The 70954-nt window shown below is 47.3% G+C and overlaps 1 protein-coding gene and 1 non-coding gene across 2 annotated transcripts; one reads left to right on the top strand and one right to left on the bottom strand.

The window, feature by feature from the left end:
• The first annotated feature begins 12520 nt into the window (after positions 1-12520).
• Paxip1 (PAX interacting protein 1) lies at positions 12521-59759 on the top strand. Its single transcript, XM_051152209.1, has 21 exons — positions 12521-12687; positions 15357-15491; positions 19895-19938; positions 22065-22128; positions 28443-28556; positions 31317-31943; positions 38128-38884; positions 39255-39349; positions 43534-43629; positions 44562-44699; positions 45158-45279; positions 46422-46606; positions 47527-47570; positions 50462-50529; positions 52479-52581; positions 53666-53834; positions 54868-54968; positions 57424-57558; positions 57637-57712; positions 57795-57859; positions 59319-59759. Exons 1-21 carry the CDS (start codon positions 12607-12609, stop codon positions 59328-59330), a joined length of 3231 nt encoding a protein of 1076 aa, XP_051008166.1. The 5' UTR covers positions 12521-12606; the 3' UTR covers positions 59331-59759.
• Positions 36353-36459, bottom strand: LOC127194966 (U6 spliceosomal RNA). The gene has a single exon (XR_007831343.1). It is a non-coding gene; the product is annotated as a U6 spliceosomal RNA (small nuclear RNA).
• Positions 59760-70954: the final 11195 nt, after the last annotated feature.

The raw sequence follows: 70954 nt of genomic DNA, 5'->3' as shown, positions 1-70954 counted from the left end.
TCTGCCTCCAGAGTGCTGGGACTAAAGGCGTGTGCCACCATGCCTGGCTCAGATAGAAATTATTATTAGCAAAATAATTTGAGTCAGAGTTGAGCACCCTGTTCCACCATCTGACCCCCACTCCCCCATCCTGTATGAGCTATTGCCAGCTTTCACATTTAAATATGCAATACAACTTCCCCTCAGGGACTCAGTTCAGATCCCAAACTGGCTGTCTCCCTGAGCTCAGAAAATAAAGCTTTCATTTTAAGCTCCTGTGTCTGAAGTGAGTTTTCTTGGCTTGCACCCTAAACCCAGCAGCTAATATGTGGATATTAGCAGTTAAGTCAATGATATCCAAGCTACAGTCTGTAGAACCACAAAGGTTAGGTACAGAGTTAAAGACTAAGGGTTACAAATAGAGCTCATTAAGAATATATGTTTAGGGGATGGAGAGATGGCTTGGCAGTCAACAGCACTGACTGCAGTTCCAGAGGACATGGGTTCAATGTCCTCTCAGCTCACACCTGTCTGTAACTCCAAGATATGAAACCCTCACATAGCTCACATACAAACAAAATGCCAATACACATAAAATAAAATAAGTGTTAAAATTGTTTAAAATATGTATGTTTATGGATGGATGGGGCTGGGTAATTAGGATGGGAGGATTTAGTGAGGAGGAGGGGAGAAGGGGATGAGAGAAGGAATGTGAAAAGAGACAGCTAAAATTAAGTGCTATTTAAGGGGTACTATGGAAAACTAAAACACTAGCAGCTTCCTAAAATTATGTACGTAAATAAAGGTGATCGAAACTAAATTGCCAAATAATGGGGGAGACAGAATCCCAATTGGCCATCTCTTGTTACCAAATGGAGCTTTCAGTACCCAAACTGATTTAAAGCTAATTGAGTTGCTTGGCCAAGCGGGTATCATGGGAATTCCTAAGAAGACTATAGGTTGCTCTTTACAAACTGACTACAAGGCCTCATTGCTGTAGACAACTCCCACGCAATCATTGAGCATGGAGAAGTCCAGCTGGTACGTACATAGAGCCTTCACTCCTACTTGCTGGTCTCTTTGGTCCAGACAGATATTCTGCATGTTACCAAAAGAGAAACATAAACCTCAATGATGTCCTGCCCCTGCTAGGGCTATGAGGGGAGTAACCAATCAATATCTTATTTGACCCAAGGCACACTTCATGAGATGGAACCCATACCCTATAATGCTTGCGTGACATAGATCCAAAGACTAGATAGCCCAGAGACATAGGGTTAAAACCAAGTACTACTTCCAAAAAACATATAGTAATAAAATTACCCCTAATGACATTATGCTATACACATAGATCTTTCTCAGCCATTACCGAAGATGTTTCCTCCTGCAGCAGATGGGAACAAATAAGAGACCCACAGCCAGACATTATGCAGAGAGTGAGAGACCTTGGAACACTCAGCCCTAAAGGAGTGTCTCCGTCAAATCCCTCCCCTCAGAAAGCAGGGAACCCTGCAGAAGCAGAGGTGTGTAAGAGCCAGAGGGAATGGAGAACACTGAGAAAGCGAAGCCCTCTGAATCAGCATCACCAAAACCCCTGTGAGTTCACGGAGACCGAAGCAGCATGCACAGGCCTGCACGGGTCTGCACCAGGTCCTCCGTGTTCATGTTATGGCTTCCAGTGTAGTGTTTCTATGGGATTCCTGGGTGTGTGAACAAGTGGGTCTCTGACTCCTGTGTCTTCTCGTGGCCTCTTCTCCTTCTGCTCACTTGTCTTGTCCAACTCTGGTGTGTTAGTTTTTGTTTTATCTTATTATATTTTGTTTTGCTTTATTGCTATTCCTTAGTAGTCTGTCTGTTTTCTGATGAGAGACAGACATGGAGTGTTATCTATATGGGAGGGGAAGTGAGGAGGAACTAGGAGGAGCAGAGGGAGGGGAAACTGTAAAATATCTATTATGTGAGAGAACAATTAATTTTTAATAAAAAGTGAAAAAAAATGTAAAAAAAAACCTCAAAAAAATCTAAAAACTAACTAAAATATGTTCACCAAATGCAGAAATACCATATTTTGTAATTAAAATTGCCTTCTTCAATATTGTGACACATATCCCTGGAATCTCCATGTTTATTATGGTAGGAGCTTTGGACGTTTCTTAAAATAACAGCATTACTCCTTTTCCATGAGCTTGCCTAACCACCGGCATTCATATATTCTACTCTGTGAACAAATTTCACTAAGGCTACTCATTTTCACCTGGGCTGAACTAATAAGTCTCAAATTAAACAGCTCCATCAAGTCTGAGCAGCTGGCACCATCCCCCACTGAGGATCGCAACTGAAACATGGCTATTTGGGGAGGCTTCATAATTATGCCAAGATGAAAACTCTTGGCAGCCAGGAGATACATATTTCTCAAGATCTGAGAGAAAATTTAATGAAAGTGCCACAAATATATTAGTTATGGTGATAGTTTGCACTTAATATGAGGTCCTTTTCTCTGTGGATTTCAAAGTCTTGACTAATTAATTAGTTGAATTCCCTCATCTTCTGGATGGTCAAGCATTCCAAAAGACCTCCTGAGTCCACAGATTATTACAGAGAAGCAGACTGCTCTGTGCTTGGGTCCTGGGACCCATAGGGTGGGGAACACCTGTTGGGTGTTGTCCTTGTGTATTTCACTTGCTGGTATGTGACCTTGGAAGCCTTAATTCAGAGTCTGAAAACCAGTGCCCACAGGCACAAAGCTTTATCTAAAAAGTGTTATCTAAATCTACAGCCTAGTTCATCTGCACCACAGGGTCTAGTACCGGTGTCCTCTGCCATGCAGATTTGAAAAGTCACTACCTGTGACTTCTGGACAGTGACAGGAAAAAAGCCAGAAAAAGTCCACAGGAGCATTAACCTTCCTTAATTTATTTCCCAGTGTGCAAAGTAAAATTCAGGAACTGGAGAAATGGCTTGGCAGTTAAAAGTGCTTGATGCTCTTTCAGAGTAGCTGAGTTTGGTTCACAACCATGTCCAACTCTGTCGCCAAGAACACCACACAAAGGTGTACACCTCCTGCCCGTACACATAAAAAAATAAAATACATCTTAAAAATGAATTGCAGGCTGGCAGGATAGCTCAGTGTGTAAAAGTGTGCTCAAACACACACACACATACGAAATAACAAAATTAATGTCTTTTGAAAAGTAAAATTTGAGCTGGGCTGTGGTGGTGCATGCCTTTAATCCCAGCAATCGGGAGTAAGAGGTAGGAGGATCTCTGTGAGTTCGAGGCCAGCCTGGTCTACAGAGAGAGAGAGAGAGTTCCAGGACAGCTAGACAGCTAGAGCTGTTACACAGAGAAGCCCTGTCTTGAAAAAAAAAAAAAAAAAAGCAAAATTCTCTGGGCAGTGGTAGCCCAGCATTTAGGAAGGCAGAGGCAGGCAGATCTCTATGAATTTGAGGCCAGTCTGGTCTACAGAGTGAATTTTAGGACAGCCAGGGCTAAAACAGACAAAGCGTATCTCGAAAAACAAATCAGAGTAAAACTTAATAGTCAATGACAAAGCAACTCCATAGAAAAGTTACGTTTTAAACTTTTAAAATAATGGCTATCTTCCACAATGCCTTAAAGCTAAAGTGAAAAGCCCTTAACAGTGATGCCGCTTTATTAAAAATGCACTCATTAGGTCTTTACGTATGTAGCCTGTGCCACACATCACCCAGCTGTCCTAGTAGTTGAGATGGGCTATCCCAGGCTTGGTTGGGTAGTCATCTGTACTGGCTGGCTTTGTGTCAACTTGAAAGAGGAAAGAGCCTCAGTTTAGGAAATGCCTCCATGAGATCCAGCTATTGGGCATTTTCTCAATTAGTAACAAATGGAGCAGGGCTCAGCTCATGATGGGTGGGGCCATCTCTGGCTGGCGGTCCTGGGCTCTATAAGAAAGCAGGCTGAGCCAGGTGTGGTGGCAGACACCTTTAATCCCAGCACTCAGGGAGGCAGAGGCAGGTGGATCTGTGTGAGTTCAAGTCCAGCCTGGTCTACAAATCGAGACCAGGACAGCCAAGACTACACAGAGAGACCCTGTAAACAACAACAACAACAAAAAAACAAAACAAAAAAACAAAAACCAACCAACCAAACTGGCAAGCTAGCCGAACAAGCCAGGGGAAGCAAGCCCCCTCCGTGGGCTCTGTGTCAGCTCCTGCCTCTAGGATGCTGCTGCCTTGGTTGAGTTCCTATCCTTTGGAGATGTGGAAGTGTAAACTGAATAAACCCTTTCCTCCCCAACTAGCCTTTTGGTTATGGTGTTTTGTTGCAGCAATAGAAGACTTAACTAAAATGTCATCCTTGATCCATGCTGTGGGGTGCCACTATGCATGATCTGTTCACATCCCTGTGTAATCTGAGGAAGAGGGGCCAGCACAGTCTCCAGACATCAGAGATGTGCCACCAAACATTGGCATTTGAATGAGAAGAGAAGGTAAGGAACCCAGCCAGGGATGAGGGGGTTCTGGCTGTATTTGGAGAAACTCCAAGGAAGAGAGCCCTTGTAATGTGCAACAATAAGAGAGGGGCACCGTGGCAAGGTGAGTGACAGAGGGGCAAGAGATGACAGGATCTGATTTCACTGTGTAGCCCTGGCTGGCCTGGAACTTGCTATATGGAGCAGGCTGTCCTCAAACTCCTAAGTCTACCAACTGGGATTGCAAGTGTACACCATCAAGCCTGGCGGAAGCCGACTGTTTTTTTTTGTTTTTTTGTTTTTTAAATAGAAGCCGACTCTTACAGCAGAGGATTCTGTGGTATACGGTTTCTTTGTCTCGAACTGATGTATGTACTCTGTTGAACTCTGCTTTAACAGTAACAATTGAGCCTCAATTCAAGTTCTACAGATGTCATTTTTCTAAACAAGTGGGAAGCTATCTTTTTGGCTGCATCTGACTGCTCTCCTAAAATCCCCTCCCTTCTGTCCTAACCCGGATGCTCATCCTAAAACAATAAGTGTAAGATCTGGCATATATTCCCTCTTGTCATGAGCTTTTCAATTATTGAAAATGAAGTAAATCCCTCCAGAGGCGAAATCATTAAATATATAGTAAATAATGAGGTTAATTAATTTAACCCTTCTAATTAGGAAACTAATTAAATCAGAAAATTAAAATTGACACCAGACATTAGAATCAGAAAGTTTGGAGTTTAGTCCTGGTCATTGTCTCTCTCACCTTAACCAATTTCGAGAGAGGAGTCCATGTCAGCTGCACAGGCGCAGTGGGCTTCTTGCAGCCCAGAGAGATTTTCCATCATAAAGATATCTTCTAAGCATTTGTCTCACTTCTACTTTCATTATTTATGGAGTTATTTATTCATTATTTAAAAACCTTTCTCCTTCTTAGAGTTCTCAAAAGAAAGAATTTGAGTAAGTCCAAAAGGAAGGGCTTAGCCCAAACTGCTGGTCACTTAAAATTCTCTGGGTCTCCTGCTAATCATCTTTCTACAATAGTGGAAAAGGTAAGAGATCCGCTTGCTCGTCTTAGTAAAGGGAATTGATTTGCTTCGGAACCAGACCAGAGGCTGCAGCCAGAGGTGTGAACCAAAGTCCTGCAGAGAGCCAAGCTTCCGCCTCAGCTCCCTCTAGGCTGATCAACTGATTAGAAGGTCAGTGATTGTGGAGTTGGAATGTGCAAACCCAGAGTGGGATATCCCTGGCAAGTCGTTAGCCTCTTTAATAGCCTCCTTCATACCCAAGCCTTAGACAAATGTGTAGAATGCACAGAGTGCACACTCCCACCAACCAAAGCTAAGAATACCATCAGATAGCATCTGAGGCCAATGGCAGCTTTCCCCCGTTTCCTGTAACTGCCGACCTCATTTTCTACCAGTGCAATGAGAAGTGCCTCAATTGGGCCTTTTCTTGTTCTATTACTATAATAACTTCCCATACTGAGTCTACATTAGAACATGGAATTTAGGGTGCCCTAAATCCCAGCCATGATCACTTGTCTTTAGATGCTAAACTCACAAACAAGTTGAAAACATACTTACCAAGTTCATCCCTCTGGTTATCCATCTTGCCAAGCACGGTAGCTATTGTTATTAAAAAAAAAAAAAAAAAAAGTCCCAATTGTTCAATTTTACCAATAAAGACTCAAGAGCCAGATGCTGGGGTGAGGGCCGGGCATGGTGGCACATGCCTCTAATCCCAGCACTTGGGAGACAGAGACAGGCGGTTCTCTGTGAGTTCGAGGTCAGTCTGGTCTACAAAGTGACCAAGGCTACACAGAGAAACCCTATCTTGAAAAAACAAACGAAACCAACCAACCAACCAACCAACCAAAAACACGAGAGGGGGGCGAGGGGGGAACTGGGGTGAAAACCTGTTAGCTCAGAGAAGCAGAGAAAGCACCCAGCTGATCTTTCTACTAGCTGTTGATGTTATTTTTATAAACTGTGATTGTTTCTGTTAGTTTCTCTCACATAAATAATTGAGACTCTTTCATATTTGTTTTCATGGCTTTACAACACAATCTTGAGCAGTTTAGGTCTGTTCTTAACCCTTTATGTTATCCTCACTCCATCTTTGCCAAAATCCCCAAGTTACTTGCTTTTTAGTTCTTTCTCTGCTCCAGCTGAATCTTCTTCACCTCTCCTGCACCTCTGCCTGGGGCTGAATCTCCTACTGAGTCCCCTACTTCCTCTTCTGACTCCTCCTGCCCTGGCTGGCAGGAAGTCCAGCCCATTCTCTCCCCTGCTCATCCATTGGCTTTAAGATGCTTTCTTGGTATACCAGGGGATAATTGAGGAGCAGAATCTATACAACATCGAGACAGGAGATGCTCAGAACAAGGCTTACAACCAGATGTGAGGTATACAGAAATCAGCATTTGAATTACGCAGTAACCTTATGCCAACACTCATGTCCCAGAAGGAAAAAGCCAAAAGCCCTTTCTTCTCTTCTACACTGTCTTAAACGCCCTTCTCTCAAAGTTTTTCCTTTCTGTTTAATCTCTGTCAGCTGGTTTTTTGCTCTACTTCTTGAGCTAGGGTTGACTTTATTTAGCTCTTGGATTAAAGGTGTGCTGGGGCTGAGCGAACCACAAGAATTTGTTTACAGTAAACAGAAAACACTTGGGTTTAAAAGCGTATGTTCCAGTTGTGCCACACCAAACAAGAAACGAACAAAATCTGTGTGACTGTTTTTAAAAATATTTAAAAAAGATAATGGAGACATCCATCCTAGGAAAGAGAGTGACCTTTGATATTTCGACAGTGGCAAGAGCAGTGCCATTTTTAATGTGTCTTGTGTGTGTATATGTTCCCTTAAACCCAGACTCTGTGGCATCAGACTGCCTTCAGTTCTGATGATCCATCAGCATCCTTTCCTAGCTCTGGATGCATAAAAAGTCTTAATTCTTGTGCTCATCTTTGGGTCAGGCATAATCTTCTGTATGCTTTTCTGCTTATGCAGTTTTCTGTCTGATTATGGCATCTCTTCATACAGATTGCTACCAAGTGAGGATCCTCCCATTTCCAAGCCTGGACCTTTCCTGTCCTAATTAGACCAGACTGGTGGAGACTTTAAATCTGAACCCCAGGAAATAGAACTTCAGCCATTATTAGCCCTTAAAACTGAGTGATCGAAGTCTTAGAGGGGGAAATCAGAGCAGGGTAGAAAGGCAGGGGAAATGAGAAATGGCAGGCAAAGGAGTCCCTTTGCCCCTGCTGGCTACCAACCAAGAGCTCTCACAAAAAGAGCCAGCTGGAAGGCTCATAGCATAAAGATGCTCACTGCACAAACCTGAGCACTTAAGTTCGATCCTTGGAACTTACGTATAGAGGCGGAAGGAGAGAACTGACTCCACAAAATTGTGCTCTGATCTCTACACTCACACACTGCTATGTGTGCTGTAATGGTCTAAATGAGAACTGTCCCCCATAGGCTCACATATTTAAACACCCCGTTTGTGATGCTGTTTAGGGAGGTCACGGAATCTTAGGAGCTGGAGCCCTATTGGAAGGCTAGGAAATATGTCACTTGGGCAGGCTTTGAGAGTTCATAGCCTCATTTTGTGGCCACTTTATTCTCTCTGCTTTGGCTGTGTTTGAAGATATGATCTCTCTGCTTCCTGCTCCTGCTCCTGTGCCCCTCCCTGCCCTAAATGGATTCTCTCTTCAGAACTGTAGGCCAAAATAAATTCTCCTTTCTATTGACTCATTTTGGTTATGGTGATTTAACACAGCAATAGAAAAAAAATGCCATGCTCCACACACCAAACATGCATATATATACCTTATAAATAAATAAAATGAAAAATTAAAAAGGAAATCTCGCAAAGATTAGGAGCCATGTCTATAATCAAAATATGCCCATTGACTTCCCTGCACATTTCTACAGTGTAACTCATAGCCACCCAAGAATATTTATTTGTTTGTTTGTTTTTGACACATTTTCTCTGAGTAGCCCTGGCTTTCCTGCAACTTGCTATGTCAACCTGGCTGGCCTCAAACTCACAGAGATCTGCCTGTCTCTGCTTCTCTAGTGCTGGGACTGACTAGCGTTGTGTACCACCACACCTGGTCCCCCCTGACAATCTTATTCACTAAAGAAATATCTTCTAGATAAAAAGCAGCCTGTCTATGTGTGGTGTTGTACCCCAACAGTTTCAGGGAGTGGGGACAGGAACATCAACAGTTTGATGTCAACTTAGGCTTTATGGTGTTACTTTGTTCTTTCTTTCTTTTTTTGCTTTTTGAGACAGGGTTTCTCTTGTAGTCCTGGCTGTCCTAGACTCACTTTGTAGACAAGGCTGGCCTCAAACTCACAGTGATCCGCCTGCCTCTGCCTCCTGAGTGCTGGGATTAAAGGCATGCGCCACCACAGCCCGGCTCTTTGTTAGTTCTTAAAAATATACTAAACCAATTGTCTTAATCTCTTAAATTCTTTTGAGTAGCATAACTTCCAATGCCTCCCAAACGGCATATGTAGATGTTACGACACTTGAGTGAGACTCTCTTGACTAGCCTGTACCCATGCCCTACTGTTTTTTCCCTTACATGTCCCTTTCTGTTAACCAGCATTCTACTGCCTTTCCCTTACGTATCTCCCTGTTAGCCACCAGTTCTTTAAGACAGAGTTTTGTGTTGCTTAGGGCTGGCCTTGAACTTCAGTCCTTCTGCATCCACCTTCTGTGTGCTGGGATTACAGGCAAATGTAGAGAGGAATGCTAATTCAGAACATGGCTGTTCTGGCAAGAGACCATATCCAAAGATCTAGATCTGTGTGATCTGGCTGAAATACAAACATGCCCCTAATCCAGGAGACAGAGACAAACAGATCTTAGTTCAAGGCCACCCTGCTCTTGAGCAAGTATTAGATAAAGAAAAGCTTAGGTCCAGGTGTGGTGGTACATGCCTTTTATCCAAATGAAGATAAAGTTAGTTTGTAGAAGGAAGCACCCATGTTTGAAAGTGATGTCTAATTGAATGGCAGGTTTTGTGTCCATCCTGTGGGAGACGTAATTGGAAGCAGTATGCTGAAGTCAGGATCATCCCCAGAGGAAACGAAGGGGGCACAGGGAGGGCTGGAGGCAGGGGTGGACAAAGAAGCCTGGGTGAAACGACTGGCCGACACCCAGGCCCTTGTTCTGTTCCTACTCAAGCAGTTACTGATAGTCAGTCTCCGACAGGGTGTTCCATGTTCTTAGTATCTTATTCAAGGAGTTGAAGTACACACACACACACACACACACACACACACACACACACACACACTTGCAAAGCAGTAAAGAAGCTTTATTCAAAAGCAAAGTGCAGTAAAGGTCATAAAGAAATACACTTTCAGGAGTGATGGGGGTGGGGTGAGGGGCTGGAGAGGTGGCTCAATACTTTGGCTAACTTTCTGCTTTCGCAGAAGACCTAGGCAACGTGAGGCAACACAGGGCTCCCGATGATTGTTTGGAGCTCCCTTTTATGGAGTACAAGAGAAGGGGTTTGGGTGCTGGTTTTGATTGACAGGCGTGAGTTACTTAGGAAAATAAGTTTTTGTTTTCTGTAACTAGGCCATTATGTTTCTGTACAAGCAGAAAGTTTTGTATGTACAGTACAAACATTAGACTCCATAGTGGACAGCAGCTCTGAATGTGAGCGGAGGTGTTTCAGGCAGCATTTGCTGGCACCGCGTCCTATGGCCACCAAACCACAGTGCAGAGCGCATGTGCTGTGTGTTCAGAATCAAGGTTGCAGCCAAGGTGGAAGGTGCGTGGTGGTGCAACACAGGCTCACATGGCCAGAAACACTTTGGCTTCACCACACATTTTTTTTGAATTATTTTTGACCCTTGCATGTTTGGAAACCTTTTACTGTTGCCACTTCTTTTCTCACTCCCAAATGGATACATGATGTACAATTTAAGAAGCTAGGTTGAGAGCCGGGCGTGGTGGTGCATGCCTTTAATCCCAGTACTCGGGAGGCAGAGGCAGGCGGATCGCTGTGAATTCGAGGCCAGCCTGGTCTACAAAGTGAGTCTAGGACAGCCAGGACTACAAGAGAAACCCTGTCTCGAAAAACCAAAAAAAAAAAAAGAAGCTAGGTTGTAGTTGGGGTGGCACAGACCTTTAATCCCAGCACTCGGGAGGCAGAGGCTGGTGGATCTCTGTGAGTTCCAGGCCGGCCTGGTCTACGGAGTTCCAGGATAGCCAGGGCTACACAGAGAAACCCTGTCTTGAAAAACCAGGGGGTGGGGAAAGCTAGGCTGTAGCCTATAAATTTAAACTGAACTTAATAATACTTAACTTTAAGGGCTGTAGAGTTATCTAAACAGAACAACACAATGAAAACACTCTATACGGTGTCCAACTATATTTTTAATTTTTTAAAGATTTATCTTTCCTTTATGTTTGTCCGCATAATCTGTATGTACACCACTGTCCAGCCTGGTGATCTTGGAGCCCAGAAGAGTGCCTTAGAACTCCTGGACCCGGAGGTACAAAGAGTTGGAAGCTCTGATGCACAGATAAATCACTCATACACAGAAACACATACGCGCACACACACAAACACACCACTGACTTCCAAAGAGCCCCTGGCAAATACTATCCCAATAACCCACTTTGGTTTCTCAGGGTAGATTGGTATTTGATTTGGATTTCATGGTAGGTAGTACTATTTCCAGTACTACCTTTAGTTTTTATTTTTCTGTTTTCTGAGACAAGGTTTCTCTGTGTAGCCTTGGCTGTCCTGGACTTGCTGCTGTAGACCAGGTTGGCCTCGAATTCAGAGAGCTGCCTGCCTCTGCAGATGTGACTGAGTGCTGGGATTAGAGGCTGTCCAGCCTTTATTCCTTACTTATTTTCTAGTTTCACTTTCTTTTCTTTCTTTTTTTGCCAGTAAGTCTGTTCACCCACTGCTTGCAGTGTTCTCAGGGACCAGAGGAAGGGCACTGGTGCTCCTGGAACTAGAGTTACAGGACTCCATCTGGGTCCTCTGCCAGGGCAACAAGTGAGCCTAACTGCTGAGCCATTCTGTCCAGCCCTTCATACTTGCATTTTTACCCAAACTCAGTTTATCTGAAATAGTATGAGCAGGAAGCAGGGGGCTATTCTCTGAAAGTTGTCAAACCAAATGGCCCTGCTATGAGTTCATTTGAGGAAATTATAAGAGCATCAACATTCAGTCTGAGCACTTGGTACTCTTGCAGCATTTCCAAGGTTGGTTCCCAAAACCCACATGCTGTGTAACTCCATTACACATTGTGGGCACTAGTCACTCAAGGGGTGGAGATGCATACATGCAGGGAAAACTCCAATACACACAGAGAAATTTACATTTATTTAGCGAGTGTGTGTATGTGTGTGAGCCACGGTGGGAGTGTGGCGGTCAGAGAACAACTTGCAGGAGTAGGTTCTCTTTCTACCTTGTGAGTCCCAGGGATCGAACTCAGCTTGGCTGCAGGTGTCCTCGCCTGCTGAGCCATGTCGCCGGCTCCAACTTTGCTCTTAAGCTGTCTCGCCGAAGACCGGTTCCCTTTCGACTGCCGCAGCGGGAGCGCACGAAGGAAACTGAACATTAGCCAGGATCCGCTTGGCTCTAAGCTTGACTTGCTCCTTGCAACAGCAGTGGCAGCGACAACAGAGTCCTACACGCTCAACTCAGCAGGTTGCCCTCCGTGCCGAGACTCCGCCTCCCCCTTCTCGCACGCATGCGCTACCGGGTGGCCGCGCGGGGTGACGGGAGCCCCGCCCAGGCTCCGCCTCCTGGCTAGTCCACCGCGGCCATGAGGGGGATACGTACTCTTTGTTTCCTCTGTTCTCGTTCTCTGAAACTCGGCGGATGCAGGGCTGCCATGTGCGGTGCGAAAAGTTGTATAGTATTGATTCTGCGGTCCGAGCCGGCGGCGGAAGGGGCGCTGTGCGGCACGCAAAGCGGGGCAGTCCCACATGCTCCCCTGTCGGCCCGATGCCGTGGTACGTGCCTCAGGGCGCGCGCGGCTCCCGCGCTCCGGGCCTCGGACGGGCGGGGGCGCGGGTCGGAGTGCGGCGGCGGCGGCGGCGGCTGCGGGCCGTGCTGTGCGGCCGGGAGGTTGGCATAACTGAGGGCGCAGGTCGTGGCGGGCCGGTTGACGCGGGGCCGGGCGCCGCCGCGATCATGTCGGAGCCGGCGCCCGAAGTTCCGGAAGATCTATTCCGCGAGGTCAAGTACTACGCGGTGGGCGACATCGACCCGCAGGTACGGCCGGTGCGGGGCCGCTCCGCCGGGGCATCCCCGCTTCGCCTCTTGCGCGCCCTGCAGGACATGGGGCAGGAGCCGCGGGGCACGCCGGGCCTCGAAGGGCCGCGGGAGGGGCCTCGCGAGCACCGACCCGGTGCGGCCGCCGGTCCAGCATCTTGCGGGGCCCTCTGAGTGCGTCCCTTGCCGAGGGGCCTGCCCTCCCGGCCCCTGGTTTTCCCTAAGAGTGGGCTGTACGGTAGGTATGGGAAGGTACCCGGCTCACACAGTCAAAGTGAATCGTGCGTGTGACCATGGATCTGGATCCATCCACACGACACTGTCTGTGGTCATGGTACCTTCAGGACAGTGTCTTAGACATTCCCTTTCCTAAACTATGCTTACAGTTGTGTGACTTTCGGTGTGTCGTGATGTAAGCTAACCGAGTCCTAAGAAAGGACTCGTCTAAGAGCCGCTGAGCATGGCCTGGAAGGCTCGTATTTGTATCCTAGTAACAGGTCCGTTGGGTCCTCGGTTGCCGGATTAGGAAGAGTGGGTATAACTGGCTTTTTCTAGTACTGATCACCCTACTACCACCACTGTCTTTCCTCCCTTCACTCTTTCTTGTTCTTCATTTTAGGACTTGGGCTCTTATAAGGGACTTGAACCAAATGTCACTTGAAACCAGGAACACACCGAACTGAGCTGTTTGTCCAACTATGTGTGAAATCTGAGTGCTTAAAAAAAAATCTCCCTTGCAAGCCCTTGTAATTTAGAATAATGCCTTTTTAAAAAAGGTTTAGAGCCAGGGCACTTATTCTTTGATTCTTGTAATACAGACTGAGGAAGCTCACAGGTGGTGAACGCCCCAGTACAGGCTGGGCATCGGGCCTGGTACACGGTGTGTCGCAGAAGAGCACTCCTGAATGCTGGGTCCTACGGATAGAAGAGGTGTAGACGCTGTAGGTGTTGTCTTAAATAAGCAGATATTGAGTGTGAGAAGTTGCTTGGGAGGATTGTATGTGCTAGGCGGTGAAGGCTTTTATGTCTACTTGGCATATGTGCTCACTGGGCATAGTTTCAAGGTGGCTCTTGTGAGACACAACTAGTAATGCGTGCTTTGGGAAGACTTTTGGTGGCCTCAGTGTCTGAGGCCTGAGTTTTCATAGATTGCTGGGAAAGGTTCCATTGCAGGGAGTGAATGCAGAGAAAAGATGGACAGCACCATGAGACTTGTTTCTGGAAAATTGTTATGAAAAGAAAGCACTGGGCCCTGAAAAGGCGAGGGGAGGGGGGGCTTGCTGTGCGGGTGTTCCCTAGTAATGCAGGTCTGAAGCGGGAGGAGGAACTCCGGGTGTGAGAGTAGAGACACTCGCTCGTGGCTGGTGACTGTTGGTTTTCCAAGCACCAGATGCACACTGGATTGCTGCAGTGGTGACTGTTGGTTTTCCATGCACCAGATGCACACTGGATTGCTGCAGTTCTTCCATGATAGTCAGCAGACTCTCCTAGACACTGTGCTGCTTTCAGCTCTTCCTTGACTCCAGCCTGTCCTCCACTATGAAGCTGCACTCCTCTGGTGCTACTCTCAGCTCCACAAATCCTCAGTGTTGGGCATCCTGTTGGCTGCCTCATTGATTCTCAGAACTTTGACGCCTTTCTGTAATATCAAATTAGTCTCGAGAGCCAGGGTCCTCTCTCTGTACCTGGGAGTCTTAACAGGTAGTACACTGTGTGTCGTGTGCCCACACTGAAGCCCTGCAGTGCCCCTTCCTCTCTGCTTCCAGTCAAGCCCTCTGGGAGATGCCAGCATCTCCATATTAGCTCTGCTGCTATGCTTGCACCCTGTCTAGTTACTGTCTGGTTAATTATATTTCGTTTCCTACTGACATTTCTTTAATGACCTGCCTCTTATGCTTGTGAGAATTGTCACAGTTGTGTCTTTAGTCCGTCTGGGTACCTGGCCAACCCATGGGTTCCTATGTTGATGTTCATCTGTAGGATCTAGTGGTGCCATCTTCATTTGTGACATCCTTTCATGACGTAGGTACATAGCACCCAAGACTACACTGCAGAGGATCTGAGTCCTCTGCTAGGCCCTCCCTCAGTGTGTTTACTGCCTAATGGGCACCCACAACTTACGTTTCTCCTGGTGGGTCTCTGCGGCCAGAAACTTCCTGACTGATGAAACCAATCCTCAGCCTTTGGTTTGGAGACCGGAACTCTGTAGAACTCACAACCTGCTGTTGTGTCCTGGTGTCCTGTCTGTCCGAAGGACAACAGATGGCCAGTAGCTGGCCACTGCATCTCTGACTTGGACTGTGAAGCAGAATTGCTGCATTTTATTGGCTCTATCACTCAGGAAAAGGCTTCTCTGTAGGGATCAGGGTGTGTTTTTATTGGATGTTTCCATTATTGTTTTTTTAAGTTTTATTTTATTAATTTATTCATATTACATCTCAATGGTTATCCCCTCCCTTGTGTCTTCCCATTTTTCCCTCCCTCCCATTTTCCCCTTATTCCCCTCCCCTATGACTGTGACTGAGGGGGACTTCTTCCCCCTGTATATGCTCATAGGGTATCAAGTCTCTTCTTGGTAGTTGTTTCCATTATTGTTAATAATGACTTCTTTGAATCTGTAGAAGGCAGTACAGTTTTTATTAATTGTGTTGTTTGTTTTCTTTCCTTAGGTTATCCAGCTTCTTAAAGCTGGGAAAGCCAAGGAAGTCTCCTACAATGCCCTGGCCTCACACATCATTTCAGAGGATGGGGACAACCCAGAGGTGGGAGAAGCCCGGGAGGTCTTTGACTTGCCTGTCGTGAAGGTCAGTAGAGAATCTGAGCCTCTGCCTTCCATTGTGGGCCTCCGCAGTGGTGCCGGCCCTGTAGCGGGCCTTTCTGCCAGGCTTGCTCAAGCCCAGTGTTAAGTGGGTGTCATCAGGTAAACCTTAAACTTAGTCGCCCACCTTAACTTTGGGACTTTTGGTTCTCCTGCTGTCACTGCTGAATCTGCTTGTCTCCTTGTCAGATAGATGCTTTACATTGTAAGAAGGCATATTTGATTCCAGAAGCCTCTTAAAGTCAACTGTCCTTTCCATCATGGACAGTGGTCCTGCTCTGCAGCTGAAGGGAGGAGGCCTCTGCCCTGCTGACTGTGCTCTCCTAGTACTAGCTGTCCACCTGGTGGCCATCTGAACTGTTCTTCAGCTGACCTGTGGGCACTTGGTTGTACAGTGTGGGGCTTCAGCTGGTGGGCAGTTGGTTCAGCTTTGTCCCCTGCGTTCTGTACTGTGTGGACTGTATGTAATGTGTTACATTTGTGGTGGCCTTCCATTTTCCTTACCTGCCACCATCACCCCATCTTATACTGGTCAGTGCTTTAAGAAGCCAGTGTTCAAGTTCTCATGGTTCTACAATAGCAGTTAGGAGTGAGGTGGCTGAGGCTGACCAGGGGTTGAGGGGTTGGTTGGCTGTTGAATGTGGTATCTTCCCCGTTTCTGGGGTCTGGAAAACCTGCTTGCAGGCTCGACCTTTGAAAACGAGCCTTACGGATGGTCTGCCTCAGGAGTCCCAGAAAGGTTCTTGACCTGTACTCTCAGGAAACGACACCGTCAGAGGACAGTTCATTTGTAGCAGTAAATATGGCGGTCATGTCCACATGCTAGCGCGTGTGCTTCAGTGCTGCCAGCTCAGGCTCACCGTGTCTCTGAGGATGGGTACTCAGCATGGTTCCTGAGCTCTTCACCTGCTGCTTCTTGCTAAAGCTTGCTAGAGGTCTGGCTGTGAGCCAGCGAAGGCTTCTTCTTTGGATTGCATCTCAGCCTGCCCTTCCTGTGAGCCATTGCACGTTAACATGATTACATGTCTCATACAGATTTAGAGTGAAAGGTTTACCTTACAAACATATTTTTGGGGCCTAGATCACTGTTGCCACACTAAGTATAGTGATGGATTTTAATCACATTTGGCCCCAAGATTTCCTTTGCAATAAATACTTTGTGTTATCCCTTTAGTCTCTGAAGTGAAATTTATATTTACAATAACTTATCACATGACTTAGTAATTGGAGCTGCTGAGATGGATGGTTTGATTCATGCATGAGGACCTGAGTTCTGGTCCCCAGCACACATATGCAAAGTGGAAAGTGATAGAGTAGGACACCTAATGTCCTTCCCTGGCCTCTGAATAAATTCACAAGTGCGCGCGCGCGCACACACACACACACACACACGCACACGCACACGCACACGCACACGCACACACACACACTGCCCCCACCCATATACACATTCATATATAGGGGCTAAGGGTGTAGCTTGGTGGCAGGGCATACCTGAGGTCCTGAGTTCTATTCTTGGCACCAAAACAAAAACAAATAAAAGATGCTGAAGCTGCTGACATATAAAGAAAATGAACAATATGTGAAAACTAGGGTACACCTGAGAAGATGTAATGGAATCGCCAGATACCACTGTCTTTGGGAACAGTGAACTATGTAGCAGTGTAGGCAGCTTTATCCTGCAAGAGGAGTTGCAGGTTGAAAAGTGGCATTTTGGAATTTGTGACTACAGAGTTGTAGGCTGGGTAGAGCAGCCTGCTTTTGTCTTATAAGTGTACAGCATGGCTGCTGCATATCTAAGAATTGCCATGGTGCCACTGTGACAGACTGTGCCCTATCCCACTTCACCTACTCTGGCTGTATTTCTTGAGCAAATGACCCATGTGAGCATTCCAGTCTACTTGTTTTTTGTGGCAGTGTGATTTGTCACAGGGAGATGGGGCTTCTCAGAGCTGACCTGCAGTTGAGTCTGGAGTACTTCCTACCTTACCCTCTTGAGTCTGAGTTGAGGCCTGTCTCTGTTCCCATGCAGGTGCTGGAATATGGATTTAGCTGACAGGGGCTGAGGCCTGGTTCCCAGGGGCAGGCACATTCTTTGGCCTATACTTCTTCTGTCTTAGTCACTGTTGTGTTGTTCTGAAGAGACACCATGACCAAGGCAAGCATTAAATGGGGCATGCTTACAGTTTCAGAGGCTTAGTTCATCATCATCGTGGTGGGGAGCATGGTGGCATGCAAGCAGGGGCTGGAGCAATAGCTAAGAGCTACACCCTAATCTGTAGGTAGGGAGAGACAGGGTGGGGTGGGGGAGACAGACAGACAGACAGACAGACAGACAGACACACACACACACACACACACACACACACAGGGGTGGGGGGTGGGGTGGGGATTGTCCTGGCTATTGCTTTTAAAACCTCAAAGCCTGATGGGCTGGTGGTACTTGGGAGGAAAAGGCAAGCAGATCCTCTGAGTTCAAGGTCAGTCTGGTTTATAGAGTGATTTCCAGAACAACCAGGCCTACACAGAGAAACCTTTTGACACAGAGACCCTGACTCAAACCAACTACAAAATACCCTAACAAAACCTTAAAGCCCACCCATGGCCACACACTTCCCCCAACAAGGCCATACCTATTAATCCTTCTCAAACTGTGCCACTACCTAATGACCAAACATTCAAATGTGTGGGTTTGTGGGGGCCATTCTTAATTCAAACTGCCACACCTTGATACTAACTTCTTTTTAATTATTTTTTAAATTTTACTTTATGTATATGAGTCTTTTGCCTGCATGTATGTCTGTCTACCATGTATGTGCCAGAAGAGCAGCCAGTGCTCCTAACAGCTGAGCCATCTCTAACCTTTTGCATTCTGTTTTACCAATATGCCCCTAGCTTTGCACTGTTCTGATGTCTGGAGAGGGGGCCCTCCTCTGCTTGCAATAGACCTGGCATGGTCTTTAAGTTGGGGACCCCCACTCAGCCTTTGTGAAGACTCTGTAGTACTGTTTCAGGGAGTGCTCCTGTAATCTCAGCTATAGCTCCCCAAGTTCCCATGCTTTCTAGGTGTCCCTGTTGGGAAGAAAGTTTGACCATGAAAAGGCATTCTGAACTCAGAAGAGTTGGCCGCAAAGCTTGCTTTGTTTTGTTTTCCAAGATGATCTTGATATGTGGTGTAGGCCTTGTTCTCTTGCCTTGCCAAATCCATCACAGGGGATACAGACTTGCACCACCATGCCTGGTCCAGGACAGGTTACTGATGTTAGCTCAGTACCTAGATTTTATTGTAGTTATCAGAATTATCAAAAGTAAGGAACAATGTTGGCTGAACCTTTTTGCCAGAGCATCGAACCTTCTAGTATGTCACTCATTCGTCTGGTGAAGTTATCCCAGATACAGCCAGTCTTCATTGTGTGAAATATTTACCAATCTTGTCATAAAGGCTTTAGCTGGGCATGATGGTCTAGGCCTGGAATTCTAGTATGGTCACAAATTCAAGGCCAGCCTCAACTATATATTACACTTGAGTACGTGGGACCCTATCGCAAACCAAAAAAAGAGAAAAAGAATTCATGTGTCACTTGAAAAATGCTATACAGGGCATACTGCACCTGCATCTGAAGCAGCAGAGCAGACCTGACCACAGTGTCTCCTACTGGTTGGCATGCAAGCAGAGGCTGCTGCATTCTTCCTGGTCACTGTCTGCCCAGAGGCTTGTACCATCTGCATAGTTTGAAGTGCATTTTGTTGACTATGTTGCTGCCTAAGTAACAAGTAATTGAGTATATATATGTTTTTGTTTGTCCAGGCTTCTGGAGTCAGCCGGCTAACTGGGACCATTGCTAGACTTTGACATTATTGATTCTTGAAATAGAGTTATTAGAACAGTAACATAGTAGGTGTCTAATTTTTAAGATTGGATTAGAAATATAAGGTGCCCTAATTTTCCAAGAATATAAACTACCCAGAAGGTAGCTGTTAGTCCACCTTGTAATGAATGCAAATTTGGAATTTATAGATTAGGAAAAAATTTTTTTTAATGTTTTGTAAAATACTATATTCTTGGTTTGAAGTAAAACCAAAATCTTGTGAATTTGGTCTGTTCCTTGGCTGGGCTGAGCTGGTGGATAAGGCAAAAGCAGGAAGGGTGTACACTTGAATTTATTTACATGTCTGTCACAAACATGAGGAATGCAGTGGCTGCTTCCTTCTGGGACTGGGGTTTGTGGCTTGGGCACATGGTCTCTGGTCCTCATGCTTACAGATAGATGTATGTCTGTGGTGGGCCCAGCAGAGCCTTTAACTCCCCGAAGCCACCATTAGTGGCGTCATGTCGTTTTGGTCACAGATTGTGATTGTGTTGATTTGTGTAATTCTTTTCTTTTTCAGCCTTCCTGGGTGACTCTGTCCGTGCAGTGTGGTGCTCTCCTGCCGTATCCTTTCGTGTAATGAGGTCGGGGACAGCTGTGGGTTTGAGGTGCATTGAGTCAGTGGGCTCAGGAGTCGGGTCTGGGGGACAGCTGTGGGTTTAAGCTGTATTGAGTGTGAAGCCAGCCATTTCCTCTGCACCTCTGTCCCTGCTCTTTCCTATCCTATATGAAAAGGTATGTACCTGGTCCTCGTCATTACCTGCATCAAAAAGCTGTGACAGCAGTGTGGCAAGGACCCAGAGTTGCAGTGCTTCTTAGTCTTATGATGTCTATTTAGACAAAGAATAGTTTTAGAATTCTAAATCAGGTGAGAAAGTCATGAATGACTCATAGAGAACATGAGAAGGAAGTTCCTGGTTTGGTAACGTGTATTCATCTTTTTAGATTCCATGGAAAGCTTAGTATGCTATACTTGCCACCCAGCCCTTGCTCTGGTTGTAAAAATAGAGTGGGGCCAGGGGCTGCAGCTCAGTTGATAAAGGCTGTCTGAATATTAGGTCCTGTGCTCAGGCCCCAGCATGAGTTGGACATGTTGGTACACGCCATTATCCCAGCACTCAGGAGCAGAGGCAAGAGGATCAATAGTTGAAGGATGACTTCATAAGAGAGAGTTCAAGGTTAGCCTGGGCTATGTGAAACCCTGTCTTAAAATAAAACCAAAAGCAGACAGGCCCACTTTGCTCTGTGCAGCCTTCTCCCCACCTGAGCCAGCCATGTCGTATTCTCATACAGGGTCCTGTGTTGGGTCCCACCTGGGTCACTTGTCACCATTGCTGTTTCCTCCTGAGGCCCACTGGCTTTTGGTTCACTCTATGGGGGTGAAGCTTCACTGGAGAGGCATTCCTTGCAGATTGGGGAATCACTTCACTCCAGTAAGGATGCTGATGTCCAGTCTGGGGGCTGTGGAAGGACATCACCACTCAGCTGCCTCATTCCACTGCTGGGCCATGCAGCACTTTTGAATGCACATAATCCTCAAGTCCGAGCAGAGGGACTCAGCTGGGACACAGATGAGACACTACCAGGCCTCAGATATGCACGCTTTCCTCTCTCAGCAGCTCTTCTTAGAGGATGCAGTTCTGGCTCAGGATTCTCATTCTTCATTCAGTCAAAAAGTGAGGAATTCTTTGTTGTTTTACATCTTTTTAAGCATAGGTTTCAGACAGACAGACAAACCAACCCCAGGAAGGTGGTTCTCTCCGAAGTGGAGTCCAGTGTTACATCCCTGGTGTCTTTCCTGGGCCTCTTCTCTATCCTAGTCTTCTTAGGAAGCCTCAGATTGTTTGAGCTCTTGCCTGACTGTCCAAAGCAACAGAACAAGGCCCAAGACTGGCTGATAGTCACCCTGAGGTTTGCTATTGTCTCCTCCATCTGCAGAAGGGGAGGAGCCCTGAAGTTAGGTGGCATGGCAGTATAGAGCAGAAGAGTTTGTGCTTGAGCCTCCTTCTTTACAGGCGGGGATAGCTCATGTTTAGGATTTGTCAGTGTGCCTGTAAGGGAGGCCTTGGTCGGGTGTTCATTGCCCAGCTCTCTCCGTAGGTCCTTTCTCCCTGTTTTGAACTCCAGGAGTCCTGCTCTATCAGTGCAGATCTAAGCACAGCAGATCACAGAAGGAACTTGGATGAATGTTCCAGCCAGCTTTAGAACTAGGAAGGGTCTTGGGAATTTATAATCCAGGCATTCGGGGCCCTGAGTCGTCCTGCCTGAGTTCAGAGCACACAAGTTCTTCAAGGAAGGAGCCCTGTGTGGGCCAAGCACAGCTGTGGTGCTGCATTTAACATCTTCTGCACATGGCTTTGTAGGTGTGTATGCGTGTTTCTCTGTGTGGTGTGTAGTTAGGTAGCTGTTGGGAGTCAGGAAGTTTTCACGTGAACACACTGTCCTTCTTAGTTATGAGTGAGTAGAGAATTGGGTTTTATGATGTCCTTTACTGAAACTCGCTCACTTCCTTTCATGCTTTACTGCCATCTGCTCTGCAGTCTCTGGTCATCTTCAGCCTGTCTCACTTCCTAAATGCACTGACGGGAGGGAGGTGGTAGAGCCTGCCCCACCGGGAGGCAGGGCTTGTGTTAGTGGAGTGCCAGCTGTGCTCATCTTACTTCATTGCAATCTTAATAACTCTCCGACAGAGTCAATGGTTTCTCTCCAGAGTCCTGTCAGATTTTTTTTGGACTCACTGCCTGCCTTTCTCAGGTAAGCATGCTTATTGACTATGATGGTTCTGAGTGCTCACGTGCTTGGACCTATGACTTCTATTCACTAGCTCCCTAGAATCCTTGTGCTAAACTGACTATATTTGATAGCCAACTTCCAGCACACTTAACCATTGTCTGACAATAAAATATATGTACATATGTAACTTAAAAGCTTAAATATGATAAATACTTTAAATGAAATTAGAGACAAAATTCACTCAGAATTGTAGTCTAAGGTTTTTCCTATAGATGAATAAGAAGATCTTAGCAGATGACTCCAAGGAGTCAATTTAGTTTATATTAGCCCATCAAGTCATTTGCTATGTAGTTTCATATAGTTTTAGTCACATGAACATTTTAATAATGAGATAGTTTTTGCTCATTATTTCTGTAACGATGCATTCAGTCCTGGTGAGGATGCAGGGGACGTACTGCTCACTGCCAGTGAAGTCAGACAGGTCTAGCAATATCAAGGCTTGTAATGCTCCCAGTTTGAGAAGCGTAGAAGTAAGGATGGCCATGCATGTGTCATCTACAGGAGGGCGCAGTCATAACCAGGCAGTGACAGGAAGGGCTTAAGAACCCTATGTTATACGCTTACACAGCAGTGTAGGTATAGAAGTGTGTGGAGTTGGGACATGATATTAAGTGGAAAAGCTGGATGTAGCAGAGATGTACACCATTACGTCAACCAGGGGAAAAGGGAAGCTGAATGTTGCTGGTGGCTAATTTGGGGTCCTGAGAAAGGTGGGTATTGTTTTAAAGCCCATCCTTAGGGCTAGTGTCCTATTCTAGCCCCAGCTGACAAAGCCTAAGCTGCAACACGCCGGTCACAAGTCAGTGTGCCACTAAACAGTGTGCTGAAATGAGTGACTTAGGCAGGAGAAGATGTCCATCCTGGGGTGCCTGGGGTGCAGGTCTGAGGAACTGCCTTCCTACCTTTCTTCAGGTCTCTGGGAAAGGAGTAGAGCAGGATGCTCATGAGCTGGGACGGACTTGGCTTTGCCTGCCCTCTCCCCTCAGCCTTGCCCAGGTTGGGAACCAGGGAGTGTTGGGTTACCGTTGTTAGGTTGTTGGCTAGACTTAACCTTTAACACATGATGTTGCCCCTGAGTGGCCCCTCTTGTCCAGGCAATGAGTAAGTAAGTTTATCTGGAGTTACTTGTTCTTTTCTGTCGTGTAAATTCTAGAAATCCTGCGGAATCTTATTGATTTTTTTTCTATTTTGATTGGCGGCATCACTTTGATGCAGATCATTAAAGTTGCTGTTCCCCCTCCCCTGTTTTATTTCTTTAAACAAGAATTTGTTGAGATTTGTAATTTATTTTAAGATTGATTTTCTCTTTAATTTTTTAAAAATTTTACTCTATTTTTTTAGTGTCACCCCCTCCCCATCTGGTCTAAATATATATTTACATGAGGATGCTTGTAACTTTTGATCAATATAAGACTTGTAAATGCTGGCAGTTCTGGGTGTGTGCAGCCTCTACTGTTTTCCGTACAATCTCTGTGCTTTCCAGATCTATAATAGCATCAGACACGTGGGAAGTGAGGCCACGTCACCATGTCTCTGTCTCTACAGAGCGCTGTTTGCCTCACCTGCACCATGCGCCTCACTCCCTTATTCTGGCATCCATGGGGCTTCCGGGCTCCGTGTGGCTCGCTCCGTCAGAAGGGGTTCAGACTCAGTGAGGACAGGAGAAGGCTAGGCCTAGTTGGCGTGGGGAGGACAGAGATGTGAGGTTCAGTAGATTTGACTTGGGGAAACAAAGCTGAAATTATGCTAATGTAAGATGATCGCAGGGTTTTAAGTAGCTAATTAAATATTACCCTGATTTTAGCAGTGGTCGTAGTAAATGTAATAGGAGGCATGTAACATATAAAATGGGGTTATAGCATGCCATGTTGTGTATGGAAGGTGAAGTGGGGGTCCAGATGTGACTGCTTTTGAAAGGAGGGTGTTGGTTTGGCTTAGAGGGAGGGCACACTTTGACAGAGTGTGACCTGAGTGGGCCAGGAGCGGAGCTTGTTGAAGGAAGAAGGGGCTGGATCTGGAAGGCCTTTAAAGCATGCAGGTGTGCCTGGTACTTGGGGGAAGGGCAGGGCTGGGAGGGCAGAAGGGTAGGTCAGGGAAGACTATGAAACCAGCTCCCTGAGTTGGGCTTGGCAAAGAAGGCCAGTCTGGTTGATTTGGTTTGGTTTTTTGAGACCTTGACTGTCCTAGACTTGCTTTGTAGACAAGACTGGCCTTGAACTCACATGAATCCACCTGCCTCTGCCTCTCTGAATGCTGGAGTTAAAAGTGTGTGCCACTGAGCTCGGCTATCCTTCTTGTTTTAACTACATATTTTAATTTGGCTTGTAAACATTTACATTAGAAGCTTTGGAAAATGAGATTAAAATGACTAATGAGTGCCAGGAAATTTTATCTGGGAGCTGTGGGTGTGATGGCGGTCAGGGTGGACATTAGAATTTTACACTGTGGAGAGCAGAGATGAGTTCACAAGTGCAGTGTGGACCCTAGTGGTGGTGGGAACTCTCAGGTCCCAGAGCTTGCCAGTACTGTAGCCAGAGTGGTAGTGTCTTCAGGTCAGGGCCTGGGAACAAGCTGATGGGAAATCAGGTAGAGCTTGGTACGTAAAGGATGGAGGATGCTGGTGTGCAGTGGAATTTGGGACGTCCGTGAGCAGCCCACACAGAACAACTTGAAGGACATGTGACGTGATGGGAGTGTAGGGGAGAGGCGGCAGGAGCACAAGAGACCCTTGGGTAAGGCATGCAGTCCCAGGGACTGAACACATGGGAAGGATTGGACAGGCAGGTGCTAGTTAGGATGGAGATGAAGTCGGAAGAGCAAATTAGATACTGCTGCTTTGGTTTATATTCCTGGGAACGTCTGCTTTCTGAGTTTGTAATAAATTGTGGGTGTGGGTGTGTTCCTTCAGTCTACTTCTGTGACGCAGGACCAGGAAGAGAGAAAAGATGGCAAGGTGAAGCTAGGGCCCTGAAGCTCAGAAATCGCATAGCCATCTAAGTGGTCTTGGAATGTAGGCTGCGGATAGATCCCTAGGATGGTCAGTCTGGGGAGTGGGGAAGCTGCCCATGATGAGGTCAGGGACTATGGTCCCAGCATGCCTGTCCAGGCACTAAAGCTAGGTGATGTTATTTGTGGAGCTCCACAAATATGGAAAGTCTGATCAGTTGTGACTTGGATTGAGAAGGCTGCAGTTGCATGTCAGTCGCATTTCTTGACTGTGCTAGGCCCCAAGATCAGCTCAGGGATCACATCACATGGGGGACCCTAGACTTTAGTAAGCAGTGTTAGCTGACTGAGGAGGGTACCATGGAGACTGGAATCATGGGCTGCCTTCCTCGTTTGTGGAGACTGGAAGGGGGGCACTTTTTTAAAATTGTTTGTTTGAGATAGGGTCTCAAATGTGTCCAGTCTAACCTCAGGTGTGGCGGTTTGAAAGAGAAATACCTCCCCATAGGCTCATGCATTTGAATATTTGGTCCTCAGATGGCCTTGAATTTCTGTCTCATTTCCCAGATGCTGGGGTTACAGACAAGCACCACTTTGCCTAGCTGAGAGGAGTGCCACCTGGTAGTAGGGAAGCAGAGTTGGGGGTGGGGGTCAGAGCGAATTGTACACCAGGAGGACAATCGGACAAGAGCAGATTGTTGGTGTGTGGGCGCTGCTCATAGTAATGGTTTGTCAGGGGTTCAGTGGAGGGACAGCAGGAGGGAGGCTTGCCATATAGATGCTTCAGTGTTTTGACAATGGAGTGGTTGGCACAGGAGCCAGACAGGCTAAGCTGCCTTGGTCCCATGCTGGAGAGTTGGGATTTAGCCTGACACTGGGAGGAGGCAGCAAAGCATTGGAACCAACATGGTTTTAGAAAGATGGCTTTAAAAATAAGCACTTTTCCCCATTTAAAGAGACTGCTTTCGAAAATTTGGAAATTACGGAAATTTGTAAAAATAAAAATGCCCTCATGTCCCTTGAGGTGGAGGTGACAGTCACTGTTGTGGGGGTACAGAGGCTAGTCTTGCTGCTGCAGAGCTCTGAGCTGCTGTGGGTGTACTCTTGAGTTGACAGGAGCTGGATACCAGAGACAGTGTCCCGTTCTCCTGGTGCTCCCCTTGCCTAGTGAGGTGTGTGCCCGTGGCAGGGGTGCACAGTGAAGGCCAGTTACTCTACCTGTAAAGAAGCTAGTCCTTCCAACATGGCCATTAAAGTGGTAAGCCTGCATCTAGATTAGGTTTTATACTCGTTTTAAATACATATTGCATAGTGAGTCATTGGATCAGTCTTTGTCAGATAAGTAAACCTCTTTTTGCAAGTACTGCAAGAAGTTACTAACCTGGTCAGGTACTGATTAGAATATGACTTTAGAAAGTTCACCTGTAGTCAGATAGTGTGGAATACAGAACAGCCCCTAGAGCTGGACGTTGTGGCACACACCTTTAATCCAAGCACTCAGGAAAGCGGAAGCAGCCTGGTCTACAAGGCAAGTCCAGGACAGTCAGGGCTACACAGAGAAACCATGTCTCAAAAAAACCAACAAAAGCCAAAAAACAGCACAGCCCCTGGGAGTGGCTCTCTAAGGTTGGCTCTCTGGGGGCCACATGCTGGCATTAAGAAGTCAGGTATTTATTAGTACCCAGGCCTCTTCAACACCCGTAATCCTCAACTTATATTTATCCAGAAAAGATATATGTGCCTGTGTGATTATCTCAAGGCGAATACTGCATTACATTTCTTAAGTGTTTCTCTTGCCCTTTAGACTAAGTCTTATCCTTGAGAAGTTAGTTTGGCCTTTCCCAGAGGTCCTGCCTTAGAGGAGCAGCTGCCAGTGTGTATAGAGTTGGACCTGGGATGACACACTGGGGTGTCAAGTGCCAATGTCCACCATTCCTGAGTGTCACTGGGGTTGGTATCAAGTCCTGTGTGTCACAATCACAGTCAGGTTAGTATGGGAAGCATGTGACACAGTTTCTTTCACATGGTAGGCAGACAGGTAGTGGCAGCAGCGTTGGAGTCTGTGAAGCATAAGGACTGGCTTTTCCCATGGAGTGTTTGGTTTCTCGTTGGCTGTCCACTCACTGGATTTTATCTTACAACTTTATCCATAGCATAATAAAGATTTGTTACTAGTTCTGACAGAGTTCTTTGTAACTTTGATGAAAAAATATTATGATTGTTTTTTGGCGGGAAGTCGTGTCAAAAGTGTGCACGTGGACCAAAGGACAGTTCTGTGAAGTTGATTCTGCTTTTATGTGGGTTCCTGGCATCAAACTTGGGCTGTCTGGCTTGCCTAACAAATGTTTTACTTGTTGAGCCATTTCACCAGCCCCTATGAATATAATTTTGGTGCTTGAACATTTTCAGAAATGGTGGGAAGTGAAGTAGTCTCTGTCCTCTTTAGTTTTTTTTTTTGTTGTTGGTGTTGTTACTGACTGTGCCCCTCTATTCATGCTTTTGGGATATATATGGAGTTTAAGAAGATTTTTTTTTGTTGTTGTTTTGTTTGTTTGTTTTTCGAGACAGGGTTTCTCTATGTAGCCTTGACTGTCTTGGACTCACTTTGTGGACCAGGCTGTCCTCGAACTCACAGTGATACACCTGCCTCTGCCTCCCGAGTGCTGGGATTAAAGGCGTGCGCCACCACGCCTGGCTTTAAAAAGATTTTTAAATGTTTTTTTCTTTGTTTTTTGTTTTTCGAGACAGGGTTTCTCTGTGTAGCCTTGACTATCCTGGACTTGCTTTGTAGACCAGGCTGGCCTCAAACTCACAGTGATCCACCTGCCTCTGCCTCCCGAGTACTGGGATTAAAGTCATGCACCACCACTACATGTGTACAGTGCCCATGGAGACCAAAGAGGATGTTGAGTCTCCTGGAACTAGAGTTACAGATGGTTGGGAACAGCCAGTTGTTCAGTTGGGAACTGAACGCTGGTTTCTGGAAGAGCAGCCAGTGCTCTTAACTGCTGAACCTTTTCTTTAGCCATAAATGGAAAAAATTTAAATTTATTTTGTGGTTCTTGGGAACTAGCCCGAGGCCTTGTCTATGCAAGGCAAGCTCTGCCTACCACCAAGCTACTCACACAGCCCTGGATGGCAGTAAGTTTTGCCCAGTTGGTGACACGGCAAAGGGCTGAGTGCTGCTCTTATGTTTCTCAACAGCATCCTTTGGCCAGCTGGCTGAGAGAGCCCACCCATGAACAAGTGTGTGGACACCGTAGTGTAGTAAGTGGAAATGGAGACACAGTTGGATGTATGATGAAGACTTGTTTCCCACTCTCTGCCAGGTGTCGTCTGAGGACCGCAGTGCCCTGTGGGCCTTGGTTACGTTCCATGGGGGCAGTTGCCAGCTAAACCTCAACAAGAAGTGTACACATTTGATTGTTCCGGAGCCAAAGGGGGTAAGCGCTGCAAATGCACCATCCTCTCAGGTCACACATTCACAGGCATCAAAGATGCTTTTAAAGAAGCTCTTTGCAATGGCTACAGTCGGTCTACAGAAGCTGCTTATATTAGTTTCTGCCATAAAAGATGCGAGATGATAAATTATGAGTTTAAGAGGCAGTACATGAATAGGGTGGGTGTATGAGTCAGGGTTCTCTAGCTAAACAGAACTTATGGAATGATTCTAGATAGATTAATAGATAGATAGATAACAGATAGATGGATGCATACATACATAGATGGATGAGACTTACTAGAATCACTTACAGGCTGCAGTCTAGTTACTTCAATAGTGGTAGGCCATGAATGGAAGGTCCAAGAATCCAGCTGTTGCTCAGACCACAGGGCTGGGTATCTCAGCTGGTCTTTGTACATTCTGAAATCTTGAAAAAGCAGGCTCCAGTGACAGTGAAGGAATAGTTTTGCTAACGAGGCAAGGCAAGCAGGCAAAGAGCAAAGCTTCCTTCTATGTCCTTACAGAGGCTTCCAGCAGAAGGCATGGCCCATATTAGAGGTGTGTCTTCCCACCTCAAGATCTGGATCAAAGGCATGCATCTTTCAGGATGTAAAGTGAATAAGTAAATTAATTAATTAATAAAAAAGGAAAAGAAAAGGGCATGTCTTTCTACCTCAAAGTTCCAGACTAGAAGTAGGTTTGCCCACTTCAAACCAAGCAAAAATAATTTCTCACAGGTGTGCTCTACATTTCTGGACTGTAGTTCATTCCAGATGTAGTCAAGTTGACAACCAAGAATAGCCATCACAGTGGGTTTGTCAAGTATTAAGTTTTTGAATGTCAGCCTGCAATATTTACTTACTCGTTGATTACCTGGAGGTTGGAGAGATTGCTGAGTGGTCAGGTACACTTGTGGTTCTTTCAGAGGACTGAATTTGGGTGTTGAGTTTCCACAGCACATTGACAAGTCAGCAGGAGATTGGCAGATTCATACCCTCTGGTATGGATGCTGATGTAGCGTGGTTTGTCTGGACAATGGTGAGTGCTACCTTCACATGCTTGAGGGCCTGGGTTCCATCCTCAGCAGTGGGAAGGGGAAAAGTTGAAAACAAAGATTCTAGCATTCTAGTGTACATATCAGTATATGCACTTGGGTAGGTGAGAAACGAAGGCATCTGGGGTCTTCCTGGCACAGGGCAGTGCTGTTTGCTCTCCTGATGTGCATACAAGTATTTAGAGGAAAGTAGTTGGAACCAGCTCACTTGTTAGCTGTGGCCTTTTCATCATTGTAATCCCATCCCTGCTGTTACTTTCTTTGTTTTCTTGAGACAGGGTCTTACTGTAGCCTTGGCTGGCCTAGAGCTCATTATTGTGATTTTTTTTTTTTTTTCTGTGAAAGGTACCTGGCCCACCAAGGACACATATTGCATATATCTCCCCTACTTCCTAAAACTTGTATTTAAAGGAATTAAAATCTTTTTGTTTTGTCTCTTCATTGTACAGCCCCAGCTGTCCGGGAACTCACTTTGTAGACTAGGCTAGCCTCAACTCAGAGATCTCCCTGCATCTACCTCCCAAGCACTGGGATTAAAGGTGTGTATCACTCAAACAGCTGACTAAGAATTTGGATATTTTTTCCCCCCTTTGAGACAAGATTTCTCTGTGTAGCATTGGCTGCCCTGGAACTTCCTCTGTAGACCAGGCTGGCCTCGAACTCACAGTGATCTGCCTGCGTCTGCCTCCCGAGTCCTGGAATTAAAGCCTGGCTACACACTGTGTTTTTACATCCACTTTTATTTTATTGTTTTTGATTCTTCAAGAAGCTTCCCAGGAGGGTAGACCCTCACCTCTTTCTTCACTCTTTTTTCACTGTGCTGTTTGTCTGCCTTCTTCACCAGGCAGTCCTACCTTCTCTGTCCCAGTCATGGCCTATCTGGGAGGCATTCCCAAATCCTGCCCTGTTAGTTCTTCACCAACCTGCCCAAGTTTCTTTTTGTAGCAGCAAAAGCAATTTAAGGGAGAAACTTTGTTGAGGTAGGGAAATCACAGTGACGGGCTTGCGGGATCTAGTCCACAGTCAGAAGCAAGTGGTGACTGAGTGCATGCCAGAGCTCAGTATGCCTCCCCGTCATACTGTTTAGGGTCCTCTGTTCCGGAACCATCCTGCCCACAATTAGTAGTCTTCCCTTAACAGCTAGTTATTCTCAGGATAATCTCTCACAGGGGTGCCCGGAGGCCTGCCCTCTAGGTGCTTAGTTGGCAGTTAATACTAACACTACACCTTGTCTCTTAGTGCTGGTTCTAAGTTGTATTCTTACTGTATGTTTAACATCTTTGGGGGAGGGCAGTCACACCCCTGTGACCATTCCTATTACATTGACTTGAAGGCATTTGCCTACAGTTCTCTTAGTGAATGTGAGCCTGTCTTGGACAGCCAGCTCTATAAAAAGCATATAAATAGAGATTTCAGGTCTTTGCTTAATTATTTTCTGTAAGATTGCTAGTTCTCCGTATGTACTTAAAATGTCACCTATAAAAGTTGATTGAGTCTTTAAGCTTCCTGCTGCAATCAGGATGTGCCTGTGGTGCCTCTTACAGCTCTGCTCACAGGTACAGGCATGGGTTTGCCTCTCTGGGTAGCATGGCAGGGACACCAGCAGCTCTGCATCTATATCCCATGGTAAGCTCTGTCCTCAAATGCATGCTTGTAGGATGAGAGGACACAGTGTCCATTTAGTGTGTGTTTATGCTTCCCTCCTAGGAGAAATACGAGCGTGCTGTCAGGAGAGCAAGTATTAAGATTGTCACTCCTGACTGGGTCCTGGACTGTGTGTCCGAGAAGAGCAGGAAGGATGAAGCCTTTTACCATCCACGTCTGATCATCTATGAAGAGGAAGAGGAGGAAGAGGAGGAGGAGGGCGATAACGAGGAGCAGGACTCTCAGAACGAGGGCAGCACTGAGGAGAAGTCAAGTGCAGCCAGCTCTCCAGAAGCTTCTCCTGCGGACCAGCCGTGCTCTCCCAAGCCCAGGGCTGAGGTGTCCAAGGGGGAGCTGATGTTTGATGACTCTTCTGACTCGTCCCCGGAAAAGCAGGAGCGGAGCTTGAACTGGGCCCCAGCAGAAGCCCCACCTCTCACCACGGCCCAGCGCAGGCTGCCTCAGGGAAAAGGGCCTGGACTCATTAACCTGTGTGCCAATGTTCCACCTGTCCCAGGGGACATCCTGCCTCCTGACATGCGGGGTACCTTAATGGCTGCTGGACAAAACCTACAGAGTTCTGAGCGATCAGAAGTGCTAGGGACCTGGAGCCCAGCTGTGCGGACGTTGCGAAACATCACAAACAACGCCGACATTCAGCAGATCAGCCGGCCATCCAATGTTGCCCACGTAAGTCTCAGAAACTGAAGATTGCATTCAAGAGTGCCATTTTGTGACCCTTCAGGTCAGGTTACTTACGAGTCCCATTTTTGTGGGAACTTCTTTACAGTCATGTTAAACAGGCATGAATCAGATGGTGACATCTGGGCTAGCAGGGACCAAATACCTGCTAGTGGCTACATGAGGTCTCATGGCCTGGCAATGTAGCCATTTGTGTTCTCGTAGGAGTAAACTCAGCGGGTGTCCTAAAGGCTCACATCTTTGTACGGTGTCCCTGTTTGTGCATGCTAGTGTGTATGTGTTTTCGTGTCAAAGTCAGACACTTCCTGATAACAGGAGTCGTGTTAGGATGGAGGTGATGTCAGTCAGCCTCAAATGACAGATTATGGAAAGGACTGAGGTGAGTTCCAGGTAAGACCAAAGTGGCAAGGATTTGCTGCTCTCTGAGGACATGAGAAGTGAGCTGGGTGGTGTGAGAGCACCATGAGAGACAGACAAGCAGGTTTGTTAGGTGGTCATGGGGAGGAGTGTGCCCTTGTTTCATGGGAACCCTCCAGAGGACCTGAGCGGCGCTGGCTGAGGTCGGACTGGTGCTGTATGAAGAGCTATAAAGGGTGAGAGGGGAGGGGAACGGGAAAGCCCCACAAGAGGCTAGAGAGCAGCGCTGAGAGGGTCCTGCTGAGTGAGGGAGTGAGCGAGCAGAGCTTGTGTTGTAGCAGAGAGTTGAGAGAGCTGCAGGTGTGACAGCTAGAGACCCTTTCAGGTGGTGTGCAAAAGAAGGATGCAGGCAGGGAGGTGAGTGGGGTGGACAATACACGATGCTCTTTAGCTTTGCGACAGACTGCATGAGGTAGTACGAAGCAAGAGGAGAGTCCAGGGGCATGCTGGGAGCAGAGGGCATGGGCAGTCAAAAGTCCTCCCATTAGGGACTGCGGAGATGGCTCACTGGCTAAAAGCACTTGCTATACAAGCCTGATGTCCTGAGTTCAATCTCCAGAACCCACAGAAAAGGTGGTCTGGAAGATCTATTCCGAGAGGTCAAGTACTACGTGGTGGGCGACATCGACCCGCAGGTGCGGCCGATGGCTTTTCTGGTCTGGCAGATTGGTTCTCTTCTCCCCGCCCCCCCCCCCCACCCCCACCCCTTAATAGTTTTCTTCTACTGTGGTAACAGCTTGAGGCAAGACCCAGTATCATTTGAGGTGGACATAGATAACTCTTAATGGCTTTGGTGTGAGATGATGTTATGAACCATTTTGCTGGGTTTGATTATGGCAAGGGTTTTAAGAAAGCCTCTAGTGGTTAGAGATGCTTAAAACTGTCTCCTGTCTGTAACGTTAGCAGTGAATACTGGTGGTTGAGATTCTAGAGACAGTGGAGGGGACATGATCCAGGTGACTCCAGGCATTCTTAGGTGCTGGGAAAAGAAAAGCTAGCTGCTGAGGCAAGATAGACAGCAGAGGGTTATCCAGGTCTGAGGAGAATGGGGCTACTGCGAGATAATTGATCCAGAGACTGGACATGGCCAGCACTAGTTTAGGTTGGCAACCACAACTTTAATGTATTATAAGAAGGTGCTCAGGCTGGGCAGAGGGAAATTGAGGGGCAGGCTAGAACTCTGCTGGCCTATAGCCCTGATAGACTGCTGTCATCGGGACTTTGACACTGAAATGCATAGTAACATGCCCCAGCAGGGACAACATGCAGAGAGTGGGTCCAGCAGTGATGGACAAGGAAGTGACCACAGGCAGAGCCTGGACTGTGCCCTTTGGAGTTCACGGATAGGTACATTCTACACTGGTCAAAATAAATTATAAAATTTGATACGTTTGCCCAGATTCCAAGGTTTTCTATACAGACTGGATTTCAGGCTTTTGGGGGGTAATGGTGGTGGGTGGTATGATAAAAGCTGGCTGGTTGGGGCTGAAGAGATGACTACACTGTTCAGAGCACACTGGAGAACCTCAGTTTGAGTCCCAGCACTCATGTAACACCAGTCCCAGGGGACCTACCGCCCTCTTTTGGCCTCAGCAGCCGCTGCATGCGTGTGTAATACAGGCATACATGCAGGCAAAACAATCTTTCACACAAATAAAAATAAATGAACCTTTAATAACCAACCAAACAAAAGCCTGGCCTACTGTTCCAGAAACTACAGCACTTTTAGGAATGAAACCTCCAGAGGCCTAAGGTCCCACTATTCCCAAGTATGTGACTGACCAAAGCCCTTCCATGTCTCTAGGAAGGTACGGAGATGACGGGCCTCAGAGCTGACAAACTAGGCATGTCTGCTTGTGGGGAGCATGATGTAGGGGATACTGGACTATACATAAGGGGTGGTTCCAGCCCGAGTATGGAGGATGTGCCACCCTACCTTCCTGCACATAAGTGTCCAGGAAGCAGGAGCCCTGTGGACCCAGAGCCACAAAGCGGGTGGACTTTAGGAGAGCAGTGGAGGACAGCAGGAAGAGTAGTGGAGAGCTAGTGGGCTTGGTGACAGTTGAAAGTAAGGAGTGTGATGGTCAGTAGGCCAGAGGCAAAGACGGTGGACATATCTTACCTCAGGACTTGCGAGAAGGCTGAGACCACCAGAAGGAGAAATTTGAAGGTGAGCAGGTTCTGTTGAGGGGGACCTGGGCTGTTCAGGTGGATTTGCTCTGTAAACACTTGGAAATGTTGACTAAGAAGGTCTCAGAGCTGGTGTTCGGGTTTCAGCTGCCCAAGAGTCCGCGTATTCCCTTCCCTGAGAAGTTGTGGGTGGCAGCCATGCATTGACACTGAAGGCATGGGCTTTGCCCTTCCTCACTCTCATAGCAGGAGCAGGGTTGGTCAGTCATAGTCTCCTGCTGTGTGTGCTCGCATAGATGCAGGTTCAAGTGTGAGGAATCCCAAGTCTGTTTGGGTTTAGACGTAAAGTGATATCTGAAATGAGCTGAGGGCCAGGGGCTGTGCTGACACTGGCTCCAGAATAGAACCAGCTCAGCTAGCAGCAGCAAAAGTAGGCTCAGGTGACCTTCCTGAGAGTTGTTACCGAGCACAGAAAATGAATTTCAGAATGTTAGACAAGGGGGACTTAGTTTGATTTTTCGGTCAATGTGGAGGTGACTGTCAAACTCCTGCTTGATGGCTGGTATGGCCTAGCTAGGGCTTGTGTGGTATGTACCATAATGCTTTTTATATTCTGGCAGGAACATGGGTGATGCAGTTTAAAGGAGGGAAATTCAAAGTTACTGTCTGTTGAGAATTGTTGCTTGAAGGCGGTGTGGTTACATGGTCTGTTCCTTGGGTTCCTCAGGCTGCTGAGTTCTCAGCTTGAGGCAAATGAGATGGGAGGGTGATGTGGTGAGCACAGCAGTGCTCTGGTGGCTGTCTCCATCACTGTTGCAGAGCCCCCATGTTAATGGTTGTCCTTGACTCTCCCAACTCCTGACTCTCTATTGTTTCTCCTTAGGCAGATTGGGTCAGCCATGGCAGGGGAGCTTATCAGCCTTTGCTTCTAAGCCCATAGCAGGAATAGCTACATACCATGCCCTCCTTTCCTCTCTCTTTCTCTCTGTTATTTGAGGGAGGGTTTCTCTGTGTAGCCCTGGCTGTTCTGGTACTCAGTAGACCAGGCTGGCCTTGAATACCTGCCTCTGCCTCTCAAGTGCTAGGATTGAAGGTGTGCGCCACCACTGCTGGCCTCCTTCCCTCCTCCCTTTATCATAATGCTATATCATATATTATATCGTAAACACAGACACCAAAGTCAGCTGCACTCGCGGATCTCCCTCGGAGCCAGAGGTTGGTCTAGGGGCTTGCCTGGCTGCAGATTTACCCCGTGACTGTCCTGGCAGTGTTTTCGTGTTGTGGGGCATCTCCTCAGGGCCATTTTGGATGGGGTTGACAGTGCAGAGGACAGCAGTGTGACAGATGGCTGCTTTGGCCTATTGATGTGTCGCTGTGTTGTCCCATCTGTTGCTTCGTCTTGTTTGAGGAAGGCTATTCACCAGCTGTAGTGATTTTTCAGGAAGCCATTCTAATCATTGTTCTCACTGTTGGCTTATATCTGGGTACAAAATGCACAAAAGAAAAGCTGCTTTCATGAGCCTTATTTTATTTTTTGAGATTTTAACATAATTACATCATTTCCCTTTTCCTCCCTTCAAACTCTCTTCCTTCTCTCTTTCAAAAAAAAAATCATTACTTCCTTTCCATTAGTTGTTACATATCTCTTTCTCTCTCTTTCTCTCCCTCCCCGTGTGTGTGTGTGTGTGTGTGTGTGTGTGTGTGTGTGTGTGTGTGTGTGTGTGTATACTCCCAAATATGTGAATATAACCTGCATAGTCTGTATGCTACTTGTATGTATGCATGTTTTAGAGCTGGGAAAGACGACTTCTGCTCTCAGCCTTCCTTAGTGCCTGTAGGATTGAAGTTTCAAAACTACAGAACTCTTAATGAACATGCATGTTGTTCTTGTGTAGGGGCCATGCTAATATTTTATGTATCATTCCAGTTTTAATATATGTGCTACCACAGTGAGCACCATTCATGTAAAATAAACTTTGCCTGTATGTGCATGTTCATATACAAGCACATAGTTGTGCTTGTACCACAGTTTCGTGTGGACTGTATGTGTCAGTTCCTGCCTTCCGCCATGTTTGAGACAAAGTCTCTCTTGTTCACTGCTATATAGCCAGGCTACATGACCTGTGAGCTTACTCTTATCCCCAGTCTCTGCATCCCTTCTCCCTGTAAGAGCATTAAGATGGCAGGCACAAGGCTGGAGAGATGGCTCAGAGGTTAAGAGCACTGACTGCTCTTCCAGAGGTTCTGAGTTCAATTCCCAGCAACCACATGGTTCCTTACAACCATATGTGATGTGATCTAATGCCCTCTTCTGGCATGCAGGCAGAGTACTGTATAAATCAATCAATCAATCAATCAATCTTTTAAAAAAATGTTAGGGGGGAAAAAAAAAAGATTACAGGTGCATGTACTCCTGTGCCTGGCTCTTATGTGAGTTCGGGAGCTCTGCGCTCATGTTGTCAGACTGACATGGCCCCATCACCTATATCCTAACAACAACAATAATAATAATAACAACAGCAACAACTACTATTGCTGTTATTATTATTATTAGATACTGTCTTGTGTAGCTCAGGCTAGCCTTGAACTCCCTATGAAGCCAGGGCTGACCTTGAACTCCTGATGCTCTTGCCTCCATTTTCTAAGTGTTGGAATTATAAGTCCATATTGTTGAGCCCAGCTAGCCTTTAAGCACACCTTTTGCTAGAGTCCATCTGTCCCTTTCTAATGTCACATACACTGCCCAGGGTCAGGTACAGTGAGAGAGGAACAGGAGCTGTGCTGGGTATAGCTGTGGTCTGTGTTGCTCTGGTGGTAAGAGTGGATCCCCCTGCCTTACCTGAAATAGAAGTGATTCCCAGAAGCAGGGTAAAGTAGAACATGACTGCACTTGTGGAGAGATATGAGCCAAGGCTGCCACTTTCAACAGCACACTCTAGTCAGTCGGAAGCAGACCACAGTACAGAGGGAGGGAGTTGCAGGAGTGAGCACCACATTTCTGGTAGCCTAGGCCACTTAGGCCCGAGCAGGACCAGATACTGCCATTTGCTTGTTTTGTTGTCTCCCCCCCCCCCCCGCAGAGACAGGGTTTCTCTATGTAGCCCTAGACTCACTTTGTAGACCAGGCTGGCCTCGAACTCACAGCGATCTGCCTGCCTCTGCCTCCTGAGTACTGGGTTTAAAGGCATGTGCCACCACCGCCTGGCCTCGTTTTTTTGTTCTTTAAGATGCAGCAGCTCTGTGAATCAGCGCCCCTAAGTGTGTGTGTGTGTCATGGGTTGTGGGGGTGGTGTGGTGTGTGGATTAGAAGACAGCATTGGGGAATTGGTTCTTTCTTTGGTGGGTTCCAAGGCTTCAACTCAGGTTGCTAAGCTCAGATAGTAAGCACTTCACCTGAGCATCTTGCAGCTTCTATGTTAGTCCATTTTCTGTTTTGTAATTGAGCATCCTGCTCTCCGGATGTTGAATACAAAGTGCATATGTGAGAGCAGTGTAGTGTTGCTGTCTGGTTCCCATTATGTAGCGGTTTAGCATATCAACTGCATGGATGCAGTTACTCGCCTGGGAGCGGGTAGTGCCTCTCAGCAATCGTTGGTAGTGACTTGGCCCTCCTTTTGTTTTCTAGATCTTACAGTCCCTTTCAGCACCCACAAAAAACCTAGAGCAGCAGGTGGCGCATGGCCAGCAGGGACACCCCTCTGCTAGTGGTGTGCTTTTTGGCCAGGCTAAAGGCGCTCCCGAGACCCATGTGTTGCAGCAGCACCATCCTCCCCAGCAGCCACCACAGCAACACCCAGTCCTGCACCTCCAGCCCCAGATCATGCAGCTCCAGCAGCAGCAGCAGCAGCAACAGCAACAGCAGCAACAGCCACAGCCTTACCCTCAGCCGCCATCACATCAGTTCCCACAGCAAGTCCATCAGCATCAGTTTTCTCAGCAGCAGCTCCAGTTTCCACAGCAACCATTACACCCTCAGCAGCAGTTGCATCGCCCTCAACAACAGCTGCAGCCATTTCAGCAGCAGCAGCATGCCCTGCAGCAGCAGCTCCATCAGCTGCAGCAGCAACAGCTCCAGCAGCACCAATTAGCACAGCTCCAGCAGCAGCAACAGCAACAACAACAACAGCAGCAGCACAACCTTCTCCAACAGCAGCAGCAGCAGCAGCAGCTCCAGCGCCTGCACCAGCAGCAACAGCAGCAGATGCAGAATCAAGCAGGACACTTGAACCAACCATCCCAGGCACTACAGCACCAGGTTCTACCCCAGCAGCCCCTGCAGCTGCCCCTGCAGCCCCCACCTCAGCAACAGCAGCAGCAGCAGCAGCAGCAGCAGCAGCAGCAGCAGCAGCAGCAGCTTTTTGGACATGACCCAGCAGTGGAGAGTTAGTACTGGTTCCTATTTTCCCACAAGTTACAAGTTACAAGCTTGCATAAGTGCTCCGAGAGCATGGCGCCTATCAAATAATTGTGGCACGTGGAGTGTGAGTCTCATACCTGTCAAGCAGGCATCACAGTTAGGTGATTAGGATGCTTTGTGCTTTGCACACACTACAGTGAGGACTGGTGCAGTATATCCAGGCTGCCTCAGGAGCAATGCTGAGGATTTAATTTAATTATGTCTTGTTTTTAATGATCTGATTTTGTAGATAGATTCGTGTATTTGTAGCAACATTCCAAATGTAGTCAGATTATGGATACAAACTAAACTCATTGAAATGTACTTTTAATTTATGTTCATGTCTGTTGCTCTAGTTCCAGAAGAAGGTTTCTTGCTAGGATGTGTGTTTGCAATTGCGGACTATCCCGAGCGGATGTCGGATAAGCAGCTGCTGGCCACCTGGAAAAGGGTGAGCTGGGGGTTTGGGGGGCTGTGTGCTTGAGGGTGTAGGCTGGCTGCCTGGTTGCTTAGCCTCATACAACAAGTTGCATGTGTGCACTCCGGTACCATGAGTCCTGCCATCAGTGCTGCCCTCTATAAGAGGTGCCTATCACTTTCTGGGCTTTGTCATGTGGATGCTAGGTGAGAGCTGGGCTTTATGGATCTTATAGTTCCCTCAGGGGTAATGGTTACCTGTAATTGTCTTCTTTTTAGTTGTGGAATGGTAGTCCATATATTTTTCTTTATTCATTCTTTTTTATGGATGTCTTTAAAGAAAAAGAAAACTTTGGGAAGTCTGTCTTTCTTTTTTTGTTTGTTTTTGTTTTTCGAGACAGGGTTTCTCTGTGTTATCTTGGCTGTCCGAGACTCACTCTGTAGACCAGGCTGGCCTCGAACTCACAGTGATCCACCTGCCTCTGCCTCCCAAGTGCTGGGATTAAAGGTGTACGCCACCACGCCCAGCTGGGAAGTCTTTCTTGTAGTCATGCTACAAATCAAAATGGAGCAATACCCCCCTTAGATAAAAACTGAGTTTAGGATAGAAGCATTGCTTGAGTATTGTTCACTATAAGCATTCCTGGTGTTTAAACCTCTGGTGGGTGCCAAGTGTGCTGCAAGACTGGGCAATGTTGAATTGGGCAGAGGCTGGGCAAGCCAACAGGACAGAGGCAAGCCGTGTGATGGTGTGAATAGAAAAGGTCTCAGAGGAGCCTGGAAATGGGCCTGAGCTCATGGTTGGACAGGTGATCGTGAGACTGTCCACGGGAGGACTAAGGGGAGATGATCCAAACACAGTAGCCTACTTAATAAAGATGCATTTGTGGCACTGATGGGGACTATGATCCTGTCTCGTCCTGGGCAGCGCTTGAGTCAGGAGAGCAAAGCACAAAGACTGCCTGGCTTCCAGTACTTTATTCGGTGCCATGGTAGTGGAATTGGGGTGTTCTTGCAAGCCATGTAGAAAAGGGGTGAGCTCGAGTAGTTAGATGTTGTGTTGCATGGTAAGGTGTAGACTTTGGGCTTACCAGAAGGGTGAATGTTCACCAGCCAGAAGAGGATGAGGCATGAGGATAGGGTTGGGGAGCCTCAGGGTGTCTGGGGCTGCAAGGGCAGAAATGGGGGGGGGGCGTGGGAATTGGGAGCCGTGGAATTGGGTATTGAGAAGCTATTTGAAATGGTCGAAGCCAGATGAGGTGGCGCACGCCTTTAATTCCAGCACTCAGGAGGCAGAGGCAGGTGGATTGCTGTGAATTTGAGGCCATCCTGGTCTGCACATTGAGTCCAGGACAGCCAAGGCTAAACAGAAACCCTGTCTTGAAAAACCAAAAAAAAGAAAGAAAGAAAAAGGTCAAACTAGAACTGATGATCATGAAGCAGTGAAGTTTGGTGTTTCATATGCTTGCTTGAGGCAGGGTCTTTCCAGAAGCTGTCCTTGAACTCCAAAGATGACCTTGAACAACTTAACTTCTTTCTGCCACTTGGGATTATAGGCATGTACTACCATTCCCCATGTATGGGTTCTGGGGATTTAGTCCAGGGCCTTTCCCGTGTTAGACAAGCTTTTGCCAGTCGAGCCAGCACTCCATCCTGACCAGTTTGGCTTTCTCAAGTCTGTTTCAAGGCACCAAAGGGTGCCGAAGGCAGCAGCACAGGTTTCCTTGCTTTGTTTTTGGTCTTTTTCTGACTTTTGTCTTTTCTGTGTTTCTCCTGTGCTGAAGATTGAACTTGCCTTACTCTCAAGAAGCAAGTTCTGGGGCTGGAGAGATGGCTCAGTGGTTAAGAGCACTGGCTGCTCTTCCAGAGGTCCTGAGTTCGATTCCCAGCAACCACATCGTGGCTCACAACCATCTGTAGTAGGATCAGATGCCTTCTGGTGTGTGTGAAGACAGCGTATTCATATACATAAAATAAATAAATCTTTAAAAAAAAAAAAAGAAGAAGAAGAAGAAGCAAGTTGCCCACCACTGCTAAACCCCAAGCCCCGCAACACCACAGGATGGGAGCTAGCTGGGACAGAAAAGGAAAGAGCTGTCAAGAACAGCAGCTCACCCCTGATGGACACACTGACAGAGCGAACAGAGGGAGAGCAGTGCTGGGGCAGGGGCTGTTCAGGGCACTTGAAAAACTTAGTGTAAGGAGCCTGTAGATCAGGGTCTAGGGCTCAGCTTAGCTTGTAAAGCCTGTGTGAGCTGAGGGTGGTGATTTCTTAGTCAAATAGTGTACAGCCTGCCCATCAGATGAGTACAGCTGCAGGGTGAGGACGAGTGCAGGTGTCTTAGCTGAGAATGTTCACCTCCCCCACACCTCTGCTTAGAAGCTACTGATCAGCAAGGGACAAGGCAGCCAAGAAATAGGATTTGACTCTGGATGGTGAGAGAGTTCTTGGGTGAGCATTGAAGGGAACTCCAAGTAGATATGAAAATAGAACCGAAGATTTGGCAGGTGGGGCAAGGAAAATGGGGAGGCTGTTGGCTCTTGCTGAGGAACCCAGTGAAGGTTCTAGTTCCCTCCTGGGTAATGTTCCTGGAAAGGCTTGATTGATGCCTCTGACTCAATTGCTTGTAGGTGGCTTGAGGGAATGCTTACCTTGCCCTGGGCTAGCCAGGAGAGGCCTTCCAGCTGTGCGAGTGACCATAGTGCAGCAATTGGCTCCTCCCCTTCTTACCAAGAGCAGGACTTGGGGGAAGCCCTGGGCCTTATGAGAGGTTATGTGATTTGAGGACACACTTTAAGAGCACCTCACATTCTGTGGAGCTCGTGGGAGTGAGATTAGGGTAGGGTACTTTGAGGACAGCAGATGTTGAGGGTGGGATGAGGTCATGGTCAGCAATAGGGAGCGAAACTTACACAAGGAGGAACATTTGTCTTAAGGGGGACATGGGAAGCCCTGGATGACCTGACCTTCACCCAAGAACAGAGGTAGATAATGTATGAGATCAGAAAGCCGTGAAACAGCACGTGTGAGTTAGAATATATGAGTAACTGTCCGAGGACACAGCTCAGGTGGGGAGCAGGGGAAGGCAGGTACTGCTGGCTTGGTCACATCCTCATGAAGCTAAATGTATGAACAGTTAAAACAAATAACTGCATTTCAAAGTGCTGAGTGAAACCAGAATTGGATTGAGAGCAGGTTTTTCTCAGTGTTAAACTTACATTTCAGCTGGTGTTCAATAATATTCAGTTCTCTGTAGTGATGGCCTTATGTATAAAACCAACACCAGGATAGAACTAACTTCTCCAAAACTGGAACCAGTTTTTGTGTGTGTGTGTGTGTGTGTGTGTGTGTGTGTGTGTGTGCATGCACATGCACGCATGTGCACACATAGGAGGTTGCCTCCTGAGGCTCAAGGCATTGGGTCCCATGAAGCTCAAGATGCAGGCAGGTGAATGGGTGCTAGGAACCTTACTTGGGTCCTCTGGAAGAGTGATAATTACTGATCTCCACTAAGAGAGAGAGAGAGACAGAGAGAGAGCGAGAGACAGAGAGGGGTGTGTGTGTGTGTGTGTGTGTGTGTGTGTGTGTGTGTGTGTGTGTGTACATGTACGTACATATATGAGGTGTTTTTTTTTTTGAGACAGGGCTTCTCTGTGTAGCCATCCTGGCTAGGACAGCTTTGTACTTTGTAGACCAGGCTGGCCTCAAGCTCATAGTGATCTGCCTGCCTCTGCCTCCCTGAGTGCTGGGATTAAAAGCGTGTGCCACCGTGCCTGGCTCATCAGATATATTTTTGATACGCACTACATTCCGATGAAGCTTTCTGTTACAGTGTGAAGGTTTGAAAGGGCAGTAGACCTGCTTTGAGAGCATTTGATGGTTAGAAGAGACACCACTAGTTCTCAGTGAGAAATCAGGAGGACCACTGGACACTGTACGTTGCCCATGCAGCTTTGCCACATACTCTGCTGACCAAAATGTCATCAGTGCTGGGGTGAAGAGGCTCAGCATTAAGAATGCTGCAGTCCTTTTTCTCTGAGACAGCTGAGTGGCATAGTGTGCTGGGCAAAAGTTCTGTGCATTGTGTGTGAATGTTGCTGTTAGGTTTTGTTGATCCTATGGGGAATGAGTTAGACCAGTGTAGTGTGACTTCTGTTCATAGTTGTCTGAGTTGAATAATTGAAGCTGACGTCAGGTTGCCTGGGTCTTTTCTGTAGATAATTCAGGCACACGGTGGCACTGTGGACCCCACTTTCACGAGCCGATGCACACACCTCCTCTGCGAGAGTCAAGTCAGTGGTATGTATGCACAGGTAAGAAACTGCCACCACTACTGGGAGGCCTAGCATTGTTATGTGCAGTCCTGAAAGCAAGTGCTTAATACGTTTATGATGGAACAGTGTCATGCGGCCCAAGTAGCGTGTCACAGAGTTTAAGACCATAAACCTGTGATTCCTTCTTTTTACCTCTTGAGTGGTATAGGCATGTACCATTGTGCCAGGTTTTTTGTGGTGCTGAGAGTCAAACTGAGGGTCATGCATGTTAGACAAGTGAGCTACTACATCATACCTCATAGTGCTTAGAATCTTCTAGAGAATGTTTTCCTGTGTCCAAAACTAAGAAAGCCACTTCAGTGTATAGATACTGTTGTGGACAGCTTTGAGCAATAGAGAGGGAGCAAGAAGTTCCAGGGAGAGGCAGAGAAACTTGGTCAGACCCTCCTGGTCACCATCCTGATGACTCTCAGGATGGGATTTGGCACCACTTGGGTTTAGCATGCCAGGGCTCCTGAGCATAAGACTGAGAAAGCAAGTAGTAAACCCTGGGGTGTAAGCTCCTCCCAGCATCGCCTCCTTTCCTAAGGTTTGCATTTCTTTTCTTTTGTAAAAATCTTCCTGTTAGTTGACAGATGGATGCTAATGTGTATACGACAGTGGCTTTAGGAGGACCCTGTTAGGTACTGTTGACTGCTCTGCTTTGTACTGTGTGCCTCATCTGTGCTTACACTCTTCCTGTATATGCAGGGGATTGGGGCGTATTTGTCTGTGGGGGGAATTATTTTTATTTATTTATTTAATTGTAACTATATGTGTTTCTTTGTGAGTGCATGAAACATGTAGGCGGCCCAGGAGCTGCAGATCCCCTAGAGATGGAGTCTTTGATTCACTGGCTTCTGGGAACATGGTGGTATATTGCTGCATTGTGCAAGCCAAGAACCAGAGACGACCATTGTTTTGTTTGCCAGGCACTTCGGGAGAGAAAGCGGTGTGTCACCGCACACTGGCTCAACACAGTCCTGAAGAAGAAGAAGCTGGTGCCACCACATCGAGCCCTGCATTTCCCTGTGGCATTCCCACCTGGGGGCAAACCCTGCTCACAGCATGTGAGGCCCATCTCTTCTTCTGTTTGGCTTTATGCAGTTCTGTCCCAAAACTCTGGGTTGCATTTTCACCCCCTGTGTGCTGTGGACACTGTAGCAGTGCCTGGCACAAGATTACTTGGTTTTAGCTCGTTGACACTTCAGATCCTAGGATGAGTCATCCACTGGTGGGTAAAACTTAGTCAGTATTTATGGGTACTTGCTGCCAAATGATCCAGAGTTTGCCCTGTGTGTGCGCGCTCAGCACTTACCTGAAATTACCAGGGCATCATGGCACAGATGCCAGAAGTACGTCCCTGTGAGTGCCTTGATGCTATATGCTTCGTGTACCACCCCTGAAGTTTCTCTCTTGATGCTTTCAGGAATGATAGTACCAGATATGTCCCCTGATGGCATAGGCACATGAGAAGGCATAGTCAAAGCCATTGGGTATTGCATATCATTTGCTCTTTTCTCTGCAGATTATCTCTGTGACTGGATTTGTTGACAATGACAGAGATGACCTGAAGTTAATGGCATATCTGGCAGGTGCCAAATACACAGGGTACCTGTGTCGGAGCAACACAGTCCTCATCTGTAAAGAGTAAGCTGGCCTTGGAATCTGTTTCAATCTTGTCTGCTCAGACGAGAGGGATGTGCAGATAGTGGGGTGGTTTGGTTTGTTGGGGGAGGCATGACCTCTTAAAAGCTAGGGTAGTTGCAAACTTGTGGCAATCCTCCTGCCTGTGCCTACAAGTGCTGGGATCTCAGGCATCTATCACCATGCCTGGCTAGCAGTATTTTCTTTTTTTTTTTTTTTTTTTTTTTTTGGTTTTTCGAGACAGGGTTTCTCTGTGTAGCCTTGGCCATCCTGCACTCACTTTGTAGGCCAGGCTGGCCTCAAACTCACAGCGATCCGCCTGCCTCTGCCTCCCGAGTGCTGGGATTAAAGGCGTGCGCCATAGTTTTGTGGGCATTTCAAGTTTTGAAGCCCATAAAAGAATGGCACGAAGGCCTTTGGCTGCCCAGCTCACTACCAGCCCTCTTCTACTCTTTAGTGCCTTTTATTCCTCCTTTTGTTGTTTTTGAGATTGAGTCTCTAAGTAGTCCTAGCTGTCCTGGAACTCTCTGGGTAGATCAGGCTGGTCTTGAACTCACAGAAATCCATCTGCTCCTGCCTCCTTAGTGCTAGGATTGAAGGTGTGTGCCACCAGACCTGACATTTCATTTGTTCTTAATAAATAATCCTTGTCAGCCAGGCTTGGTGGTGCACACCTGTAATCCCAGCACTTGGGGAAGCAAAGGCATGTGAATCTCTCTGAGTTCGAGGCCAGCCTGGTTTACAGAACAATTCCAGGATAGTCAAGGCTAAACAGAGAAACCCTATCTTGAAACCCACCCACCCCCCCAAAAAAACCCCAAAAACCTTTGTCTCTATTTTAAAGGCATCACTATTCACAATACTGTCAACAGAAGTACCTATAAAAGACTCCCGTGAGTGGATGAAATAATAGAACTTGAATTGATGAGTTTAATACCAGGAATAGAGTTAAAGTCAGATTCTGACCCAGCTGGAGCGCAAGGTTAAGTATCCTTGGCCTCCAGCTTGGATTGCTGGCAGCTTTGCTAAAACATGCTTGCCACTTTTAATAGTTTTCTTAATGGCTTTTGTTGAAAAATAGAAAAAAAAAATTCATAGTAAGGTGGCACTAACATTGAATAAATGTGATTTTTCATTAAAAAAAGACCAAGTGGCTTGAAGTATGAGAAGGCCAAAGAGTGGAGGATCCCCTGTGTGAATGCACAGTGGCTGGGGGACATCCTGCTGGGAAACTTCGAGGCCTTGCGGCAGGTGCAGTACAGCCGGTACACTGCCTTCAACCTACCGGACCCCTTTGCGCCCACTCCACACTTGGTCTTAAGTCTTGTAGGTAAGTGATGGTTCATGTGCTGACACTGTTGCTTGACAGCTGTCAAAACTGCTTACACCACAATTTAGTTTCTGTCTACCTGTCTCCACTTCCTCCCCTCTGCCCATGTTCTAAATGGTTTGGTTGTTGGGTTTGTGTCCAAGAAGGATTTAGAGCTGGGAACACCTTGTTCTCTCTTAGGGTTGGTGCCTTCTTTGTCACTGTCAAGCTTTGAGCGCTTAATGGATTCTCTGGTTTTCTGCCTTGTATGTGGTCAGCCCTTTGATATTATGAAAACACCTCAGGAAAGGACTGTTCCACAGAAGATAGGGGATATAAGTTGCAACACAGTTTTTTTTTTTAAGATTTTTTTTTTTTACTAATCTTTAAAATTCATACTTGTGTAAATATGCACTAGATTTTAATTCTGCCTTTCAGAATTGAAGATTACTCATGCCGTGTTTTGAAATTCCCCTGAGAAGCCCAGTTTGATTTAGAAGGCTTTCTTCATGAGAAGCCTTGCTCTATGTTCCCACCGGACACACTTCACTGTGCAGATGTTTGTCCCAAAGGACTGCCTGGGCCTTGCAGAGACTTGAGTGTACATTGGGCTTCAGGTCCACTTGGTTGCACAGTGCAAGCTGCTCCCTGTGGCCAGCACTAGTGTATTGGTCATTGTGGGTCCTGCTGCTGGCCACCTCTCATCATGACTGCATCGTTGCGGAATGGGGTGCTGCTCACAGCACACACCCTTGACCAAGGATGGTGTGAAGCATCAGCCATGCTTGCCTCACCTGTCCAGGGAACCTGAGCATTACAGTTTCCCTTGCCCTGCACGAGAGCTGTGCACACGCCCTGGTGTCTAGGTTCCCTGCCTAGGAGGGACTTACAATGGGGTTGTGTGCACATTCAACCTGGAAGATGACATCTTTCTCTTTCAGATGCATGGCGGGTCCCAGTGAAGGTGACTGCAGAGCTATTGATGGTATGCCAGCCCCACACCCCACAGAGGCATCGCTGTATGTCATCCCCATACCCCATGTGGCCTCCTGTATGTGCCTCTCTTCGCCTGCACTGTGGCAGCTGCTGTGTTACTTAAGTGCAGCTGAGATGTTTGTGAATTTTAGCTTCTTGTCACCTGTTTAGTAGTACATGTAGGGTGTCTTCATTGTGTCTTGTCTGTTAGCATACTAGTCTACAATTGCTGTTGTCAATGTGGGTGGTGAGTGCGTGCAGATGTGCAGAGAGCTATGTTACACTCCTGGAATCAAGGAGCAGGACTCATCAGGTGTCAGCTATTTCTCATAGCTAGTGGGCAAAGCCTTCAGAGCCACTAGAAGTGACACGAGTATGACTCAACACAGGCCCCAGGTCAGAATTCCCTGTCCTTGCGGAACGTGCCTGAGCATTCCTGGGTAGAGTCATGTCATATTGGATGTTCTGGTGAGCCGTATCGGGATAGAACATTCTGGAAGTAGTTAGTTATGTGTTGTCTGTTAGGGGCTGTCTACATTCTCACCTTTACGGTTTGATGAGCTTGTGGCTTTGTTGTATTCGTGTTTACTCGATTATGATCTATTGTTCCTGTCAGGGGTCCACACTCTGTAGGACAGCTGTAGGCTTAGGACTGCATACCTGTCACAGATGTGTTAGAATGTATTATAAAAGTATCTCCAGCTAGTGGTTTTAATTTATTACTCTTGTAGTTCATACACTCATAGTAATTCAGTCATATTCACCCCTGTCTTAGTAACTATTCCACTGCTTTGAGAAGACATCATAATCAAGGCAGCTTATTAAGAAAAGCATTTAACGGGGTCCTTGCTTACCGCTCCATAGGAAGCATGGCAACAGGCAGTAGGCCTGGTGCTGGAGCAGTAGCTCGGAGCTTACATTTGATCTACTGTCGTGAGGCAGACGGGGGCCGGGGAATGACTGCGCCTCAAGTGGGCTTTTGCAACCTCAAGCCCAGACCCAGTGGCGCACTCCTCCATCAAGGCCACACCTCCTAATCTTTCACAAACAGTTTACCTGCAGGCAACCAAACATTCAAATATACAAGGCTATGGAACCTATGTTCCTTCAGAGTCTACAACCCCCTACCCAATCCGCTGCAGCTCCATGAGCTTCTTGTCCTCTTTTTAAAAGATTTAAAAAACAACCCACTGAGTCTAATTAGCACCGTCCATATCTGCATGACCAACCTACCAGAGGCCACATTCATGAGGAAAACTTGACTCTGGGCTCTACATGGGACCTGTCTTGGGGCCTTGAACTTGATGTATGTCTGAAGATGACTACAAGACTAGGATTACAAGTGTGAGTGTCTGGCTTTAAGCTGTACTGTTTTTAAAGTGGGCTTATACTGCCAGTGACAGTGGAGTGCGCGCTGATAGTTCTCGCTACTTGAGTGGCCAAAGTAGGAGATTAAGGCCAGCCTGCACAGCATAGTCAGGCCCTTGTTTCTTTTTTGTTTTGTTTGTTTGAAATAGGATCTAAGTAGACCTGGAAATCACTAGTAGCCATGGCTGTCCTAGAACTTGCTATATTGATCTGGCTGGCTTAGAACTCACTGAGATCCGCCTCCTGACATGCCAGGCCCCTGTGGCACATTTTGTAACATAGAGCATGGCCAGCTCAGGCTCATCAGCAAAGCCAGTATCCTCCCTGCTCATGGGAAGCAATTCCTGAGCTGTGTCCAAATGGGCAAGTGGCAGCCAGAGTCATCTCTCACAAACCACATGGCCTAGGCTTCCCAGACCATTCTCTTGGGCCTTTGTAGGAAAGCTTCAGCTCCCAGCAGGCCAGTGCTGTGGAAATGGTAGAGAAGTCTCTTGATAAACAATGGCAGGAAAGACCTTCCTGGAGATAGTATGCTGCTTAGGCCTCTGGAGACTGCTAGGTGCACAATGCATGAGAGATGTGCTTGGCTTTTTTAGTTGTGTATTCACGGCAGCATGTGTAGGAGACGTGGCTTATAGTTCAGTGAGTCTGGGCTGGAGGTTCAGAATATGGTTGGGAACGTAGTGAGTGAGCAAGTAAAGGTGCTGCTTTGCTTTTTTGTATGTGCTGAAGATTGAGCCAATGTCATGTGCCAGGCAGTGGTTCTGCACCCAGCCCTTTATATGTTTCAAAACAAGCAAAAGCTGGCCTTAAACTCCATTCTGTAGCCTAGAAAGGCCTTGAACTTTGCCAGCCTGGACTACCAGGCCCAGCTAACTAAAAGCCTCTAAGTTGAGCCTGTGAAGGGATGGGCAATGTGACAGAGTGAGATGGCCCCTGAGGTGGGACCCCCCTTCTGTCTTGTTGTCATGCTTCTGTCCTGAGGCAGTGTCTTGAGCTGGTGGGTGAGGCCTTTTGCTGAGGGAGGTGGGGGCTTGGGCTGGTTCTGGTATGTAAGGTTCCTGCTAAGGTTAGCACCTCTGCTTGCTCATAGCAGTACTGTTGATCTGATTGTCACCTGATAGCCTGTGTACCTTGAGTGGCTTCCGGTTTTAGGCTGGTCTTGTTTTAGGGAGATGTGTTGGAACTGATAATGTTTACTGTGCTCCAAGTTGGGACCCAGAACAAATACTTGAAGTAAAGATGGGGAGTTGATGGCTGAGCATTCTGAGAGGTGAAGGGAATAGGCAGGCGGTTTTAAGTGTCCAGAGATTTGGGACTAGAGGAGGAGAGAGGAAAAGGGCAGGTTCTCTGGAGTGTTAGTTTCTGCTCCTGGCCCATGCCACCCAGCCTTTTTGAGCATGTACTTGTTCTAGTGGTGAGGGCCGTGGTTCTCTCCTGTGGGTAGGTTCCATGGGTGTTGGAGGTGTTGTCTTGGAAGCCCCTGTATTGGAGATTTTTTTGATTGACACGTGCATAATGTTTTAATTACAGGGTGTAAGATTACCCCCTAAGCTGAAGCCAAATGAGGTCGCCAACATCCAGCCTTCTAAAAGAGCCAGGTACGCGCAGCCGGGCAAGTGGCCTTCTACTTGCCTCTCTTTTACAGGTCTGCTTTGGAAGATTGCCACCAACTGCCAGATGTTTCTAAGTTTTCACAGTATATTGTACTTGGGGGGCTAGGGAGGTTGCTCAGTGGTGAAGAGCACTGGCAGATCTTGCAGAGGACCTGAGTGCAGTTCCTAGCGGCTACACGGCAGTTCACAGTTGCCAATAATTCCAGTTCTACAGGATCTAATGCCTTCTAGCCTCTGTGGGTACCAGACATGCACACGGTGTAGAGACACACATGCAGGCTAAACAGCCATGCAGATAATCATAAGCTGGACTTAAAGGATTTACTTTTGCCACGTGACATACTGCAGTGTCTAATTTGAGAGATACTCAGTCATGAAGCAGTTTTCTTTTTTATTTATTAAAAATAAAAACCAAGGCCAGGCATGGTGGCTCATCCCAACACTGAGGAGTCAGAGGCAGGTGGATCGCTGTGAGTTTGAGGCCAGCCTGGTGCAAAATGAGTCCAGGACAGCCAAGAAAAACCAAAAAAATAAAAATAAATACATTAATTAAATAAAATAAAAACCAGAACTTTTTTCTCAAGCAAAACTTTACCCCAACCTTATGTAAGCAGCAGCTGCTGTGGGGAAGCAGGCTGCCCAACAATGTTCCACCTGCATCTTGAGTGCTGGCTGCTGGGCCTTATAGGTACTTGGAGGTACCAGTTCTCAGAGAGGCCACCCTGGGAAAAAGAGCCCAGATTCCTCTGAGAGACTTGGCATGCTGCATGCTGATTGGGTGTTGCTCCATATGTACTTTCTGGCTCATCTGGAGGCAGTCTCTCTGGTCAGAGGTCCTGCCTCCCTGAGAGCAGAAGCCACAGCAAACAGGAGCAAGCCAGGGGCCTCCGTTCTCTCCCATGACGCTCAAGAGCTCTTGACTCCACATTGTACTCGCTGAGAGGAGATGGTGAGGGGCCTTTTGCAATCAGCATGTTCTCATCTCTCTCCTCATCCTCCTCTCCTCATCCTTCACACCCATAGCATATGCTGAATAAAACTCAGCTTTTAAATGGCTGCAGATACAGTTGACAGTTTTTCCAGACCAAAGGCTTTTATTTAAGCTCTCCCTTGCAGTGCCGTGGTGAAGGCAGGGCTAGAACATAGCAGGTGGCAGCACCAGGACAATTTCTCAGTGTGTCGTTGTGACTTTAACAACACAGTAATAACCAAGCTAATTGAAGGTTTTTATTTATTTATTTAATTTTCGAGACAGGGTCTCTCTATGTAGCCTTGGCTGTCCTGGATTTGCTTTGTAGACCAGGCTGGCCTTGAACTCACAGAGATCTGCCTGCTTCTGCCTCCTGAGTGCTGGGATTAAAGGCGTGCGCCACCATACCCGGCTTGAAGGTTTTAAAAAGCTTGACATGAGGGACTATGGGTGCGGTGTGCCCAGTTACAGAGCCCTTACCAATGTAGTGAGGCTCTGCATTCTATCGGCTCCACTGCAAAATAGTAAATAAATGACAATATTAAAAATGCATTTCAATGCAAAGAGCAGTCATTGTGTTGGGCACATGCATGTTAACATGAAGAGCGGGCATTGTGCTGGGCACATACATGTTAATGTGAAGAGCCGTCATTGTGCTTGGTGTATACACGTTAATGTGAAGAGAGCAGTCACTGTGCTGGGAACATGTTAAGGTGAAAGAGTGGTCACTCTGCTGGGCACATGCATGGTAATGTGGAGAGTGGCCATTGTGCTGGGCACATGCATGTTAACGTGAAGAATGGTCACTGTGCTGGGCACGTGCATGTTAGTGTGTAGAGAGTGGTCACTGTGCTGAGCACATATATGTTAAAGTGAAGAGAGCGGTCACTCTGTTGAGCACATACACATGTTCCCTGAAGAGCACTTATTTTAAATCATCGTTTCTTGTGTGTTTGCATCACAGAATTGAAGACCTGCCACCTCCCACCAAGAAGCTGAGCCCAGAGCTGACGCCTTATGTGCTGTTCACTGGATTTGAGCCTGTTCAAGTTCAGCAGTACATTAAGGTGAAGACCATGTTGAGTGGTTTTCATCAGTGTCTCCTCTATCTTTACTGTAGGCTAGCTATGCATTAGCATGGCGTGTAGCAGGGATGTTGCTGGGTAGAGCGCTGGGCTAGCTTGTGTATAGTCCTTGGACACAGAGCGAGGCCTGAGCACTGGAAGAACAGGGCAGCCTGCTCTTTATTTCATTGTTCATTGCTAGGGTTGCTGCTAATGGAAGCACCAGGACCATCACTGTGTCCTTCTTATGAAGACTTTGGCCTTGAGGGCACCGGGCCTTGAAGGCTCTGCCCGTGATGAGTTCTCTGGGAAAGAAGGATGCCATCCTAGAGTACGGTGGGTGAGAGGATGGCGGTGACAGTCATTTAAGAGAGTGTCAGAGGGATTGGTAGGACTTGGTGTTTGGTAGTTTTGTTTTGGTGAAAGAGGGTCAAAATTCACTGACAATAATGAAGTTAGATTCATATGCTTTCTACTTAAATAATTATTTTGTGTGCTCTGTGTGTATTGGAGGCAGGGTGGTGTACATGTGCCACAGCGTACAGTGGAAATCACAGAATCACATTCAACCATGTGGGTTCTGGGAATGGGACTTTCTTGTCATCATGCTTGATGGCAACTGCCCTTTCCCACTGAGCCATTTTGCCAGCAGCCCTTACCCCCTTTAAGGAAGCAATTACTAACACCACTGCTACCATTTCATTATTACGCCTTTAAAATCTGAGCAAGGTTGTTGCAAGGTCTTACTTACATGGGCGTGCCTTAGTCCCTAGTTATGCCACTGTTGGCTAGAGGTGAGATTCATATGTCCCTGTGGAGCTCTGTACACCTGTAGAGTGTGTGTGTGCTGCAGCCAGCCCTAGGGCCTCGGGCCTTTTAGATGCAGTTACTGTCTATAGAACTTGCTCTGACACGGGTTTGTGTGGTGTTGGCTGCTGAGGCGCCCATTGGCGGTGCTTATGTGTCGCTTTTCCTATCATTAAGTGCAGTTGAGGAAGGCTATATAAAGCAAGTTTTGTCTCGGAACTGGTCTGGTGTGTCACTCTACTGACATGTGACTCCCTTTCTGGTGTGTTTGGGGCTTCAGAAGCTGTACATCCTGGGTGGGGAAGTTGCTGAGTCCACGAAGAAGTGCACCCATCTCATTGCCAGCAAGGTGACACGTACGGTAAAGTTCCTGACGGCCATCTCTGTGGTAAAGCACATTGTGACCCCAGACTGGCTGGAGGAGTGCTTCAAGCGCCAAGTGTTCGTCGGTGCGTGCCGGGCTGGGCTGGGCCGGGCTGGGCTGGGCTGGGCGCTCCTTTTCAGTGGCCAAGTTGCAGCCTTTTATTAGATTATCCCAGTCTGTGTCTAGTTTATTCTTTAACAAACACTTGGTATTTATTCATTTAAACTCATACATTTATTTCCTGTCACAAGGATTCCTTTGCTGACATCTTTGTATTCTACTATAAGACACAAAGGTTTAGTCTTTGAATGGCATCAAGGGAAAAGACAAGCTGTTCTTAGTACATTCCATTCAGAAATTCACCTATGATACTCAATTCCCGTGCACCATAAAGTCTTAGTAGACAAGAGCACCTCACTGCCGACAGGAAGAGCGACTGCCTTCTTTCATTGGGCCATTGATGAGCAGCCTGTGGAAGCTCTATACACAGCACCGGCCTTCCTATTAGTGCTTAGACTGAGGGCTAGCTCGGTGGTACAACACTTGTCTAGAAGTAGGAAGCCCACCTGACTGGTAGTCTGCCTATTTTGAAGGGAAGTGAGTGAAACAGAAAGTGAGACATAAATATCTGCTTAGTCAGGTTACTGTTGCTGTGAGGAGACACCATGACCAAAAGTAACTAGGGGAGGAAGGGTTAGTTTGTGTGTACTTCCATGTCACTGCTCATCAGCCAAGGAAGTCAGGACAGGAACTTGTGCAGGGCTGGCACGTGGAGGCAGGAGCTGATGCAGAGGCCATGGAGGGTGCTCCACATGGCTTGCTCAGCCTGCTTTCTTGCAGAACCCAGGACCTGGGGATGTCACCACCCTCCCTGTCAAATGCTAATAAAGAAAATGCCCCGCAGGCTTGCATACAGCCTGATCTTATGGAAGTAATTTCCCAAATGAGGTTCCTTCCCCTCAGATGACTCTAGCATGTCTCAAGTTGACATAAAAACAGCCAGGACAAAACCCAAGTCGCAGGGTGAGTGTAGCTGTGGGTAGTATGTTCTGCCTGCATGTGGACCTGGCTCTATGCAGGGCTGCATCTTTCAGAGCATGCACTGTTCTGTTTTCCAGATGAGCAGAACTACATCCTGCGAGATGCTGAGGCAGAAGTACTCTTCTCTTTCAGTCTGGAAGAGTCCTTAAAGCGAGCCCACGTGTCTCCCCTCTTTAAGGTATGCTGGGAAGGAAAGCTCCCGTAGAGCCAAGTAAACATGACAGTGGCCCAGGTGATGGATGGATCACCAGTTGTCCTTTCCACTCCTTCTGCAAGGAAATGTAGCACATCTTAAGGGACAGTGACTGTCTCCTGTGTAGAGCAGACTGGGCTGGCACTTGCTATATAGACCAGGCTGGCCTCCAACTTACTGAGACCCTCTTGCCTCTCTCTGTCTCCTGAGTCTGGAATTAATGTCACATGCCACACACTCTTCACTGTGAGGAAAGAATTACTACAATAACCTACTGAGTAGATCTGTCAAAGATAAGTGACTCAAGAGTGTTTTGATGAATAAGTGAACTGGTAAGAGACATTTTAGGTTTGTTTGGTTGGTTTGATTTGGTTGTTTGGTTGACCAAGCTGGTCCTCAAATCGTGATCCTCCTGCCTCTGCCTCCTTCAGCAAATCCTACCAGTGTGCGCCACCACAACTGGCTTGTTTTGTTTTGTGGCTTTTAACAAATCTTAGCAGGCTCCTGCTTGTGTTGTTCTCAGTAAATGTGCATTCCCCTAGAGAAGGTACTTGGAAAAATACTGACTGAATGCTAGATGAAAATGTAGGCATTGCCGGGCGTGGTGGTCCATGCCTTTAATCCCAGCACTCTCGAAGTAGAAGCAGGCAGATTGCTGTGAGTTCGAGGACAGCCAAGTCTACAAAGAGAAACCTTGTCTGAAAAGAAAGAAGGAAAGAAAGAAAATGTAGGCGTCTGTCTTTTAAACATTTGCTAGATAAGAGACTTGGGACAGTTGGGAAATACTCATTTTTGTATCAGAACTAAGTAGTCAATAAAAATCATCTGGTCTTTGAACTTTTTAGGAGTGATTTGGAAGCCAATAATTTTTTTTAAAAGATCGATTTATTTATAATGTATACAGTGCTCTGCCTGCATGTACGTCACCAGAACACCAGATCTCATTATAGATGGTTGTGAGCCACCATGTGGTTGCTGGGAATTGAACTCAGGACCTTTGGAAGAGCAGACAGTGCTCTTAACCACTGAGCTATCTCTCCAGCCTGGAAGCCAAGTAATGTTTCCTTCAGGGGTCTGAGTTTTTCTAAGTGTTTATCTCTGTGTATAATAATTTTAGGAAAGCATCAGCATCAATATGGTTTCCTATTCTGTCTATACCTGCAGAATTGGAGCTGCTGTTCCCCTGCTGGGCAGACAGCTATAGCCAGATGCCAGCTGCCTTGGAATTTACACCAACTGGCAAACATGTGCCATCCTGCTTTGGCATTCTCTGTGCTCTGGTTCTTGTAGGTGGCAGCTGTAGTGATGTGTTGTGATTAAAAAAAAAAAAACAGAAAAAACCTTACATTCTCTTAGAATGTAACTTTTACTGGACCTTGCAGTGGAGCTAATACTACACCTTAGGGTTGCTTGAGATTTAAGACTGCTGTCCTACTGTGTACCAGGCCTGTTGGTTTAAGAGAGCAATGCACCAGTCAACCTTAGTGGCCTTGGGTTTCCCGTGTAATCACCTCTTACAGCCTAAACTAATGCATAGCTGTACTTAAATATGTACTCTCTCATGCCCCAGTGCTTGAATGTGTGTTCTGGTCATCTTTGCTGGAAACAGCAGGGGTGTGTGTGAAAGCTGTCTTATAAACAGATAGCCACCATCAGTGTTGGCCATACCATTCTAGGACTGTCTGTTGTCTGGGTCATGGGATGTTAATTGGAGCCTGTGGCTCGGTCCTTGTAAACTCAGTTAAAGGTTCCTGTGAAGAATCCCTCACTCCTCCCCGTGTGATCATTTCTGTGCTGTTCAGGAAAGGGCAAAGGAAAACCCCTTGTGATGGACAGAAACAGGGACCAGGACAAGGACAGAGTCACAAGAAGCCTACAGAAGAGAGAGGAGGATGGAAGATACAGGGAGATAAGGAGAGAATTCAAATTCTGGATTTGTTTTTGGTTAAATGACATCAAAGGAAGTGTTTTGATTTTCGTACTTAATACGACACCAATGCAGTGTCTTGAGTTTATTGTTAATGTGTTCAGATAGATCTCAGGCAGCTAACCGTGGTTACTTTTACTGACTGTAGGCCTCATTCCACGAGGGAAGTCTTCCGCTAACTCCCTCTGTGTGTCTGAGTAGATAACAAGCTGCAGGGAACATAACCTACATAGTTCTGGAAAATTAGATAATTTGTCTAAAATCTCAGTACAGCCAGGTGTGATGACACATGCCTTTAAATCCCAGCACTTTGGAGACAGAATCAGTCGGATCTCTGAGTTCAAGGCCAGCCTAATCTACATAGAAAGTTCAGGACAGCCAGGGCTACATAGAGACCCTGCCTTTGTGTAGTAATCACAAAAAACAAGACACAAAAATCTCCATCCAATTTATGAAAAGGTACACACAAATAATTAGAAAACATTTAAAAAACATGTTTCTGTTTACTTCTAGACAAAGTATTTCTACATCACCCCTGGCATCTGCCCGAGCCTTGCAACGATGAAGGCGATTGTAGAGTGCGCAGGGGGGAAGGTGTTAGCCAAGCAGCCATCCTTCCGGAAGCTCATGGAGCACAAGCAGAACAAGGTGAGAGCAGAGCCCTAGAAGCCAGTGCTGTCGCGAGTGGTGCTTCTCCCTCACTCACGAGCTTTCTCTCCTCCCTAGAGTCTGTCAGAGATCATTCTCATATCCTGTGAGAATGACCTACACTTATGTCGAGAGTACTTCGCCAGAGGAATAGGTATGTCTCCCCACGCCTCTTGACTGGCCAGCAAGTGCTCATAGCGGCCTTGTGCTAACGGTTTTGCTTCTATTCCATTCAGATGTTCATAATGCGGAGTTTGTTCTGACGGGAGTCCTCACACAGACACTGGACTACGAATCATATCCTTTACTAAGGCGCACAGTGTGGGAGAGGCGAGGGGGAAGGTGCACTTGCAAGTTGAAAAAGGGACCCCAATGGTTCTTGTTGCCAGACTTTTTCCTTGCTGTTACAGGCTGTGCAGTCAGCAGCCCTTTTGAGAGTTCAAACTAAGGGCCTGTCTGGCTTACATAGGTGTACAAAGATTTGACAGACCCCAAAGAAAATGACTGGAGTCCATGCCTGAGGGCTGTGTTCTACACTCCAGCCGTGAGGTGGGAAGTGACACAGCTCAGTACAGTGTCGTAGTAAGTTGCAGATGTGGCTGGGTAAAAAAATGTCTGAATGGCTAAAGGCTTTTCAGGCGCTCAGGAGAGAAGTAACGGCAGATTACAGTCCATATCACAAAATCTCAGGTATTAGTTTTAGGACACAGATTTTTGAGGGGAGGTCTCACTCTGTATTAGATGCTGCCTTGGCACCGTGTGGCCCAGGCTGACTTCAGAGTGATCCTCCTGCTTTTACTTTGAGTGCTGGGATTGCAGGCATGAGCTACTATGCCCAGCTGAGGTGGTTACTTTACTGTGTGAACAGTCCCCAGGTCAGAGCGGTGTCCTCCTGGCCCTTCATCTATGTGGTGTCACCCAGCTGAGTGCATCTAGTTCCTCTTAGCCTTGGAGAACTCAGTAAAATGAGAGCTAGAAGACCCAGCTGGGTGGCACTGGGGTCCCGAGTGCCTGTCAGGGACCCTCCTCTGGGCAGACTGAGCTGGGGGATGACAGGAGGCAAGTGTGCTGCAGCATCTGGTCTTATGCAGCACCTCCTCTTGTTACACCTGAGAACATCTGTCCCACCACTTTTCCAATGGAAGAGTTGCTTTTCAGGTCACACTGGTCATCTGTGGGCCTGTTTAGTTGCTCTCAACCTGTGTGTCTCTACTCCTTTTTGGAGGTTGAATGACCCTTTCACAGGGGTTGCATATCAGATGTCCTGCATATCAGAAGTTCACATTACAATTCATAACAGCACAATTACAGTTATGAAGTAGCAAAGAAGATAATTTTATGGTTGAGAGTCACCAAAATGTGAGATATTAAAGGGTTGCAGCATTAGGAAGGTTGAGAACCACTGCTGCTGGCCTAAAGTGGTCCACATAAAATGTTAAGGCTGACAGCCCACTTAGGACATGCTTTTATGTTTGGTTTGGGGACCGGAAGGCATTAGGAGTGTGCATTGGATTGGGCTTTAGCTCTGACCATATGCTGGAGTCACCTAAGCAGCATGACCCTCCACCAGTCACCCAAGTGTCAGGTAGAGAGCGTGTGTCATGGGTGCAGAAGTTTCATAGGCTCTGGCTGTTGGAATGTGCAACAAGACTGGATAGGTTGAGTGAAGGAGAAGGTCACTAGAACTCCTTCTTTCATAGGGGCTCTGGCTCAATTGACCCTTGGGTGTGAAGACCGTTTTCCTCAACAAGGCCACATATAAGTTTAACTGACAGCCTTGTGCCTGCTGCACAATTGGAGCCTGGAGCACAAGGGTAGCTGCTGGCAGCCTGCACACCAGGACTCCCTCCCTGCAGAGGGCTTGTTTTCCAGCTCTGCCTTAGGGAGAGACCTCTACTAGGAAGACATGTAATACTGACTGCATCGTGTTAAGATGTGTGACCTTATTCTAGGAAACATAAATTATGTTTTGTATTATATGCCTAAGAGCCCACATTAAATCTGATTAATTTGCCAGGTTTTTATGTGTTTTCAGAAAGCTGTATGAAATTTCATCTACAAATAAATGATGTAAATAAAGACTTTGCTGTTTAAATTATGGATGTTAAAGATTTGAGATGTTTTTGTACTTTGAGTATTTTTATTTCTTACACTCTTTTCTTTTATATTGAAAACTTGCTCACCTTTAAATAAATGAACTTTTGAACTTAGCATTGAGTGATTATTTATGATTTCATATTCATGTAACTTAAATGACTTTCCTCAAACTAGATGGCATTTTAAGAAATTTCATGGCAGAGTAGTTTTGAAGTAACTTTTCTCGTGAAGAAATAGGCTTGGGTGGTATTTCCTAAGCAGCTACCCTTGACTGGTGTGGTAAGGGGGCTCCAGGCACTGCCATGAGCCTGTTCTCAGTCTAGGCAGATCCTGCCCTGCTGTACTGAGGTTGCATTCCAAAGGGGCGGGGCAGGTTGTTTTACAGAAAGCACCAGTGTCCACCTACTTGTTTCCTGGCTAGGCCTGTATGATCATTTGTGACCTGATGTTGTGGGAAGCCATGCTAACTTCTGCCATGTCAGAAATCCCATGCTTAGGCTGCATGCTGTGACCTTCCAGCTGCTGAGCTTGGCCGGAGGAGGTCTTTGTGTTCCAGGCCATCCTCAGACTATGTACCTTTGAAAGAAGTAGGGAAGTCCCTACTGAGAGACACCCAGAGGGTTAAGGAAATCCTTTCAGAGAGCTACTCAGTAATAGGAAGTTCTTACAGGGAGCTATTCAGGCTATTGTGTTCTTGCCTTGGGGTCTAGGCAGAGAGGGATCAGAATAGATCCTATTGACCTTACTATATGAAGTCTTACTTGTCCGCATTAAAGGGAATCTTGATCAGAAATTTCCAGACCTGACTCGTTACTTCCCGTGTCTCTGTACCCCACTTTCGATTCCCAGTCCCAATTTCAGTTGAACCCTGGTTCGAGTCGTCCCGTGGGCCAGGACACGTCATGATGTCTTTATTTTGGACTGGTTGTATAGTTGTTACACTCTGTTGAGCTATCTGCAACATTGCTAGTGGCAGTCTTGGTCAGAGTGCTGCACTGGCAGGCACTGTCTGCTCTGAAGCATGTATCTAAGCAACCCAAGAAACTCATGCACAGCTGGCCTATGTCTGGTGGAGTTTGTTGTCACTATGAAATAACTCCAAGTGTGAAAGTCTAGGTAAGCTGTGTATATGGGGACAGTCTGATTTGGCAGTACACCACATGCCATCTTGTGTCTTAAACCCAGGAAGTAGGTTCAACAGCTTTCTCTGTTGACTGTCACACATCTGTCACTTGTGTAGGATGCAGGATACTTATTTAAATAACACAAGCAGGTCTGGCTTGATTAACCTTTCAATTAGCATCTCTCCTTTGAAAGCTGCCAGGAAACAATTCCAGGAGCTGTCCAGAGCCAACTGGCTTACACAGCTGGTGGTGAGCCTGGGTTTGCCTAGGAGGGCTAACAAGATGATAAATAAATGCTTATGAAGTAGATCAGAAGGGTAGTGTTTCATATGGAACGAAAGTCTTAAACTGATTCCTGTGTCTGAGTGTTTAGAGCATGAGCCATATACAGATTTAAGAAATATAATTTTTAATTATAATATTTTGTTTTATAATGTAGCCAGTATGTTTGGTTATGTACCATCAGTATTTTTTAAAATTCAGCTGCACATGGTACACATTTGTAGTGCCAGCACTTGAGAGACTGAGATACAGATCACAAGTTCAAGGCCAGTCTGTTTCTGCATAGCAGAACCTACCCAGGGCTACATGGTGAGATCCTGTCTCAAAAAAATGAATAGGAATTTTATCTTTTGCCCACACTGTTTTAAATATAGATCCGTATTTTCTGCTAATTGAGTGTGCCTATTTTAATTAATTTCTGTAACAGCAAAGTTTCCGTTTCTTACCCCCAGGCTTCTTTCGGTGTTCACTAATGTCATCATGAGTGGACTGCATCGCTTCTAGGCCTGCCATTCAGCATATGATGTACTGGAGTGCCAGTGCTCAGGGTACATGTGTCCCAACTATTACAGGCTGGCTTCACTGTGTCCTAAAGTTAATACTTCCCATCTATGTGGCGGGTAGGGTTGCGGTGTGTGCATGCTTGGTTTGGGAGGCAAGTACCTTGGCTCTAGGAGTCAGGAAGCACCATCACACACCAACAGCAGGTATTTGACACTTTAGGAAAGTGCATAAATTGAGTAGTGACATTCCTAGTAGAAGCTGCATGTCTTGCTTCCCTTGAATATTTTGACTGGAAATTGGTACCCAACTCATTTAGATGCCAATTCATCCCAAGCTCCTTCTTTCTGAGTGCTGCTCCACTCCCCGAAGCACTTACACAGGAGCTGTGTTGAGTGAAAAAACTTAAGTATGAAAGTTCTGATGTTGGAAGCCTAAAGTGAGGCTCTTCCCACAGTTTTCTGCCCTCGATCCCTGTCCCCCAGGCTTTCAGACCCCTCCTCATGGTTCACAGTGGCTGCTGTGTCACTGGTACCAAAGGCCCAGGCAGCTTCAATTTTTTTTTTTTTTTTTAACGGTAACTCCGACTTTTTTTTTTTTAAGATTTTATTTTATTTATTATTTATACAGTACTCTGCCCCATGTGTACCTGCAAGCCAGAAGAGGGCACCAGGGACTGATAGGTCATTATAGATGGCTGTGAGCTACCGTATGGTTGCTGGCAATTGAACTCTGGACCTTTGGGAGAACTGACAGTGCTCTTAACCTCTGCCATCTCTCCAGCCCCTGTGAAATTTTAATTTATATATAGCTCTGGGTGTCTTGGACTCACTTTGTAGACCAGTCTGGCCTTGAACTCAGATCTGCCTGCCTCTGTCTCCCTAGTGCTGGGACTAAAGACATGCGGCACCACGCCCAGCTCAAATTTGACTCTTGTTTTCTTCAAAAATCCTTATTTACTCTGAGTGAGAGTAAGCAGATGTGCCAGAGATCATATAAATATTGGGACAACTTATGGACACTGTGCCTGAGTTGGTTCTTTCCTTACGCCATGTCAGTCCCAGAGATTGAACTCAGGTTGTCAAGCCTGGGGCAATCTTCTCTATCTTGCTGAGCCTTCTTCCATCCCTTTCTCTTTGTTCCATTGAGATTGTTTTATTTTGCTTAAATATTTTAACTTTAATTTATTGTTTTATTTACCTCACGTATCCCCAGCTGGCCTCAAACCTGCTATGCAGCAGAAGATGGCCTTGATGCTGGCCCTCCCGACCTCCATCTCCTGGTGCTGGGATTGCCAGCCCTATGCAGTCCCAGGGATTAAACCTACGACTCGATGCACGGCCAGGGAGCACCCCTCCAGCAGTCACATCCCCAGCTCTCCTTTTTATTTGCTACCTGGCCTTGCTCATACTGCAGACCTGTTCACCTATCCACCCTCGTCCATAGGCTTACTGCTTCCTCCTCAGCAGTTGGAGCAGGAATCCTATCCTGCGTGCCACAGTGTCCCCTCCAGTTAGCTGATTAGCAGTCTCCTCGAAATAAGATTCTACTTGTCGGGGCTGGAGAGATGGCTCAGTGGTTAAGAGCACTGTCTGTTCTTACCCGGGTTCAATTCCCAGCACCCACATGACAGCTCACAACTGTCTGTAATTCAAGTTCCAAGGGATCTGACACCTTCACACCAATATTCATGAAATTAAAAAAAAAAAAAAAAAAAAAAAGATTCTGCTTGTCTAGTGCTGCTAGAAAGAAAATTCAAGTTCTGTCCTGAGTCTAACACACCCCTCCACCTTCCCGACCATCCAGTCTTCTGCTTCTTCCTGATCCTAAATCAAACTGCCCATTTCCTGTGCAACAGGCTCTTCTGAATGCTGAGTCCTGTGAAGCTTCCCCTAAACTTTGGAAGCACCGTTTCCCCCCACATTGTGTTTTCTGTGTCCTTTGCAGAGGCTGTAATGGGCCCTGGGAGGCATGGGGTTGCTTGTTGCGATCCAGTTTTCTCCTCTGCTTTGGTAAAGCCTCAGAGATAGGTTAGATCTTCCGTAGGAGGCAGATGGGTTCGATGGTTCCATGAACCAATGAGCATCAGTGGCATGTGGACTGGTAGGCATAGTGAAGGCTGAGTCCTGGAAGTGGGGAATTTAACCTGGGTTACTCAGGTGGTCCAGTCATATCCTATGAGCCCTGAGAGAGAAGAGAGGGTTCAGCCTGTGTTAGGGTCTGGACGGTGACCCGCAAGCAATGAAGTTTCTGCCACAGCTGCCGAGGCAGCTGGCTGGATCAGGAGGATTTTCATCCTACAAGTTTGAGGAATGATGACAGGGTAAGCAGATGACGGCTGGCCCCTGGCGTCTCTGAAGACTGTGGACCTCTGCTTTTTGTTTTTGTGTTTGTTTTTGTTTCTCGTTCGTTTGAGACAGGAACTCAACTATGTAGCTCAGATTGACCTCAAATGCTGCCCAAGTGCTGGGGTTGAAGGCGCTCACTACCACGCTGAGTGATGACCTCTTGGTTTCTGTCCAGTAAGACCCAAGCAGCTTTCTGATTACAGAACTATAAGGGAATGGTGTTTGGTTTGGTTTCATGTTTTCAAGCCACTGCCTTTGCTATTAACAGTTCCCAGCAGCGACGGAAAGGCGTGTCCCAAATCCCACTAGAATGCTTTGGAGGAATTTGCTCAAAACACTTTGAACTGATTTTGGAGGGAATGAAATCGAAACCATTCCAGAAGGATTAACTTGGGTCCAGACCACAGTGAAGTGCGACTCACCAGAGCCCCCTGGAGTCTCCTTGGTAAGAAGTAGCAACAGTAAGGAGGGGGCTACACATAGGTGTGGCCTGAGAGCAGCCGGGCTCCTGGAGCTTGAAGCCCTATCTCCTGGTGAGCACATGCCGTGCTGGTCTGCAGCTATCCACCACGCCTTTCCCCGGGCAAAGCCTGGTGACTGCAATCTGATGGCCCGGACTTCTCGTCTCTATGCCGAGGAGTCCTTGCCCAGCTGCTCAGAATAGGACGGATATTCAGCAGAGAGGGGTTGTCAGCATAGCAATTAGGTAGAGAGGTTGTGTGGGGCCTAGTTTAGCCGAGCCTATCTTTCTGATTTTGCTTTTCCTAAAGCCCTCCCCACCTTCTAGCTATGTAGACATAGCTGGCTTTAAACCCACGCCCCTCCTGTTTTTGTCTCTCGAGTGCTCCGCATGTGTTGCCACACCCAGATCCAACTGGGGTCCCGAGAAGAGAAGGCAACACATGGAGAGCCAGCCGTGTGAGAGTACAGGGGGACAACAGATACCGCAAGCCAAGAAGTGAGGTCACAGGAGGAGGCAGCCCGACTCACACCGTCATTTTAGACTTCAGCCTCCAGCACTGAGAACCCATACAATCCGTGCTTTGCTGTGACAGACAAGACACTAGGCAGACATGGCCGCCTTCCCTTCCCTGGCTGTGCTACTTCCAGTACCCACTCTCCCTGTGTCCCTGTGAGGCCTTGGCTGCTTCAGTTTCCTGCCACATCTTCAACCTGGAGCAGGTAATGGCCAGACAGCTCTCCAGTACAGATGAGCCAGAACAGGTTCTCAAACCCTGACGTATCAGAGCACCCTAGTGACCGGAGATGGATATATCAAGGGCCACTGGCCTCAGGCTGCACCCCCGTTTCCGAGACCTGTGCCCATACCTAATCAGAGGCGCTGCCTTTGACGGTGCTCCCTGGACATCAGTTCCTGTCCTGTAACGCTTGATTGAGACCCATCTCTTATTCCCAAGGAGCCTCAGTTCCTGATCCTAGCATTAGCAAAGAAAATATCTTCTTGTGTGTGCATGTGAGTGTGGGGTGCAGTCTCAGAGTTCTTCTGCATAGCACTGCCACAGGGGGCTTCCGGAGGACCTTGCCCCGGGGCCATCGCTGCCTGCTCCTAACGCACCTGTGAGACCCAGGCCAGAGTATGGCCTCTGTTGCCACCTGCTGGCCAATTTCAGATGACAGGTTGAACAACTTCGCCACTCTTTACTAGCACTTTATCAGTGTTTATGCTGGACAGCTCCAGGGACTAGCATCAGACAAGATCCTGGGATGCTGGCTGCCTGCTGTCAGCATTCACAGACGCTCAGAGTTTTGCCCACTGCCTATGTAGGCCAACCTGCTCCTGGCTAACTGATCTCCAGGCCCTCAGAGGCTACCATGCCATGGCTTGTGGGGACAGGGCAGGGGGGATCCATACCTTGCAGGGGATGGAGCAGAGTGGGATTCACAGCCCATCTATCTGATGACCCCCTGTGATGGGCAGTATCCTCCTAGGTCACTATGAATGGGACCCAGTCATGTGTCCTTGCCTTCTTCTGGTCATAGACCCACTCCACCCAGGGCCCAAGGCAGAGTCCATTAGAAACGGGAACCTCCCTGATGAGATGTCCAAGATGACAGGGTAGTGTTGGTTCTCTCTTCCCAACTCCAGGGCCCTGCAGCCACTGTCTTAATTTGGGTTACTAAGGGAGACTCTTCAGATGTCCAGGCAAAAGCAAGTTGGGAAGGAAAGGGTTTATTTGGCTTACATTTTCCACGCCCATAGTCCATTACTGAAAGAGGTCAGAGCAGGAATTTAAACAGGGCAGGATCCTGGAGGCAGAAGCTGATGTGCAGACCATGGAGGAGTGCTGCTTAATGATGCGGTCCTCATGACTTGCTCAGCCTGCTTTCTCACAGAACTGGGGACCACCAGCCCAGGGCTGGCCCCATCCACAATGGACTGGGCCTGCTTACATAAATTGCTAATTAAGAAAATACTCCACAGGCTTGCACACAGCCCAATCTTATGGACACATTTTTCTCAATTGAGGTTACCTCCTTTCAGATGACGCTAGCCTTGGTCAAGTTGACATACAGAGCTATGACATATATAACACAGGCAGTGTGAGCCCCCATGCATGTCTAAGCTGCAGGCCTTGAGTATTCTACACCAAGATGCATCGCAGAGGAAGCAAAGTCAGCAGAGATCTCCACATGGATTGTACCCTCAAACCCTAGCCCTGAGTTTCTTCTGTATTGGCCTTGGCTGGCCTTCATCCACCTGCTAGCCCCTGTTGTTGGGCTCCAAGATACTAAAAACCTCTTGGGCCCTTTGTCAGGTTTCAGTCATATGAACCTATGAGGCCTCATAACCCTCCTCTTTCCTCTTCACATGAAGCTCTGCTTTGCTGCCAAGAGGCCCTTCACAAGGAGCTAAACAGCAGAGAGTCTGTGTCCAGTCAGCACCTCTAATGGCTTGGTGGCTCGAGTGTACATCCTGTGCTCAGCGTCTCTCCAGCCAGCCTCAGCTTCTCAGCCTCTGCTGTGCAGGTTGAGACCTCAGGCCCAAGCCTAGCCAGCACCTTAAAACTATTTTTTTTTTTAAGATTTGTTTTATTTTATGTGTTTGAGTGTTTTACCTTGATGTATGTATGTGCACCTTGCATGTGCTCTCAGAGGTCATAAGAGGGTGTTGGATGGTTGTGAACCACTGTCTTAGTATTTTACTGCTATAGAAAGACACCTTGACCATGGTAACTATTACAAAGGAAAGCACTTAATTGGGGCTGGCTTAGAGTTTTAGTGGGTAGTCCATTATCATTATGGTGGGAAGCAGACAGGCATGGCTCTGGAGCAGTAGCTGCTGGAGGCAGCAGGAAAAGGGAGAGGAGGGAAGGGGAAGGGAGGGAGGGTGGAGGGAGGGAGGGAAGGAGGCCTAGTTTGGGCTTTTGATACCTCCTCCCAAACAGTTTATCAGCTGGGGACTAAGCATGCAAATATATACAGAAATATGCACCTATGGGTGCCATCTTCATTCAAACCATAAAGAGTAGCAAGTGGGTGTGGGAACTGAAGTCCTATTCTCTGCTCCTAATGGCTGAACCCTTAGCTTTTAGTTACCATCTGCCAAAGAGGACCGTGGTTAAAGGTCCCATCTTTCCATGGGCCTCTAGCAGGATTATATAGCTCTTCCCTGCTGCTGGACCCAGCTCCAGGCTCCCCAGGTCACCTTGAATATCCACCCCAGCCCAGGACAGCCTTCAGCTGGTCTGTACAAAGGGCTGGGTCTCTAGGGCCTTGGTATGGTCCAAGGAAGAAGGGTAGAAAATAGGCTGGAAAACAGCCTGTGGAGGGAGCTGGGCAGGATGGGGTAAGTGGCTTCCTGGCTACAGTAGCCCCATGGTTCCAGACATGAGGGCTCTGCAGCAGGAGCAGTGCTGTGCAGGAGAGCTGGATCTGGCCTGGGCCTTGGTCCAGGAGACCTCCAGAGGGCAGTGGCGGCTCTGCCCTCTGACTCTGGAATGATGGGAAACATCTCCAGATGCTTCTCCAGCCCCCAGCTCCCCATGTCAAGCCCTCTCCTTTCCAAGGCTCCATGTTACCCTGGACACCACCAAGATGGACAGCTTGATCATATTTCATCATGAAGGTATGACTGAGACCCAGGGATGGGGAGGCCAGCTTTGTCACCACTGACAGGTCACTTAAAGGCCCTACTGTGACACTGGGCTCTGGCCACCTAAGAGGGGTTCCACTAGGGCAGGCTTCTCAGATGGTTTAGCTGGAAAGTCTGAGAGGGTGAAGCAGAGATTCAGAGCAGACTCCAACCTTCCAGACCCTTTTATCAGGTGTCAGGTCAGCTGGGAGGATTTTACCCTGTGGCTGGATTTCTTTGTTTATTTAGCTTGTGTGTACATATGTGTAATCAGAGGATAGCTTTTTGGGAGGCAGTTCTTTCCATTCACCCCATGAGTCCAGGAGATCAGGCATGGCAGCAGGTACCCAGTCATCTCAGTGGCCCTATACTGTGTTTTTCCTGGAAGGCGCTTTGTATCAGCAAATGACAGGGCAGGTGCTGAGCATGGCCAATGTGCCATCCCAGTGCAGGAGGCTCAGGACCATAGACCACTGACTTTCCTGGGTGGAGACCTGCCTTGAAGAACTTGGGCCCACCGTCTGCCAACTGTCTGTGCATTCAGCTGATAACATGTACCCCCTGTCCTCAACAACCAGGGGTGGTGTTAATAGATAGAACAGATGAGGTTCTGTTATTTGTCCCTGCGGATGACACTGGTGGTCTTCAGGGATATGTGGCTCTCACTGTGTGTCCACATGGACTGCTCCATCTCTTGTGGTTGTTTCCCTGATCTGTGTGGTATTTTTGAAGCCACAAGCATTATCTGGAGTCTCTCCTCAGGACAGAGATGATTAGCCACAGGGGCTAGTGGAGTCAGGGAGTTAGTGCCGTCTGGTGTGTTATGTGTAAAGGTCTTCCTGGTTCTCACAGGGGAAGCAGAGCAGCTGGCATGCTGTGGTCACTCCCTTCTCTGTGAGTCATGTGTGACACTATTCCAGGGGCACATGGAGAATTCAGTCTGGCTGGGGAAATGCCAGTTAGCAAGCATGTCACGTCACAGTGAGCTGAGATATAGCATGTCAGGGTAGGTGACCTTGGCAGTCCGTGGCTTAACTTTACACTGAAGATATAGATGGGGCCTGGCTGCTATTTCTCTGGATCTGTGGCTGCCAGCAGCTGTGGGACCAGCACCAGAGCTGTGAGATTCCATTTTCTGATATGGAGCCTACCCTGCCTGCCATTAGGACACGTTTAGGCATATACAACTGAATGTCAAGGCCTTTGCTGGGTTGTGTGATGCTGGCTGACACAGGAGAAATTGCCTGCACTTGAAGAACAAGCCAGGGCCACAGGGCTCAGAAAGGCCTGCAGGTTGCCATAGAACTGCCCAGCCCCAACTGCTACCCAGAGGACAGTGTTTCCTACTCATGGAGGGTTTGCAGTAGGCAACCTCCAGTGTCTTGGGACCAGGTCAAGGGGGATCCCTGGGCCCCACAAAGCAGCTCAGATATGGCCTCCTGCACTAGGCACTCAAGGCAATTGTCAGGGTTGGAGCAAACCACTGTCCGAGTGTGGTCCTGACACTTGCCAGCTCAGAACAATATGTCTTTGTGATCTAGTTTCAGAGCGTCCAGCATCTGCTTGATTCCCTTGTGTCTATAGCTCAGGGTTTCTTATGACTGCATCAAACTGGTCCCAGGCACTGCAGTCCTCTCAGGGTTCCACTTGTCTGCCTGACTGTTAGCCACCTGGGACTCATCTTAGGACCATGGAGGGTGGTGGCGGTGGGGTGTCCTTACAGAATGACAGCTGAGTTATCCAGATTAAGTGACAAGAGCCAGTTAAAGGGAGAGAGGGATGGGAGAGGGGAGACAGGACAGGGAAAGTCAGGTGCCCACAGGAGCTGTAGGGCCTCCTGCCTTCTCTGAATACTGCCTAGTCTACCGTGGCAGGCCACATGGTCACACTCCCAGTGTGATAAAGTCCCTCACAGCATGTGATTGTCCCAGAAAGCTTTTTGGGCGCTGATAGCAGGGATCGTGTCTAATGTCTTGGCTCAGTGCCTGAGTCAGTAAGATAGAGATGTGAGTGATTCCTGACTCCCTGGGGGCAGCGGGGAGAGAGCTGGGGCCAGAGACAGCGCAGCCATGCTGAGATTGGCCCTTCAGCAGCTATGCCAGGCCTCAACCTTCTGTACCCCAGCAGCCTTACTGGTGTGGAGGTCACACACATGCCACCTGGGTGAGTCCATGGCAGGGGTCTGTGCTGACTCTTGAGGTGAGAGGGAGCTGCTGAGATAGACAGGCTGTGGTGGATGTCCAGGCTTCACCTGGCCAGGTAGGCAGAGCAATAGGCCAGGAGCCTTTCCTGCTTGCATCTTGGCTTTCTTCTCCCCCTGACAACACTGGGCCCTTGGCTGGAGGCTACTCTACTGTCAAGCCCTCCCCAAGTGATTTCAGTGTTCACCTGACATCAACCTTGACTTACATGTTGCCTTTTGAGGCTTCTCTGGCAGCACCTTATGCCTTCTCATGCTTTCATTTCTGGTCTGTAGAAGTCTGCCTGCCACGCTGTACATCTGCTCCTTGACTCTTCTAGGCTCACAGGGGAAGGCTCTGGATACCTACAGTGGGAACAACACACTACACACTGCCTGTGGTACCAATAACTGTAGCTCAGGAAGCTGGGGCCCCACCTGGGTCTCAGCCTCCCAATAGATGTGTCAAGAGATTGCCATAGGAAATCCACAGGAGGCATGGTGACAAATGACACTCAGGTGACAAAGGATTTAACTCACAGCCTCAGCCCAGTTTTAAGTATTAAGATTTCTGCATCCCAGCTGTCTCTAAATAATTTATCTAAGCCCCATCACCCAGCCTCCTTCCTGTTACAGTGGGCTGGGTTTAAAACCTTTCTTCCTGTTGAATCTTAACACAGTAGCATCAATCTCACTTGGGTGTTCCTTTTCTGGTTCCCATCCCCTCAGCAGCACTCTATGCCTAAGGCCTCAGTATGGCCTGTTGGAGCAT

Source organism: Acomys russatus, chromosome 10 (assembly GCF_903995435.1).
Source record: "Acomys russatus chromosome 10, mAcoRus1.1, whole genome shotgun sequence".
Taxonomy (NCBI): Eukaryota; Metazoa; Chordata; class Mammalia; order Rodentia; family Muridae; genus Acomys; species Acomys russatus.
This window is presented reverse-complemented; position numbering and strand designations above follow the sequence as displayed.

Coding starts and splice junctions, on each gene's coding strand:
- Paxip1 (XM_051152209.1), top strand. CDS start 12,607: ATGTCGGAGCCGGCGCCCGAAGTTCCGGAAGATCTATTCCGCGAGGTC. Junction 15,492..19,894: donor TTGACTTGCCTGTCGTGAAG/GTCAGTAGAGAA, acceptor TTTCTTTTTCAG/CCTTCCTGGGTGACTCTGTC. Junction 28,557..31,316: donor TTGTTCCGGAGCCAAAGGGG/GTAAGCGCTGCA, acceptor CTTCCCTCCTAG/GAGAAATACGAGCGTGCTGT.